The sequence below is a fragment of the Triticum aestivum genome, chromosome 7D (assembly GCF_018294505.1).
Source record: "Triticum aestivum cultivar Chinese Spring chromosome 7D, IWGSC CS RefSeq v2.1, whole genome shotgun sequence".
Lineage (NCBI taxonomy): Eukaryota > Viridiplantae > Streptophyta > Magnoliopsida > Poales > Poaceae > Triticum > Triticum aestivum.
Window position 1 is genome coordinate 100,140,028 of NC_057814.1, and position 72,089 is coordinate 100,212,116.

Consider the following 72,089-nt stretch of genomic DNA (forward strand, 5'->3'; position numbering starts at 1 on the left):
ATGAAAGCGGGCCAGTGTTCTCTTTGCTTCTCCAGTGTTTTCTTGAATTCTGGAGTCTTCTTTTCTCCTTCGATGTAGTTGGCCCATACAGTTTTCTTGTGGGTGTTGAATGCAATTGCCATCTTCCTAAGAGCAGCGTCCTTGACTTTCTGCACATCTGCATCAGTGACATGATCTGGTAGGGTGAAATGTTCCATGAAAGATTCCCAAAGCGTTTTTTTGCTCTGTCGTCGACCCAAGTAACATCTGGACGTTTCTTTTTTGGCTCTTTCCATTCTTGAATGGAGATCGGGAGTTGGTCCTTCACAAGAACTCCGCACCGATGAACGAACTTGTTCGCAATGTTCTTAGGCATGAGGGGTTCGCCATTAGCTTTCATGGAATCGATGTTGTACTTTACACCATCCTTCAAGTTTTTGCCCGGGCCTCGCTTTGTCCTGCTGTCTGTAGAAGCAGATTTTGCTCGATCCGGAGGGCTAAAAGAAGAAAGATCGATTCGTTAATATATCTTCAAATAAAAAAACATGTGATGATCACCAGATGCCTGCTTATATAAATATACCTCGCCAGTCTTTGTTATTTCGAGATCAACATTGTCTGCATCATCATAATCATAATCATAGTTCATGACTTCATCCATTCGGTCGTCGAGATCGAATATCTTATCATCACCCTCCCCGGTATTGTTCAGATATTGGGAGCCGTCATCTGCTTCATTCAGATCATCTGGCCTGCGAGGGCTGCGTATGATCTCGAACAGGGCCTCTTCTCCCTCTCTGTCGGTATTGTCCGCCATAGCTTTTATTTAGCTAATCCAGAAGAAATATAAAACAATTTAGTATTCAAATTACAATGCATGGATGCAATCAATAAGGAAAAACTGAATCATAGTACATAATATGCATCATCTCGAATAATATATAATCTCGAATACATCGTCTCGAATAATATATAATCTCGAATACATCATCTCTAATAATATATATAATCTCGAATACATTGTCCCGAATATTATATATCGAATACATCACTGGCTAGGTAGCTAATAAAGATCGAATACTACAGAAGAATCTAGGCCACTCGCGGTTCCTAAGGCGCGGGCGATGGACACCCAAAGAGAAGGAACCATCACAGGATCATATCTCCGGTCATCTGCCCAAAGAACCTGCCAGGTATTGGAGAACCTGACGTCCATAGCAGCCATGTAACGATGGACGTGCTCGTCCTCCTCCCTGACACGGCGACGCACCACCTCCGGCGGGGCCGGCTCCCTCTGCATCAAATGTGGCCCACGCGAACGCCACCAAAGGAGATCAGGGTCGACGACGGGACCCGGGGCTGGGTTCCTCACTAAGCGGCGCGCCCCTGAAGGTAGCACCTCCCAGAGCCAGCCCGGCGGAGCCCAGTCCCGGACATGGGTCCTCTGTAGCAGGACGTCGTCGCGAACGGGTCGACGACGAGGATGCGGGCTGGGCATCGTCGACAACAAATACTATATGCCCGCAAAAAGTAACATTTTTTAAATGATTGGATTGTGATAACTAAAATTCTGTATGCAAATTCTAAATTTTTCTATAACTAAAATTATAAGAAACTAAAAAAACATCGATCATCGTCTAACAATTTGACATTAATCTAATTCATCTAGCTAAAATTAACATTTCTAAAATTTCTAACATTTCTATATAACTAACATTTCTATAACATTTCTAATACTTCTATAACTAAAAAATAGAAAAATTTCTAACATTTCTATATAACTAACATTTCTAAAATTTCTAACATTTCAAATATTTCTATAAATATTTCTATAACTAACATTTCTAATATTTCTATAACTAAAAAACAGAAAAATTTCTAACATTTCTATAAATATTTCTATAACTAAAGACAAAAAAAAATTCTAACATTTCTATAAATATTTCTATTACTAAAAAACAGAAAATTTTCTATATAGCTAAAAAACAGAAAAACAATGTGTGTGTGTGTGTGTGGACATGGCGGCCGGGGCAGGAGCTCACCGGCGAGGTGAGGCGAGGCGACGGGGATGGCGACGACGGTGACGGGGACGGGGCGGCAGCGATGGGGACGGGGACGGGGCGGCCGGGGACGACGGGGACGGGGCGGCGACGACGGGGACACGACAGGGACGGGGACGGCCGAGGCGGCGACTACGGGGCGGTGACGGGGGCAGCGACGGGGGCGGCGACGGGGGGCGGCGGGCGACGGGGCAGAGGAGAAGAAGCAGATGAGAAACTGAATTTTTTGAAGTGCTTTCTTATATAGGATGGGCCTTTAGTACCGGTTGGAGCCACCAACCGGTACTAAAGGTCAATTTTGGCCAGGCCAAGCGGCGGGTAGCGACCCCCTTTAGTACCGGGTGGTGGCTCGAACCGGTACTAAAGACCCCCCCCCTTTAGTACCGGTTGGAGCCACGACCCGGTACTAAAGGGTGTGCGCTGGCGCAGTTGCGGTGCGGCAAGTTTAGTCCCACCTCGCTAGCCGAGGGGCGTCCGCACTGGTTTATAAGCCCGAGTGCGGTAGCTCTCTCGAGCTCCTCTCCAAAGCAGGCCTACTGGGCCTACCTGTTCTGTGCTGCCCTGTGGGCCTACTGGGCCTATGTGGGCCTGCATCCTGGCCCAACAACAGGTTGGGTGTCTAGTCATATGCAGGCCGTTGTGGCCCAGTTGGTGGGCTTTTTCATTTTCTTATTTTTTTGCTTTATTTATTTCTGACTTGTTTTTTCCTGTATTTAGAGTTTCTTTGTGAATATTTTTTTCTTTAGGTACAAAAAATGACAAACTTTCTATTAGTGCCGGTAGTTTTCAAATTTGAATAGTTTAAATTTTGAATTATTTGAAATTTGTGTGAATCACTAGTTTGTGAATAACTTAACTTTGAAAATACATTTTTCAGTGATTCTTTTTTCTTATGTTTAATATTAGTGTGTTTTATCATTATATTCAATTTGGTAATGCTTAGGTTATTTAAAAAATGAAATGCCTTTGTAACAGATTAGTTTTCGTCCGAAATCCTGATACTTCGAAAGAGATTGTCCATTTTGTACACGAAGTGCATCCAGTTTTTGCCGTAACCCTCTCTACTTTTTTGCACATGCTATGTGGGTGAAATTATGATACCATGCCAACTTTCAACCTTTTCGGAGTTCATTTGAAGTGCTTTTCAATTTCAGGGTCATTTAGCTGGAAAAAAATCAGTAAATGCATGAAAGAATTTGTTTGCACATAAAATTTCTTCGTGTTTCAAATGCCAAAACACATAACTACCCTAAATATTACAAAGATTCCCTCCTGGGTGTGAAACACAGAAGAAAGTGATGATAGTAAAGCCGATCACATCCCAGATCTTTGGGTGTGAAACTTTTTCTTCGCGTGTGTCCCTTTGCGTCGTAACCATGGAAAATCTTCATCATTTAACTGGATGCTCGGGTCAATATTCACTGTGAATGGAGCAATTGCATCATACTTTTCATAATCTTCTGACATGTCTGTCTTGTCATCCACTCCCACGATGTTTCTCTTCCCAAAAAGAACTATGTGGCGCTTTGGCTCATCGTATGATGCATTCGCTTCCTTATCTTTTCTTTTTCTCGGCTTGGTAGACATGTCCTTCACATAGAAAACCTATGCCACATCATTGGCTAGGACGAATGGTTCGTCTGCATACGCAAGATTGTTTAGATCCACTATTCTCATTCCGTACTGCAGGTCTTCCGTTACCCCGCCTCGTGTCATATTGACCCATTTGCACCGAAACAAAGGGACCTTCAAACCACGTCCATAGTCAAGTTCCCATATGTCCTCTATGTAACCATAATATGTTTCCTTTCCCGTCTTGATTGCTGCATCAAAGCGGACACCACTGTTTTGGTTGGTGCTCTTCTTATCTTGGGCGATCGTGTAAAATGTATTCCCATTTATCTCGTACCCTTTGAAAGTCATTATATTCGAAGATGGTAACTGGGACAACGAGTACAGGTCATCTTCAATAGAGGCGTCATGCATGGCACGTGTCTGCAACCAGCCGGGGAAAGTCCTCGTTTGTTCACGTGTAATCCAGTCATCAGACCGCTCCAGGTGTTTGGAGCGTAGAAAATTCTTGTGTTCGTCCATATACGGAGCCACCAAGGCGGGATTCTGTAGAACTGTGTAGTGTGCTTCAGTGAGAGAATGTCCGTCCATACATATTATTTGATCCCCTCCTAGCGTGCCTTTTCCATCCAGTCTGCCCTTATGCCGCGATTCAGGAACACCAATCGGCTTAAGGTCAGGAATAAAGTCAATACAAAACTCAGTGACCTCCTCATTTTCATGGCCCTTGGAGATGCTTCCTTCTGGCCTAGCACGGTTATGAACATATTTCTTTAAGACTCCCATGAACCTCTCAAAGGGGAACATATTGTGTAGAAATACAGGACCCAAAACGTTAATCTCTTCGCATAGGTGAACTAGGACGTGCGTCATGATGTTGAAGAAGGATGGTGGGAACACCAACTCGAAACTGACAAGACACTGCACCAAATCATTCTCTAACCTTGGTATGATTTCTGGATTGATTACCTTCTGAGAGATTGCATTGAGGAATGCACATAGCTTCACAATGGCTAATCGAACGTTTTCCGGTAGAAGTCCCCTCAATGCAATCGGAAGCAGTTGCGTCATAATCACGTGGCAGTTACGAGACTTTAGGTTCTAGAACTTTTTCTCTGCCATATTTATTATTCCCTTTATATTCGACGAGAAGCCAGACGGTCCCTTAATACTGAGCAGGCATTCAAAGAAGATTTCCTTCTCTTCTTTGGTAAGAGCGTAGCTGGCATGACCCTAATGTATGCCATCTTTTCCGTGCATACGTTGCTGGTCCTCCCGTGCCTCAGGTGTATCTTTTGTCTTCCCATACACGCCCAAGAAGCCAAGCAGGGTCACACAATGATTCTTCGCCATGTGCATCACGTCGATTGCGGAGCGGACCTCTAGGTCTCCAATAGGATAGGTCCCAAAATATAGATTTCTTCTTCCGCATGGGTGCGCGTCCGTCAGCGTCATTCGGAACAGGTTGTCCGCCAGGACCCTTTTCAAAGACTACCTTCAAATCCTTGACCATATCATGTACATCAGCACCAGTACGGTGGCGAGGCTTCGTCCGGTGATCCGCCTCACCTTTGAAATGCTTGCCTTTCTTTCTTACGGGATGCCTGCTCGGAAGAAATCGACGATGTCCCAGGCACACATTCTTCCTACAACTATCCAAATATATACTGTCGGTATCATCCAAACAGTGCGTGCATGCGCGGTATCCCTTGTTTGTCTGTCCTGAAAGGTTACTGAGAGCAGGCCAATCATTGATGGTCACGAACAACAACGCCTTTAGGTCAAATTCTTCCTGTGCGTGCTCATCCCACGCACATAACTTGTTCTATTCCACAGCTGTAAGAGTTCTTCAACTAATGGCCTTAGGTACACATCAATGTCTATGCCAGGTTGCTTAGGGCCTTGGATGAGCACTGGCATCATAATGAACTTTCGCTTCATGCACAACCAAGGAGGAAGGTTATACAAACATAGAGTCACAGGCCAGGTGCTATGGTTGCTGCTCTGCTCCCCAAAAGGATTAATGCCATCTGCGCTTAGACCAAACCATACGTTCCTTGCGTCACCTGCAAACTCCTTCCTGTACTTTCTCTCGATTTTTCTCCACTGCGACCCGTCAGCGGGTACTCTCAACTTTCCGTCTTTCTTACGGTCTTCTCTATGCCATCGCATCGCCTTGGCATGCTCTTTGTTTTGGAACAAACGTTTCAACCGTGGTATTATAGGAGCATACCACATCACCTTGGCAGGAATCTTCTTCCTGGGGCGCTCGCCCTCGGCATCACTAGGGTCATCGCGGCTGATCTTATAGCACAATGCACTGCATACCGGGCAAGCGTTCAAATCCTCGTACTCACCGCGGTAGAGGATGGAACCATTAGGGCATGCATGTATCTTCTGCACCTCTAACCCTAGAGGGCAGACAGCCTTCTTTGCTTCGTACGTACTCTCGGACAATTCGTTGTCCTTTGGAAGTATATTCTTTATCATTACCAGCAACTTTCCAAATCCCTTGTCAGATACACCATTCTCTCCCTTCCATTGCAGCAATTTCAGTGTGGTGCCCAACTTTTTCTTGTCAGCTTCGCAATTCGGGTACAATAATTTCTTGTGATCCTCTAACATGTGCTGCAACTTCTTCTTCTCCAAATCACTTGCGCAGTTTCTCTTTGCATCGGCAATGGCCCGACCTAGATCATCAGCGGGCTCATCTGATGCCTCTTCTTCAGCTTCTTCCCGCATTGCCGGCTCAGCTTCTTCACCCATTGTTGTATCATCGTATTCAGGGAACCCATGGCCAGGATAGCTGTCGTCGTCCTCTTCTTCTTCATTGTCTTCCATCATAACCCCTCTTTCTCCGTGCTTGGTCCAAACATTATAGTGGGGCATGAAACCGAACTCAAAAAGGTGGACGTGAATGGTTCTTGACATAGAGTAATTGTGATCATTCTTACAGCCAGCACATGGACAAGGCATAAAACCATCCGCCCGCTTGTTTGCCCCAGCCACAAGCAGAAAAGTTTGCACGCCATTAATGAACTCGGGAGAGCATCGGTCATCATACATCCATTGTCGGCTCATCTTCATTACACAACACCGAAAAGACCAAGTTCATACATAAAGTTCGTACATAAAGTTCATACAACACTTAAATGCAACAAACAAATAACTCTCTAGCTAAAGCATTTAAATGCAATAACAAATGCGATCAAGATCGCAACTAAGGTAACAATTGATCCAACAGCATAATGATACCAAGCCTCACTATCAATGGCATATTTTCTAATCTTTCTAATCTTCAAGCGCATTTTCTCCATCTTGATCTTGTGATCATCGACGACATCGGCAACATGCAACTCCAATTCCATCTTCTCCCCCTCAATTCTTTTCAATTTTTCTTTCAAATACTCGTTTTCTCTTTCAACTAAATTTAACCTCTCGACAATAGGGTCGGTTGGAATTTCCGGTTCACATACCTCCTAGATAAAAATATCTATGTCAACTTGATGGGCATAATTTGTCATAAACACGAAATGCAACAAATAGTTTTAAAAGAGAATATACCACATCCGAATCATAACAAGGACGAGGGCCGACGGGGACGGATATCAAAACCATGGCACTATGTATAACAGACAACGTACGGTAAGATAATTATACGAGTAACTATATATCCAAATCACACAAACATCAATTTTTTATATAAAAAAATTCATGAACAAGAGGGTCACCACAAGGTGGTGCCGGCGACGGGACGGTGCGGGCGATCGACGGTGGTTACGACGGAGATTTAGAAGGCACTAAGTAAACCACACCTACATATGCAAACTCAATGTTATTTTTTTACCTCAAATTGTATATAAATCAAATACTAGCACATATAATTCCTCCCAAATTACTAAACTCACAAATTAATCACTATATAAAGCATTGCAAGAGCTAATCTAGCAATGAGAGATGAAAGGACAAAGTTGCTAACCTTTGTGATCATTTGAATGGATGGGGGCCTTCAAATCTTGACAAATTTTTGGCAAAATGTGTGATGAGCTCGAGAGGAAGAGGGGAAGAACAGAGAGGAGAGGGGAAAGGGGAAGAACAGAGCGAGCTCGAGTGGACGAAGGGTTTATGTAGGACGACCTTTAGTACCGGTCGAACCGGTACTAAAGGTGCTGGAGGGGCCCCAGACTGACAACATCCTGCCACCATCCTTTTTAGTACCGGTTCATGGCACGAACCGGTGCTAAAGGTTCGCTACGAACCGGTACTAAAGAGCTCCTCCCGCCTAGCCGTTGGAACCGGCACTAATGGACACATTAGTACCGGCTCAAATTCAAACCGGCACTAATGTGTCTCACATTTGACCCTTTTTCTACTAGTGACTTCATATACTTGGAGAGTTCTACAATAACTTCTTGCACTGGACCACGGCCGCCCCATCACCCCAACACTCATAGTCATAGGCCCCAAAGCCAGTCGAATGAAGGCCGGGCACCATCGTCGTCGGAAGGCAGGACAAGAGCCTCCGACCTGCCTCGCCTGCCCGCCAGATCTGCGCCCGCAGCCTAGGCATCCCCCGCCGTCCATGTTGCTCGTCACGCCACTGCTGCACCTGTGCCAACACTCTGGCCCGGGGGAGCAGGCCTACACGACTCGTGCCACACGAGAGAATGTCATGGTATGGTCTCGCCACTGCCGGCACCGGTCGAGCTTCGCCCCGGCCATGCCCGGGGGGAGGGGGGGGGGGGGGGGGGGCGACCAAAACGTAGGTCACCCTGCACGTCGCCTCGTATGGACAACACGGGAGGGGCTGATTTTTTCTGTTTTTGTTTTTTGTCTACTGGATCCAAAAATCCTCGACCCCAGCTGGCAGGAACTCGACCAACGTGGGCACCTCGCGCCGGATTGATTCTCAATCCACCCCCTTAATCCTCGTCTCGCTCCGTGTCGTGCGAGCAAGGCACGCCCTAATTATTCCGCCGCATTTGTTTACCTCAGCCAGCCAGCCCATCGACGGACGTCGTGCGGCGTTAGTAGCCTGCACATCTCGCCACCATTTTACTCGCAACTAATCACCAGCAGCATCTGAACCATTAATGGCCGCATCAGAAGAGGAATGTATCATCACCGACCGCGATCTCTTTCATGATCGCAGCACGATGCGTCCATCGTTTTTAGGCATATGCCGAGGCTGCAGAGTCAACGGCTGACCTTGTGGGATTAATACTGCTGTGTTTTTGTCAACGTTGAAGTGCACGACGAAAGGTGGCAGCGCATGAACACGAGAAGCCACTCAGAGAAGATCTTCATGCAAATTCATGGAGGAACGGAAGCGAGATGAGCCTTCTCATGGGAGCTCGCTTGATCATGCACATGCACGTACGCGTGCATGCATGGCGAGTCTGATTTCCGGAGGAAGAAAATTGGAAGGGAAGGAGTATACAGGAGCGATACATGTGATTATCCTAATAACATGGAGTAGATAATGCATGCACGGATGCACCCTTGTTCCGGCCGTTCAGCTTCACGGCTTCCCGCCGGACGCGGCGCCGGCGTCGACCTTGACGGGCCGGGCGGCGGCGTCGTCGCCGCCGTTCGCGGAGGCCAGCGCGGCGGCGGCGGCGGCGGGGCTGACGGCCTGCCTGGCGAGCAGCGAGGCCGGGGAGGTGGTGGTGGTGGTGGCGGAGGAGATGGCGGAGGCGAGGGAGATGGGCATGAGGCAGAGGCCCTTCCCCTGCAGGTACTGCATGGCCGTGCCCATGTCCTCCTCCATCATCTTGGCCACCTGATGCTCCGTCACCCGCAGCCCGCCGCCCCCTCCTCCACCGCCGCCGCTCTCGCCTCCGCCGTTCGCCTTTGCGGCCGCGGCCGCCGCGCCGTTCCCGCCGCCGTTGGTGCTCTTCGCGCTGCTGTTGGCCTGCATTACGTTCGACGTCGACGCACCTCAGAATCCATCGAGAGCTGATCGGTCAGGATTGCACGTATACTGAGTGTTGGGTTACTCACCTCGGACGACATGCTGGCCACCAGCGGCGCCATGCCGGCCGCCCCGCCCAGCCGGCTCATGCTCAGAACCTGAGAAACAAACGTGCTGTCACCTCCACAGATCGTACGTAACCAGAAGCAGGAAAACACAAAGCTCTGTCCACAAACACTTCCGTACCTTGACTTGGAGCTGTAGGAACTTGACGTAGTCGATGATCTCGTCCAGCATCGACGCCTTGTCAGTCTGCGAACCAACAATCGATCGACACGGCCATCTCATCAGTAACCAACCACCTCTTCTAACTATTCTACCACGGCGCAGAGATTTTCTACGCGAAACGGCTCGATTTCAGCACGATCATATCCGGGCATTGACCGCGGCCTGTAATTATGACTGCCGGACTAGAAGGGCGTGGCAGATCGAGCAAAACAGGGCATCCAATGCGCCCATGTGCCCCATTCACTGCGCGCCACATTTGTCTCTCATCCCGGCCGTCAGCTGCCTCAGTTCTTCAGCTAGCCGAAGAGCCAAGGCTGCGTTCTTCCATTTTTCAAAAAAAAAAAAGAAGTTCTTCGGTCCAAAGTTTTCCAGCACAAACAAGTCCCGGGGACTCGACACGTGCGGCATCGCATCGCATCGCGTCACGTCCCCTGTGCTGCGCACGCTTCGACGGCACACACATTCGCACATCACATCACATCATGGCGTGACCCGTGAGCTAGACGGGAGCGACGCCGCACCGTCGCTCACCAACCGGCCGGCCGGCCGGCGTGCCCTTTTCTGCCACTGCTACCATACAAACCCACTACTACTAGCACAAACAGGCGAGCACCCCCCACGCGCCCGGAGAGATTCCTGGCTTTCATCTTGATGGGAAACGCAAGAATTTTTTACGTGATACAGTTTGATCGACGAGAGATTCTCGTCGTCGGGGATGTGATTGTTTTACCTTGTTGGCGTTGGGGACCAGCTCCTGCAGCGACTTCATCCGCTCCGCGATCCTTTCCCGCCGGAGCTGCATGCAATGATATGCCAGGCACAGCAAAGTTCAGGGCAAAAAGTCGTGTGAATTTCGATTTGATTACAAGCACAAGCATAGCATAGGAACAGAACAGTTCGTGCTTCTATCTACTGTAAAATACTAGTAGTATCAGTCACGCAGCAGATCCAAAGAGAGAGATGAAATTTGCAGAGAATATATACGTTGGAGGATGGGAAGACTGGGGGGTGTCGGGGGTTTTTTAAATTTCAGATGGAAAGGCCGAAAGGGGGAGGGTGGGAGTGGGAGTGGGAGTGGCATGCATACACGTTCGGCGATGCTGTGCGGGTCGGTGGCCTGCCCTCGCCTTGCCCGCACGCGCGTCTGCCGCGGCGGGGCCGCGCCGCCGCCGCCGCCGCCGGAGGAGGCGGGCGCCGTCGTGCCTCCGCTCGCCGCCGGCCCTCCTCCGAAGCTCTGCCCCGACATTGATCCTCCCTGCGCGACCGATCAGAGGACGATTCATTAACGGATGCTGCTTCACACGTACGGCCGTGTACGTTGGCGTATGCACTGGCACCAGCAGGCTGAGGCCTGACCGGTGCATGATCTTACCTGGCCAAACGGCGGCTGCACGGAGGCGCCGGCGCCATGCACCCCGAATCCGTTGAACAGCGCGTGGTCACCTCCCTGCATGCACGCACGCGCGCGCACATAACGAATCCATGTCAACGGAAAAACTTCAAGATTGGACTACAGAGAGAGAGAGACAGAAAAGAACAAGATCCTACCGTGCCATTGGGCGACTTGAAGCCGCCGTCCATCTCCTCCCGCGACTGCGGGGGCGACCGGTCCGCGAACAGCGGCAGCGGCGAGAACCCCGTGCCGCCGCTCTCCTCGCCGCCGAGGCCCTGCCGCTGGAGGTCGGTGAGCTGCAGCATGACCGGCTTCTCTCCCCCGATCTGGTGCTGCCGGAGCCTGGACGCGAGCAGCGTCGACTCGTCGAACGCGCCGAGGTCCTCGGCGCCCGCGGTGATCTCCCAGGGCGACTTCCCGCCGGCGCCCAGGTCGCCCCACGCGGAGGGCAGCGTCGACAGCATCTGGTCGAAGAAGTCGTCCTGCGCCCCGCCGCCCCCGCCGCCGTCGCCGCCGGCCATCGGTCTCGCGCGCGGGTGCCGGCCGGCCGGGCTGTGCAGCGACGGGCTGACGAGTAAATGCGCTCGCGAGAAGGCAGGAGGAGAGAGTGCGGAGGAGGCGAGGCGAACTATCTTCGCTACGTGCGCGCCTTTATAATCGCGTGCTGCGTGCCAATTTTCAAATGGAAAATTAACTGAACTCAGTTCGTGCAACTCTTTGACGATTTATATACTGGTCTTCTGTCTGCTTTTATTGACTTTGCTCAAGAGGTGCAATGGAAAGAAATATGCCCTAGAGGCAATAATAAAGTATTATATATTTTCTTGTATCATGATAAATGTTTATTATTCATGCTAGAATTGTATTAACCGGAAACATAATACATGTGTGAATATATAGACAAACAGAGTGTCACTAGTATGCCTCTACTTGACTAGCTCGTTAATCAAAGATGGTTATGTTTCCTAACCATAGACATAAGTTGTTATTTGATTAACGAGATCACCTCATTAGGAAAATGACGTGATTGACTTGACCGATTCCGTTAGCTTAGCACTCGATCGTTTAGTATGTTGCTATTGCTTTCTTCATGACTTATACATGTTCCTATGACTATGAGATTATGCAACTCCCGTTTACCGGAGGAACACTTTGTGTGCTACCAAATGTCACAACGTAAATGGGTGATTATAAAGATGCTCTACAGGTGTCTCCAAAGGTACTTGTTGGGTTGGCGTATTTCGAGATTAGGATCTGTCACTCCAATTGTCGGAGATGTATCTCTGGGCCCACTCGGTAATGCACATCACTATAAGCCTTGCAAGCATTGTGACTAATGAGTTAGTTGCGGGATGATGTGTTACGGAACGAGTAAAGAGACTTGCCGGTAACGAGATTGAACTAGGTATCGAGATACCGACGATCAAATCTCGGGCAAGTAACATACCGGTGACAAAGGGAACAACGTATGTTGTTATGCGGTCTGACCGATAAAGATCTTCGTAGAATATGTGGGAGCCAATATGGGCATCCAGGTCCCGCTATTGGTTATTGACCGGAGACGTGTCTCGGTCATGTCTACATAGTTATCGAACCCGTAGGGTCCGCACGCTTAACGTTACGATGACAGTTTTATTGAGTTTTGATGTACCGAAGGAGTTCGGAGTCCCGGATGAGATCGGGGATATGACAAGGAGTCTCGAAATGGTCGAGACGTAAAGATCGATATATTGGACGACTATATTCGGACTTCGGAAAGGTTCCGAGTGATTCGGGTATTTTTCGGAGTACCGGAGAGTTACGGGAATTCGTATTGGGCCTTAATGGGCCATACGGGAAAGGAGAGAAAGGCCTCAAAAGGTGGCCGCGCCCCTCCCCATGATCTGGTCCGAATTGGACTAGGGAAGGGGGGCGCACCCTTCCTTCTTTCTCCTTCCCCCTTCCCTTCTCCTACTCCCACAAGGAAAGGAGGAGTCCTACTCCCGGTGGGAGTAGGACTCCCCCCTATGGCGCGCCTCTCCCCTTGGTCGGCTGCCTCTCCCTTGCTCCTTTATATACGGGGGCAGGGGGGCACCCCAGAGACACAACAATTGATCCTTGAGATCTCTTAGCCGTGTGCGGTGCCCCCCTCCACCAAATTACACCTCGATAATACTGTTGCAGAGCTTAGGCGAAGCCCTGCGTCGGTGGAACATCATCATCGTCACCACGCCGTCGTGCTGACGAAACTCTCCCTCAACACTCGCCTGGATCGGAGTTCGAGGGACGTCATCGAGCTGAACGTGTGTAGAACTCGGAGGTGCCGTGCGTTCGGTACTTGATCGGTCGGATCGTGAAGACGTACGACTACATCAACCGCGTTGTGATAACGCTTCTGCTGTCGGTCTACGAGGGTACGTGGACAACACTCTCCCCTCTCGTTGCTATGCATCACCATGATCTTGCGTGTGCGTAGGAATTTTTTTGAAATTACTATGTTCCCCAACAGTGGCATCCGAGCCTGGTTTTATGCGTTGATGCTATGCACGAGTAGAACACAAGTGAGTTGTGGGCGATATAAGTCATACTGCTTACCAGCATGTCATACTTTGGTTCAGCGGTATTGTGAGATGAAGCGGCCCGATCTGACATTACGCGTACGCTTACGCGAGACTGGTTTCACCGTTGCGAGCACTCGTTGCTTAAAGGTGGCTGGCGGGTGTCTGTCTCTCTCACTTTAGTTGAACCGAGTGTGGCTACGCCCGGTCCTTGCGAAGGTTAAAACAGCACCAACTTGACAAACTATCGTTGTGGTTTTGATGCATAGGTAAGAACGGTTCTTGCTAAGCCCGTAGCAGCCACGTAAAATATGCAACAACAAAGTAGAGGACGTCTAACTTGTTTTTGCAGGGCATGTTGTGATGTGATATGGTCAAGACATGATGTGATATAATGTGTTGTATGAGATGATCATGTTTTGTAACCGAGTTATCGGCAACTGGCAGGAGCCATATGGTTGTCGCTTTATTGTATGAGATGCAATCGCCATGTAATAGTTTTACTTTATCACTAAGCGGTAGCGATAGTCGTAAAAGCAATAAGTTGGCGAGACAACAAAGATGCTACGATGGAGATCAAGGTGTCGCGCTGGTGACGATGGTGATCATGACGGTGCTTCGGAGATGGAGATCACAAGCACGGTGCTTCGGAGATGGAGATCACAAGCACAAGATGATGATGGCCATATCATATCACTTATATTGATTGCATGTGATGTTAATCCTTTATGCATCTTATCTTGCTTTGTTTGAAACTACTCCATCTCACGTGATGATCGGACATGGTTTAGTTGATATGGATCACGTGATCACTTAGAGGATTAGAGGGATGTCTATCTAAGTGGGAGTTCTTAAGTAATATGATTAATTGAACTTAAATTTATCATGAACTTAGTCCTGATAGTATTTTGCAAATTATGTTATAGATCAATAGCTCGCGTTGTTGCTTCCCTGTGTTTATTTTTGATATGTTCCTAGAGAAAAATTATGTTGAAAGATGTTAGTAGCAAAGATGCGGATTGGATCCGTGATTTGAGGATTATCCTCATTGCTGCACAGAAAAATTATGTCCTTGATGCACCGCTAGGTGACATACCTATTGCAGGAGCAGATGCAGACGTTATGAACGTTTGGCTAGCTCAATATGATGACTACTTGATAGTTTAGTGCACCATGCTTAACGGCTTAGAATCGGGACTTCAAAGACGTTTTGAACGTCATGGACCATATAAGATGTTCCAGAAGTTAAAGTTAATATTTCAAGCAAATACCCGAGTTGAGAGATATGAAGTCTCCAACAAGTTCTATAGCTAAAAGATGGAGGAGAATCGCTCAACTAGTGAGCATGTGCTCAGATTGTCTGAGTACTACAATCGCTTGAATCAAGTGGGAGTTAATCTTCCAGATAAAATAGTGATTGACAGAATTCTCTAGTCACCATCACCAAGTTAGTAGAACTTCGTGATGAACTATAGTATGCAAGGGATGACGAAAGTAATTCCCGAGCTCTTCGTGATGCTGAAATCGACGAAGGTAGAAATCAAGAAAAACATCAAGTGTTTATGGTTAACAAGACCACTAGTTTCAAGAAAAGGGCAAAGGGATAGAAGGGGAACTTCAAAAAGAACGGCAAGCAAGTTGCTACTCAAGTGAAGAAGCCCAAGTCTGTACCTAAGCCTGAGACTAAGTGCTTCTACTGCAAAGGGACTGGTCACTGGAAGCGGAACTGCCCCAAGTATTTGGTGGATAAGTAGGATGGCAAAGTGAACAAAGGTATATTAGATATACATGTTATTGATGTGCACTTACTAGTGTTTATAGCAACCCCTCGGTATTTGATACTGGTTCAGTTGCTAAGAGCAGTAACTCGAAACGGGAGTTGCAGAATAAACAGAGACTAGTAAAAGGCAAGGTGACGATGTGTGTTGGAAGTAGTTCCAAGATTGATATGATCATCATCGCACACTCCCTATACTTTCGGGATTAGTGTTGAAACTAAATAAGTGTTATTTGGTGTTTGCGTTGAGCATGAATATGATTTGATCATGTTTGTTGCAATACGGTTATTCATTTAAATTAGAGAATAATTGTTATTCTTTTTACATGAATAAAACCTTCTATGGTCATACACCCAATAAAATAGTTTGTTGGATCTCGATCGTAGTGATACACATATTCATAATAATGAAGCCAAAAGATGCAAAGTTAATAATGATAGTGCAACTTATTTGTGGCACTGCCGTTTAGGTCATATTGGTGTAAAGCGCATGAAGAAACTCCATACTGGTGGTATTTTGGAATCACTTGATTATGAATCACTTGATGCTTGCGAACCGTGCCTCATGGGCAAGATGACTAAAACGCCGTTCTCCGGAACTATGGAGAGAGCAACAGATTTGTTGGAAGTCATACATATAGATGTATGTGGTCCAATGAATATTGAGGCTCGTGGCGGATATCGTTATTTTCTCACCTTCACGGATGATTTGAGCAGATATGGGTATATCTACTTAATGAAACATAAGTCTGAAACATTTGAAAAGTTCAAAGAATTTCAGAGTGAAGTTGAAAACCATCGTAACAAGAAAATAAAGTTTCTACGATCAGATCGTGGAGGAGAATATTTGAGTTACGAGTTTGGTCTACATTTAAAACAATGTGGAATAGTTTCACAAATTCGTGCCACCTGGAACACCACAGCATAATGGTGTGTCCGAACGTCATAACCGTACTTTATTGGATATAGTGCAATCTATGATGTCTCTTACCGATCTACCACTATCGTTTTGGGGTTATGCATTAGAGACAGCAACATTCACGTTAAATAGGGCACCATCAAAATCCGTTGAGACGACGCCTTATGAACTGTGGTTTGGAAAGAAATCAAAGTTGTCGTTTCTTAAAGTTTGGGGTTGCGATGCTTATGTGAAAAAGTTTCATCTTGATAAGCTCAAACCCAAATCAGAGAAATGTGTCTTCATAGGATACCCAAAGGAGACAGTTGGGTACACCTTCTATCACAGATCCGAAGACAAGACATTCGTTCCTTAGTATGGATCCTTTCTAGAGAAGGAGTTTCTCTCGAAAGAAGTGAGTGGGAGGAAAGTAGAACTTGATGAGGTAACTGTACCTGCTCCCTTATTGGAAAGTAGTTCATCACAAGAAACGGTTCCTGTGACGTCTATACCAATGAGTGAGGAAGTTAATGATGATGATCATGAAACTTCAGATCAAGTTGTTACTAAACCTTGTAGGTCAACCAGAGTAAGATCCGCACCAGAGTGGTACGGTAATCCTGTTCTGGAGGTTATGTTACTAGACCATGACAAACCTACGAACTATGAAAAAGCGATGGTGAGCCCAGATTCCACAAAATGGCTTGAGGCCATGAAATCTGAGATGGGATCCATGTATGAGAACAAAGTATGGACTTTGGTTGACTTGCCCAATGATCGGCAAGCAATTGAGAATAAATGGATCGTCAAGAGGAAGACGGACGCTGATAGTAGTATCACAATCTACAAAGCTAGAGTTGTCGCAAAAAGGTTTTCGACAAGTTCAAGATGTTGACTACGATGAGAGTCTCTCACTCATATCTATGCTTAAGTCTGTCTGAATCATGTTAGCAATTGCCGCATTTTATGAAATATGGCAAATAGATAAACAAAACTGCATTCCTTAATGGATTTATTAAAGAAGAGTTGTATATGATGCAACCAGGAGGTTTTGTCAATCCTAAAGGTGCTAACAAAATATGCAAGCTCCAGCGATCCATCTATGGACTGGTGCAAGCATCTCGGAGTTGGAATATACACTTTGATAAGTTGATCAAAGGATATAGTTTTATACAGACTTGCGGTGAAGCCTGTATTTACAAGAAAGTGAGTGGGAGCACTACGGCATTTCCGATAAGTATATGTGAATGACATATTGTTGATCGGAAATAATGTAGAATTATTCTGCAAAGCATAAAAGAGTGTTTGAAAGGAGTTTTTCAAAGAAAGACCTCGGTGAAGCTGCTTACATATTGAGCGTCAAGATCTATAGAGATAGATCAAGACGCTTGATAAGTTTTTTCAATGAGTACATACCTTAACAAGATTTTGAAGTGGTTCAAAATGGAACAATCAAAGAAAGAGTTTCTTGCCTGTGTTACAAGGTGTGAAATTTGAGTAAGACTCAAAGCCCGATCACGGCAGAAGATAGAAAAAGAATGAAAGTCATTCCCTATGCCTCGGCCATAGGTTCTATAAAGTATGCCATGCTGTGTACCAGATCTATTTTATACCCTACACTAATTTTGGCAAGGGAGTACAATAGTGATCTAGGGGTAGATCACTGGACAGCGGTCAAAATTATCCTTAGTGGAATAAGGATATGTTTCTCGATTATGGAAGTGACAAAAGGTTCGTCGTAAAGGGTTACGTCGATGCAAGTTTTGACAGTAATCTAGATGACTCTAAGTCTCGGTCTAGATACATATTGAAAGTGGGAGCAATTAGCTAGAGTAGCTCCGTGCAGAGCATTGTAGACTTAGAAATTTACAAAATACTTACGGATCTGAATGTGACAGACCCGTTGACTAAAATTATCTCACAAGTAAAACATGATCACACCTTAGTACTCTTTGGGTGTTAATCACATAGCGATGTGAACTAGATTACTGACTCTAGTAAACCTTTTGGGTGTTTGTCACATGACGATGTGAACTATGGGTGTTAATCACATGGTGATGTGAATTATTGATGTTAAATCACATGGCGATGTGAACTAGATTATTGACTCTAGTGCAAGTGGGAGACTGAAGGAAATATGCCCTAGAGGCAATAATAAAGTATTATATATTTCCTTGTATCATGATAAATGTTTATTATTCATGCTAGAATTGTATTAACCGGAAACATAATACATGTGTGAATATATAGACAAACAGAGTGTCACTAGTATGCCTCTACTTGACTAGCTCGTTAATCAAAGATGGTTATGTTTCCTAGCCATAGACATAAGTTGTCATTTGATTAACGAGATCACCTCATTAGGAGAATGACGTGATTGACTTGACCCATTCCATTAGCTTAGCACTCGATCGTTTAGTATGTTGCTATTGCTTTCTTCATGACTTATACATGTTCCTATGACTATGAGAGTATGCAACTCCCGTTTACCGGAGAACACTTTGTGTGCTACCAAATGTCACAACGTAAATGGGTGATTATAAAGGTGCTCTACAGGTGTCTCCAAAGGTACTTGTTGGGTTGGCGTATTTCGAGATTAGGATTTGTCACTCCAATTGTCGGAGAGGTATCTCTGGGCCCACTCGGTAATGCACATCACTATAAGCCTTGCAAGCATTGTGACTAATGAGTTAGTTGCGGGATGATGTGTTACGGAACGAGTAAAGAGACTTGCCGGTAACGAGATTGAACTAGGTATCGAGATACCGACGATCAAATCTCGGGCAAGTAACATACCGGTGACAAAGGGAACAACGTATGTTGTTATGCGGTCTGACCGATAAAGATCTTCGTAGAATATGTGGGAGCCAATATGGGCATCCAGGTCCCGCTATTGGTTATTGACCGGAGCGTGTCTCGGTCATGTCTACATAGTTATCGAACCCGTAGGGTCCGCACGCTTAACGTTACGATGACAGTTTTATTGAGTTTTGATGTACCGAAGGAGTTTGGAGTCCCGGATGAGATCGGGGATATGACGAGGAGTCTCGAAATGGTCGAGACGTAAAGATCGATATATTGGACGACTATATTCGGACTTCGGAAAGGTTCCGAGTGATTCGGGTATTTTTCGGAGTACCGGAGAGTTACGGGAATTCGTATTGGGCCTTAATGGGCCATACCGGAAAGGAGAGAAAGGCCTCAAAAGGTGGCCGCGCCCCTCCCCATGATCTGGTCCGAATTGGACTAGGGAAGGGGGGCGCACCCTTCCTTCTTTCTCCTTCCCCCTTCCCTTCTCCTACTCCCACAAGGAAAGGAGGAGTCCTACTCCCGGTGGGAGTAGGACTCCCCCTATGGCGCGCCTCTCCCCTTGGCCGGCTGCCTCCCCCTTGCTCCTTTATATACGGGGGCAGGGGGGCACCCCAGAGACACAACAATTGATCCTTGAGATCTCTTAGCCGTGTGCGGTGCCCCCTTCATCAAATTATACCTCGATAATACCGTTGCGGAGCTTAGGCGAAGCCCTGCGTCGGTGGAACATCATCATCGTCACCACGCCGTCGTGCTGACGAAACTCTCCCTCAACACTCGCCTGGATCGGAGTTCGAGGGACGTCATCGAGCTGAACGTGTGTAGAACTCGGAGGTGCCGTGCGTTCGGTACTTGATCGGTCGGATCGTGAAGACGTACGACTACATCAACCGCGTTGTGATAACGCTTCCGCTGTCGGTCTACGAGGGTACGTGGACAACACTCTCCCCTCTCGTTGCTATGCATCACCATGATCTTGCGTGTGCGTAGGAATTTTTTTGAAATTACTACGTTCCCCAACAGCAACTACAACTGGTATAAACTTGGCATTTGAGTTTTTTTTGTGTCAGGGTTAGCGTTTTTCCCTACGTGGCAGTCGGGGGATTGGATTATTTGCCCCACTTTATAAGGGGTTTGATGATTTGCCACATGATTGTTTCAATGACCAGCGACCCCGGCCCCACCCAGCAGCCTCTCAGGGAGCAAATTATCAAATGAAGAAGTAAAATGGGGTAAAAGATCCAATTTCTCGTGGCAGCCAGTGCATACACCTCCCCTCTAAGCATCATCGGCGAGCCCGTGAATTCGTCTCCTTTTTACCCATGACGAAGAGGAAAATCCCGATGCTTCGGCTCGACTAGTAGTTCATTTTGGCAAATGATTCATTCCAGTCGACCGGCAATCGATAGCGCCGGTCGTGCCGCTCGCTCGCTAGCGACGCACATGTTGGGCCATGCACCACACATTTCACGCAGTTTGCCTCATTCGTAAGGATGGCCTGCAAAACACACAGGGTTGCATAGCACCTTCGTGTAAGTCTCAGTTATCATCCCAATAAATAGTGGAGAGAGTATTGTGAGTGATGTTTCGGTCACGCACAAGTTGTCACTTGTTTTGTGCAAAGTTGCTATCTTAAAATCTGCAGATGGTATTATTATCATGTGAAAAATATAGCAAAGTGGCAAAAAAGTTGATAGTTGCAGCAAGAATAATAAAGAGGGTAAAAGTTAATAACATAAAGTAAAATAGTTGAAAGTGAACGGTTGTTGTCTGCAATAGAGAGATTATGTGCGGAGAAACTTCATATCATGGTATACATCAAGTGTACTGCTGCAATGGTAATATCAATTACCTTGTATTGTGATTCTAGCGTGTACATTGTTTGGTCTGTAAGCGGTTCACTCTTGAGTAGTCAAACTCCCCTATAGTCGCATAACATGGTCGTTTCCGCAATTAAGGTCATAAGATCGGAACAACGCATTAGGTTTCGTGGATCCCTGTTATCTCATATTGTCTTCGTCCTCATAGATACCAACACCTGTCAGCTGGAGGTCACGGAGTCGCTAAATAATATGTGTTACTTGTGTAGGTCTTTAGATTATGTTGCCTGGGCCCTTAAATTGGACAACACGTATCACGTTCGTAAGAGATAAACCACTTACCGAACAATCATAGAACTATTATCACAAATGATGACATATAGAATAGGCACAAATGATATCATCAATCCCTATATCTCCCACGCCTATGGAGAATTACTCGCGCATGAGAGGGGAATAATCAAACAACCCAGAGATTAAACCAAGGGAAACTATTTCAGTAATAACACAAAGATATGTAATAAGATGAATGATTAAATGAGTCTCAATCTCGAGATGAGTATGAATAGAATTACAAACTCTAATATTACAACTTATAATTCCTGTTGTTATTATGATGATCGCGGTGAATGAAATGGAGATGGGCAGAAGAGATGGGATGGATCTACGGGAGTTCTTCTCTCTGGATCTCTTCTCTTCCCATTCTAGATGTGGTGGCCGCGGCTCCTCTCTGTATTTCCTATTCCACTCTTCACATAAGTTGCTTGTATAGATAAGGGGGTGGTGACGCCGTGTCGTACGACCACTCGTACAAGTGGGTGCGCTCGTACCATGCACCGTCTTATGCTCTGGTGCACATTAGCCTCAAAAGTGGCTCTAAATGGCTTCATTTGCTGGGATATTGATTGGGTTCAATCAGAATATGTATATTCTTGCACATCAATAGGAAAAACAAGTTTATTTTAAGGATTAGTATTAGAAGTATACAAGAATAATCAAAAACCTTCTGAAACCATATCAAAACCCTCTTATAGAAGTGACAAAATATCAAGCCATCGAGTCCCCCAAGCTCAAGTTTTGCTCGTCCTCCAGCAATTAAGAATAAGAAGAATGAAAGGGAGATTGAAAAATGAGTAAAGAGTTTTACTGGATCGTGAAGATGTAATATATCCGTTCTCACAAATCTTGCAATCTTAATTAAGAGAATAGTTGCATTTGAATGATTGCACTTCGCAAGTAAAACTTGGTAGTTAGCTAGATGCAGAGCAAGTGAAAATGTATTCTGTCATGAATAGATTTTGCATTTTGGATCTTTCTAAAACATGACCATAACCAAGGGGTTTTGGGTAGAAGAAAACATAATACTCAAGTATCTAATTAACACCCAATCGCACCGCCTAAGAAATCAACCATTGTCCGTCGAAACTTCTATCTTTGGTGACGGTATTACGCCGTTATTTTGTTGTGGCTTAAAGTTGAATATATGGACCAAAAGTTATCTCTTTCGAGCGCATGATTTGTATTCGGTTTTTGCACATACACACACTCTCAAGAGAGAGTCGAATTATATTCGCTACAGTGTTGCCACTGCAACGTTAACAGGCTCATAGCCAAAATCTAAGCTGAAGCTCTGTTGAATCGCTCGTTGGCCAGCGGAGTCCTGAGCATAAACTCAAGAGAGGTGACTAAGTCACAATTATGCACGTAAAGCAACAAAATACAAAACTGGGTTTGGCACAATCTCGATCACCACAAATTTTCATTCCTCTAGAAAAATCTATCAGTCGGTACCATCAAACCAATCAAACTAAGTCCTATGCAGTTGACTGTCTTATGTGCTAGCTCTCTTCAAAATACAAGCCCCCAAGTTTTCTTTTAAACTTTTTCTTTCTTTCTCACTTAATTTTCCAAAATAAAAACAATGCTTAATATCAAAGTTTCACTAGCAAGACTGCGAATGGGAATTGGAACTAAGTGATAATCAACTATTGCGGGGAACGAAGTTTAAGTGCAATCAGCCAAATAAAAGTATTGAGTTAATTAAACTTGCGAGAAAAGTAAGTATATTATACCTTCATGTTGGCTTGCAGTTTTCTAAAGTTATGTCTCCGCTTGTTCTTCCCATTTCCAAACTTCCAGCGATGCTCGAATCTGTAGGCTCATAAAAAGAAAATTCCAAGAGATAAAACCAAAAGTTTCACGAAGGCATCCATCAAAATAGGGGTAGTTTTGGATGAACTCTATAGATCAGCTTGTTGTCCCCTACAACGCTCTTGTCAATAATAAGGGAAATGGAAGCTCAAAACCCCATAAAAGTGATGATATTTCTTCGGTATCTTTGCAAGTGGTGACAACCTTGCAAAGCATACTTCGCATGGAAGTAGGTGACATTCCACGAGTCAGTTTTCTTGTTTGCTGTTTGTGCCTGGTGCCCCCCCCCCCCCCCCCCTTGAGTCCTACACAGCGGCATCGTCCTAGTTTTTCACTGCCTCTCTTTGTACTATTCCTGGTATATATCTAATACTCCCTCTGTCCCGATTTACTTGTCATAGAAATGGATGTATCCAGAACTAAAAATACGTCATCCATTTCTGCAACAAGCATTCCGGACCGAGGGAGTAGAAGTTCTGGGTCCTTTGGGAACCCCAATGTTCACAAAATATGGAAATAGGCAATATTGTTAATGTCACAAAGATGAAACAATTAAATTTGAATGCAAGTTCGCTCACGCTACTTGGCCTACCATTCATGTGTCTTCTAATTTGTGTCTATATTGTAGGGTCTCAAATATGTTTGGTAACCGGCTACATAGCATCAATGCAAAACTTATAAGTCCTCGTAGGGCGATGGCACTTTGTTGACACTTTGGATGTAGATAAATGATGTAGTCTTTAACGAAAAGAAACTCTCCCTCTTATGTAGGTTATCTACTCATTACACATTGGCTCCGTCATGTAAATTCTTCGACAACTATAGCACCATGACTTGCTTAATTATGGCACCATGTATGCATATGGAGCGGGCGGCCAAAAGAATTTCATCCAGCATGGATGACAGTTGAGTCTATGGATCAGCACTCTGTCACCTTGGCTACTTGAATTCCTTTCCGGTTCCAACCTACATCTACTGCTCTCTCTTTTGTTGGATTATATACATCTTTGCTATGCAGAGATTGGGAACTCATTTCGTCGAAAGCAAAAAAAGACAGGTTGCATCGATAGCCAACAATATATTGACACGCCATCATGTTTGTTAACGGGGTTATCATATTCTTCTAGTTCAACCAACGGATTGTTCTTTATCCTCTCCGGCCCGACACGACGGGTCATGTCCCCGTGTTGTTCCAGCTAAAATAAGAGGACATTTAAGTGCGGCTCTAATCCAAGGTTCTTCTACTATCTTGTCATGCGATAACATTGTTTACTACAGCAGCTCTACTAGTTTTCACGAGGATCCTATGCCTCTTGCTTAGTAGTAGAAAAATACTCCTCCTTGGATTCTTGGATTAAAGTAACAAAACAGAGAGGGCAAGAACCTGCGACTTGTAAAAGTAAACGAGATAGAGCATCGGATTGGCGCTAGCTTTATGGCCTCTCATGGATCAGCTCTTGCAAATTAGTACTCCCTTCATTCCGAATTTTTAGCATTATACATTTGTATCTACACAAATCTAAGACAAATAATTTAAAGCGGAGGTAATACTGTAGGCGGAGGTAATACTGTACTACAGTGTGACTGTGCGAGCATGTTGGCACCTCTAATTGTTGGTCGTCTTTGACACATCATTATAGTAACTAGACGATGCCCCGCGCGATTGTTACAATTGTAGTGCTAAATAAACTAAAATAATGTAAGAGTATTTTGCATGACTGTGTTCATAAAAAAACATGCATGCATGAGTTGATGAGGTGGCATGCTTTGCATGAATAAATTAATGCATAAAGTAATTTACGACTATATGCATGACTTGATGATGTGGCATTGTTGCATGAATAGGAAAATTAGATAGTGGGTTACAACTATTTAAGAATAGAAGATGGGGCGCGGGTGCAGAATGGCACAGGTGACTTTTGTGTGACGCCATCAGTTGACTAAATTAACCACAAACATATAGAGATCTGTATGTGCAAGTGCAACTAGTGGATATCTGATCCCTAATTTACGTGTGGAATACATGCATAGACGGACCATCATTCATTCAAGAACAAGAAAGGAGGCAAAGAGGGAGTGCACGGGGAGTGGGGTGGTGGTGGTGGCGCCAAGTCAACCTCAGCGGCGAGGTGGCATTAACTGCTTTGATACATTCCTCCTCCAGCGTGCAGAACAGAGCTGAAGATCCAAGGTCATGGACGTGCGGGAAGGCTTTGTTTGTTTAGCCGCACTCGCATTAACTGCTGATCAAATCTGTTGATTGCAACATTGATGGCCAATCCGTTTGTTTAGGCCCCTCTGCGTCCAGAGCTGGGGGCATACGTGTCCACTTGCAATTCCTTGAGATCACACATGTTTTCTTTGCTGCCGGGATTGAGACCAGCCATGTTAGAGCATCTTCAACAGATGACAAAAAGTTGATGATGTAAAACGGGTGCTCCAAATTTGTTGTCCTTCTTCTCTTTTACTCCATAATAATTGCATATTGAAACAAACCACAATATGATACTCCCTCCGTCTCATAATATAAGAGCGTTTTGACACCACACTAGTGTCAAAAACGCTCTTATATTATGGGACGGATAGTGTCAAAAACACTCTTATATTATGGGACGGAGGGAGTAACTAAAACCCATGTCAAATGAATCTGGAACAAATAAAACACAAATATTACTAATTATTACATAACTCATCAATCGACAAGCTCAAATTCAACAAAATTGTTCATCACACATGGCACAAAGTTCATCACAAATGACATGAAGCACAACTAGTGGTCTTGTTCCCTATTCCAAGTCCACCACTCCTTGATGAGATCCCTGGAATATTTGTGGGTATCCGCATCTCGAATCTCATAGCGAACTTGAAGAAAGCGTCGGACGCGGTCTTCCCTTCTAATTAGACGCACCACCTTTCCCATGGATTCATAAAAGGATTAATCCAAATCTTGGCAACACTCATTCCCAATGGTCATCAACCAAATCGACATGAATACCATATGCAATCATGCGCAATGCCGAAGTCACCTTCTGAATAGTGTTGTGACCAAGATCTCCGGCACAATTCCTTCTCCACTGGAAGAATCAATCATGCGCCTTCACGCAGTTGGCAATATGGAGGAATAAACCTTGGACATCCTGAACCAGCATAAAAAATATCGCTCTGGATACACCGGATTCTGACAGAAATAGTCCAACATCAACTTGTTGCGGTCATCTTGCCTCCTCCTACGAATGTACTCACCGCCGACAACGGAACCGCCATGCTCCAATAATTTGTTCTTCTCCATGTGCAATGATGATGGCATTGCCCTCATCTCTTCCCACTCATATTCCTCTTCGGAAGAGGAGTTAGCCCATGAGTACGAACTCGTCTACAAAACACAACACCTTCCGTCACAATCCACTACTATATCGCAACAAAAAACAAAGATAAAAACATTAGCCTTGAGGTTTTTCTCGAACACCTAGTGGGCACGTAGCTGACATCCGGGTCGGGGCCGAAGTGATCGTCGGGCCGGCTAGGAATGCAGTCATGGTGCTTCTGCTGCCACCGGGAAGTCGTTGATCTTGGAAGAGTTGTCGTCATCGCACATGCCAACAAATGAGAGCTTGGAAGAGTAGCAGCTTCATTGTGGACATTGCGTGGTTACTTGGGAGAAGGGACGACATCTATTCGATCTCCATGGCGAGCCCGGGTGGTGCGGTAGCCATATTGGGTAACGGAGGGGTGAGAAAGTATTAGAGTCAATGCAAATCGACCAACGGCGGCAACAGAGGCGGTTGCGGTTGCGGACGTCTGGAGCGGTGGGAATGGGCGGCTGGGTCGGGGGCAGGCGCTGGACTCGCCGCGGCGGCGAGATCCAGCCGAAATTGACATAGGATGGCGGTGGGTTGGGCCGTGGGGAAATTTCCACGTGACAATTATCTTTCGCCCTGCTGCGTTTTTGTTTTATAACAACACGTAGCCGTGCTGCAAATATGCACCAATGGGGGCAAAATTTAGGCTGCCCAAAAAAATTGCATCACCGTTTATAGATACATCATGTGTTAGAGCGGTTTTTTGCAAAGTGCCCTAAACGACCGTTTTTACATCATGGCGATATTTTTCACCACATGTTGGAGATGTTTTTTTTTTGTGGGGATATGCTGGAGATGTTCTTACTCCGTTCATTTCCTACTTGCACATTCTTCAGTTACATGTGTAAGGGCAACCTACAACTCTAGGAGATCCCAAAAATATATATTTAGGGAGAAAACTTTTGGTTTAGAAGATTAGACCCCAAGATCCCTAAACTTCCCTAAAAATATTAACTATGTATTCCATATATTGTTCCCCCTCTTCCTACTTATACTCTGGGAAAGCCAACCCTCATGATAAAGTAGAAGGTGCCCCGCGGGTTGCTGCGGGAACCATGTTAAAACAAATGCATCAATAAGTGCTTAATAACAACTAAAATTAATGAATATACAAATGTAAGAGTGTTATTAGTTTACATTTTAAAATTAAAAACATACAAAGTCGTATGTGATAAAATGATGTATACAAAGTGAAAATTTTGAACTCGACATAATCTGACACCATCTTTTAAGAAAAATGAAAAGCATAAAACTATATATTTCTTTCCAATGGTCCAACACATATACCGTTCATGACCACACAAAAATTAACGCAAAACAATTTAATGAAGTGGCATGGTTTGCGTGGATAGATTAATGCAAGTATAACTTAGGCCCTTCCTAGTGCTCCACCGTAGACAGGTGCTAAGCATGCCACATAAGCTAGAAAATAACATGTCACAATAATTATAAAGGAGAGAGAACACTTTGGTGACCCCAGAAAGAACCAATGCCAGGCGCGTGAACCTAGACAAGCCAGTTAAATGAAAGAAGCTGACCAATGCATGAAAGAGTTTAGGTGCTAATTCATTAAATAAAATGAGCTTAGCAACAACAAGTTAAGCACATATGCATTGGGGAGTTGAGTTGCTAAGCTATTTAATGCACTTAACACCTATTGTAAGCACCTTTGCATTGGAAGAGGTCTTATGAGTACATGCATGACTTCCAATGTAATGCGATTTTGATCGGATGCCTACAAATAATTAAGGTCACGTGAAACTACACATGTTAAGAGAAATCTAGTAGTGGGGGCTAGATATTTGCAAATAGTAGATGGGGACCTACTTGCCTCCCGTAATAATGGTCGAGCGGCCAGCATGCTGCCCGATTCGACCACGATCGAATATAAATCCGAGGCTGTCGCCCAAACCCTAGCCCGGCCCCAACACGTAGCACATACTTTACCTCCAAAGCATGACAAACTACGGACGTAGTTGTTCTGATCCCGAGCTCACATGAGCTGGGGTGAACTGTAAAACAAAATTTCCAATTCTTTTATGTGAAACCTTGACAAATGTTCATTGCTTGCAAAATTTCATGGAAAAGGGGCAAAAAAACAAAATTGATGCTTCAAAACGTTATTTCAAACGCATTTTGGGCATTGATTTTTTTTGCCACATTTTACACGAATATCATCTGGTGATGAAATTTTGCAAGCTATGGAAACATTTGTCAAAATTTCACACACAAAAAAACAGAATTTTTATTTTTTCTTTTACTGTTCACCCAAGCTCATGTTAGCTCGGGATTAGAATATCACTTTCGGACAAACTACAAGCTACTCCCTCTGTTACAAAATAAAGGACATTAGATTTCGAATTTCGATCGTCAATCTCTTGTATGAGCCCTACGTACCCAATTCAGCCCCCGCGTTGCCCCCCGCTCGGGCGACTCGGGTGGCTCCCCAACCCTAGCCGCCGCCGGGGCCTAGCCCATCTTCCTTCCCTCCTCCCGCCGCCGCCGGAGGACGCCGCCGGCTTGCGCCCGGAGGGCGACGGCGGTGGCGGGGGCTCTTCCTCCCTCCCGCGTCTCAGGGGTGGCAGGGGCCCAACATGCGTGGAGGTGCGGCCGATCTAGAAGCGACGGCGTTGGCTTCCACGGCGGCGGCGGTCGGCCCTGCCTCGGGCCACGGGGGGCTGCCCTGGATCGGGCGGCGGCGCGATGCGGTCTTCGGCGGCATGTCATCTGGCTTTAGATCGGCGGCGGCGTCGAGGGCCTGGTGGACTGCTTGGCGGCACCCATGGCAGATCTGTTCTGGCCGGTGTAGCCAGTGGTGGTGGTCATCTTCTTCGTCGGCGGTGGCCGGCCAGAAGCTTGGTGATCGGATCTCGAGATCCATCATCTAGTCCCGACTGCGAGTTGGGGAGACATGGTTGCCGGTGAAAACCGAGCCGACGGCAGGCGATGGCGGCGTTCTACGCCGTTACCTTGATGAAGTCATCGTCGTGTAACTACTGTCGACCCACTCGTGCTGCTCCGGGGGAAACCCTAGGATCTGGTGTTCCAGATCGGACGATGGCGGCACTGCGGTGTCGTTTCTCTCTTGGGAGCATCGTTTGTGGAGCAGCGCTGGAAGTCAGAGGCAGGAGGTGGAGCGGCTTCGTCTTGCACGGAGCTTCGGTGGAGATGTCAAGTCATGCCTGACCGACAGGTGCTACGCTTTGTCATGCCTGGTCGGCAGGTGCTACGCACGACAGATCTTCCAAGGACTTCAAGCTGTGTCGGCTGGTGGTACTTGGCAGCATGGCGCTGAGGTGTATCAGTGGCGACCGCGACGTGCTCAGCTGTTTGCGCGCAGGGAGGAGGTGCCGTTGGGCGCCGTGGTGGCGTCGACGATAGCTGGACCGAGTAAGGTTGATGCATCGGTACAGTTCTGAAGATGGAGCGGTGGCAGTTGGCGGCGGCGGCCTTTGAGAGCACGCCGGACCCGTGTGTGCCCCAGACCCGGCAAGTGGCTAGGTTGGGGTCTCAGGTCTTAGATGTTAGGCTTGGCTGCGATGTCTGTTTGGTATTAGGCCCAGGCTATCTGCGCCCCTTCATCAACTGGATAGGTGTAGCGATAGTTTGTTGCTTAGACGGCGGCTTTAGTCTTACTGTTGTATGACTTTGTAAGGTCTTGTGAGAATAATTAATAAAGTGACCGTATGCATCGCCCAGATGCAGAGGCCGGGGGTCATCCTCCTTTTCTAAAAAAAAGAGCACAATGTTTCTTTCTACTTACCCAGTCACAATCATAAAAGAGCTTCTGAATACAAAATATCTAATATTTTATTTTATTTTGAGGGAACAATGTGTCTATTATAGAGAGCGTGACCAAAGTTGAAAAAGTGGTGCCATGTTGTGTAGTCCCTTCTTGGATGAGAAACGCTAGGGGCGTGTTTGGTTGCCGTGTGCAAGAGTGCCTGCATCGCATACACTTCTCTACTCAACCTGGCTATGCAAATGCAGCCTCAAATGCACCATATGCATGTTGTTTGGTTGCCTGCATGCCCTCTTACCTGCATGGGCTGAACCACACTGCCTGGTGTTTGGTTGCCTGCATGTTAGTCCACAAACATAAGGCATGGTGTTTGGTTGTATGCAAGGCCTGATGTGTGGTAACCTCTTTGGCTAGTTGGTGAGGTTACCACCACACTTCGGCAGCACACATCATAAGCACAACAAACTATAAACAGAGCATCAACTAGCATAATTCAGATATAAGCAGTACCACAAATATAACAGTTCAACGCATAAACCATCAACTAGCATAATTCGATAGTACGCTCGAAAGAGGTGGCCCGGCCCTACTCCTTGGCGGCGAAGGCGTCGTCGTGCTTCCCGCACTTGTTGACGACCTCAATGCCATCATCGTCGAAGATGATGACCTTGAGGGTGTCGGGAGTGAAGAGCTTGAACGTCACCATGTAGCCGATCTTGATCTGATGAGCGGCTGCGAGGTGGCCCAACCCTGATCCAGGGTCACCCTGCCGTTCATCAGCTTGACCGTCACCTTCCAGGAGCAGCCGGTGTTGTTCCTGAGCTTGAACTCCGTTGGCACCGCGACGAAGTGCTTGGTGAAGTCCAGGGGCATGGGGATGCACTCAAGCTTCGGTGCAAGGATGACCTTGCAGAAGTGAGTTGGGCCATCCTCCTGATGGTAGTGGCCGTAGTTGCGGCGCTTGTTGCTGGGGGGCTCCTCCATGCCCTCGTCGTCGCCACCCTCAGGCGTCTTTGGGTCTTCCTCGGCGGTGGGCGGCCGCTCAACCTCATCGGGCATTGGGTGAAGGGGCTGCTTGCCCTTGCTGTCAACGGCCGGGAGCACCTCCGTGTCCTCGATCTGCACACAAGTCATGGAGTCAGGCATTGCACAGAGTTCATGGCTAATTCAAGAGCTTGTAGTTAAAACGGCATGACTGTCACGCTTCTCCTCCTCTCCATCCCCCCTATATTTACTCACCCTGCCCACCACTATTTACCCACCCCCTCTCTTCTCTCACTGTCAGCCTTCCTCCTCCCCATCGCCATGAGCTCTAGCTCCAGCTCCAATGCCAACCCCTTCACTTGGGGTATTGGCTGGAGGGCCTTCTTCCTCGGGTGGACGGCTAGTGACCGGACCAAGTTTGAGAACACCATGGAGGTGTGCTCAAACCTCGGCTCCATGGCTGACATGCAGAACGAATCGAATGCCGTGGTCATGAAGGCCACTAAAGAAGAGCTGAAGACGCTGATTCCTGACCCAGCGAAGGGCGCGATGACAGTTGACATCATTCGCTGGGCCATGAATCAGGCCGTCTCCGACGACCCTAAATAGAGGAAGAAGTGGCGCAAGTATAAGACCTACTGGGCTCCTAATGACCGCCGTGCCGCAGTGTACTGGGAGACGGCTATCGCGCCGCCGGCGGTCATCGGCGGGGAGCCTAAGGAGGAGGAAGAAGAGGCGGTGCACATGCCAGCTAGGGCGCCGGAGCCAGTCCGTCCTACCTGGCAGATCGACCTCGACTCCGCCGAGGACGACGAGGACAACCCGCCGGCCCGCACGGCGATGAAGAAGAAGATGAAGGCCAGCGGCTCGACCAGCCGCTCCGCACGCCGGTGACGGCCGCCGCGTTCAGCCGGTGTCCGTTGTGTACCCCCTTTCCCCCTATTCCCCTACCCCCCAATCCCGAAATTTACCTTATGCATTCCGATCTTGCATGTATGAACTCGTATGAACTGCTAATAACTAGTATGAACTACCCCTATGCTTATCTACCTCTATTCCCCATTCCCCTCTGCCGTGGATCGAATCTAGCGTGCATGTCGAAGAGAGAGAAGTGCTTACCGCCATTGATGGAGTCCGGTCTTCTTCCTCTGCTCCGATCCGCTGCCGCCGGTGATGGAGTCCGGTGGTCTTCTTCCTCTGCTCCGATCCGCCGCCGCCGGTGAGAGTGGGGAAGAGTGGGGAGAGGGAGCGGTGAGGGGCGGTGAGGCTAATAACTGCCGGTGCTTCGGGAAGCAACGCGGCTTCTCGAGGGTGGCCGCGCGCGTGCAGCTGCGCCCGCCCACGTGCACCGCTCAGGCCTGGCCCTGGAGAAACTGCCGATTCATACGTTTCCAGCGAGGCAGGCCCAGAGCTGCTTTAAACATCATGCTATGCAGGCCCAATAGTAAAACTAGGCAACCAAACAGCTCACACTCATCCCGCGCGGGCCTGGTTGGGCTCGATGCGGGCAACCAAACACGCTCTAAAACGCTGGATTTCTATGTTTTTGCAAGTGCGCCCATATAGAAAGGCCAGACTTTGGCTTTGTTTGAGAAAAGATATCGGGCGTATCAGCATTCAGCAGAAACAAAGCAGCGCTTCAGAGAAATGAAGTCCCGGAAACGAAGAGGACAGGAGACTGCAAAACACTTTCTGAAAGGTGGGAATGAGGACAATCTCATGTGAGATTTTTTTCTAAGTAAAACAAACTGGTCACAAGTTTCTCGAATGCTTTCCAACTTCCTTTTTTCTTAAGAAAGGCAAATGTTTGCCCGTTTCACTAATAAAAAAAGATTTGTCGCCCGGTAAATTAGGGAAAACTAGGCAAAACCCAATACACCCTCGGGGCCAAGCCCACTCGACACCTCCATCCAATAAGGGACAAGCCCAAACTCAATGACAACACAACAAGAAGCGCCAACCGCACCAACACAAACCAATGGGGGACCCGCTCCACCATACCGGTTGGCCTCCCATCACTGATGGGGAGAAGAAGTCATATCTGCTATGGGAGGAGCAGACCTAGAACAGACTGAAAAGATCAAGAAGTAGGCACTCCACATAGGCTACGCCAATTGTGACGTCGAGAACCAACACCGAAAGCAACCTCATTGCCCACATGATACAAGATCAATGCTCTCAATGCTGCCGAAACCCTCGGCGCCGCCACCCCGACATCCATCTGCTCCGCGGCCCGACATGGTCCACCGAAACCCTCGGCGCCGCCACCCCGACATCCATCTGCTCCGCGGCCCGACATGGTCCATCTGCTCCAAGCCAACACACTCATCTCCCAAGCGGAACAAGGATGCCACCCAAGCAACATTTTCCTACTGATAATAAAGACGTGTCGTTTTGGCTCTCGAGTGCAGATGCTCCCAGTAAAATCGTTTAAAATAGCAAAAAAGTCAAAAAAATCTGAAAAATGCAAGATGATATGTGTGTGATGCCCGTGCCAAATTTCGTGGAGTTTGAATATTTTAGTAGCTCTCGGCAAAAAGACAAATTTCGGGCATGTGAGAAAATTTTGAAAACAGCACTGTTCAGAGCTCATTTTCTTTTTTGCCATGAGCTCCTCGAATGTTATTTACGCACAAAATTTTGCACACAACTAGCACACTTAAGCATGTTGCATTAAAAAATCAGTTTTTTATTTATTTTCGGCAATTCTTGTAAGTTCATCAGGTGCAGATGAGCCCAGGCTCATAATTGAATCCGCAAATGAGTAAGCATCTGTCTTTTTGAGCATGCGAATTTCTATCATATGTCTCCAGTACAGCATAGGCCAACTAACTGTATATGGCATAGCACTACTTCGAAATTTTCTGTATTATATTGTTGCCTTTATTGATCACCAAACACCTTCTGCTGCCAATATTATAGGGAGGGCACAATTTCTGCCGACTTCATCATGATATAAACTAAATAAATGGAGAACGCAAACTTGGAGATAGATTAATCATGGCATACTATTTTGATCACGACGTGCAACTACCTTCAGATAAAGTTTCAGGTTATTCTTACCAGTGAAAACTGCAGATGCGTTGATGACTAGTTTTCAGCTTGCTTGCCTAATACTGTATAAAGTTTGAAGCATCACACAGCTTGTACAACCAAGTCAGAAACACAGGGACAATGTTGTGACAATACACTGGAAAACATTGTTTGCTTTTGTCACGACGTCAACAGATAGTCTGAAACAACAAATCTACGCTTATTTCTGCGGTATAGCTTAATTAAGCAGCATAAGAGTGGGTATCCCAAAACAGATTGTTACCAACTCAAGGTGCATGAGCATCATTTGCCCATCTCCCAGACAACGCCACCATCCTCTGCATGCAGCAATCAACAAAAAGTAAGAGGATGATGCGGTAAAACAGAATCGATGAAGCAAATAGATATGCATGATTTCCATGGCACAGTCATCTCAAATTTCAAGATCGAGTAGTTTTCTTATGCTAAGTGACTACTCCAAGGTTCGGCCATGAAATGCAGGATTATACCTTTGATCTTTTTGTTTATCCAAACCTCAAGCAACATTCCTGCACCAACTCCAGCGGCACAAACAGCACCATAGATTGCCAATGCAGAAGGTAGAGATCGCCGGGGCAGAAAGTAACACTCGGGGACTTGTCTGATTTTCTTTGGAAGACGCTTCTTAACAATTGGCTGGCTTGACTCAGTAATCACTGGACCACTCACTGTTTTCCAGTCCGCATTCTTCAGCATATCTTTAGACTCCTCGGTACCCATCCTGAAACTGCCTATACGTAAATGCTAATCAGAATCGATCTCCATACAGCATATCGAAGACAATCAAATCATAGCCATTATAATTCAAATACCATGCTGCTCCATTTAGATTCATGAAGAGTATAAACAATGGAGCAAAAGCTCTTTTAGCTCACACAAGTACAGTGGTAGATAGAGTTGGGTTAGCCTTTGCCAGTTGCACTAGACATACCGATACAACTAAATTATCACAAGTACTCGAAAATAAATTAACATGCTTTTAGGTAGTTGAGAATTGTGAATTCTTATGATCTGCGGAAGCCAAAAAAACGCAGGTGACAAGAACTACAAGACTCTTAAGACACATGCTTTAGATCTTTAGGAAATCCAACGATTATCCTTCCCCAGGGGTAAATAAACGAAATGATGAAAATACCCCTCTACTCCTGTGCGCAGCTGTCCTATCCAGGAACAGAGCAAAACACTACCAAGGATTAATGAACCATTCTGCTACTCAGATGCCTTCTGTTTTCCTGAATATATGCTATAAAGATGCGGAGCTGCATTCCAATCAAATTCTTTGCACAAGGGGGAAAATGTGAACAAGTTCTCGTCCTTCCAAATCCTATGCACCTTACAAAAAACATATTGTTAGCCTTAATAAGATAAAACATAGGGCAAGTATCAAGAGTCATGATGCTTGACGCTTGCATGTTTAGAGTCCATACCAACAAACAAGAATTCCATGTTACATTATTTTAAGCCTGTGGTCACATGGAGACAAACTAAAAGAAAAGAGTTTACTCTAAACTCTACAAGCAAGATTTCATCAACTAGTCCTGGTGATGGATGCCATCAAACATATAGATATACAACAGACATAGTTTAGTAAATTAATCTGTGCACAGGTGAAAATAGAAATACAAGAGCACCACTACAGGGTTGCTATTCTGGTAGCTACAAAGCTACCATTTCAGAGTTTTAGAAAAAAATTGAAGATAATTCCTTCTTCCTAAAAGCATGAGCATAACGACTGCTATTTTTTTTTCAAGAAAAGGACCACCAGCAGCAGGCAGCTAGTGGTCTCATCAAACTCAATCTGAAGGTGGTGATGTAGCTGATGATATGGTTGATCCAGAAAACAATGATGGGTATGCATGATAATTTCCCCCCTAATGTTAGTGACTACATAGCATAGGACTTCTAAAGACAAAAACTAAAGCAAACCGAAGCAGAAGCACAAAATGAATAACTAAAAAAAAGTAAGGATGGCTTTCCATCAAAATGGAGGTTGGTGAGCCGCAGCAAACAAGTTCAGACTAGCTCTTCTAATTTAAAGATTACAAAGCTCCCCTGCTAAGTCATTTAGCAGAATCAGTGAGGAACCAAGAAGATACAAAGTGCAGCAGTCTCCAGGACAAGTAATTAATCAACAATCCAAGATGCACAGTCTGAGGATACTACCACATCGACTTTAAGATCAACTTAATTAATTTCATTTCTCCTTGAGTTTCCCAAACAAAAAGTTATCTCTCTTCCATGATATGTTTCTCTTTGATTTGCCAGCAGCAGTCGAATAGAACACGGGGCCATATACAACATACACCATACACGCACTAGTCTCCAACTAACAAACATTTTCTCAGATAATCTTCGAAAAAAAAACACTCCATCAGACTCACATCGCGAGATGTATGATAAAATTCAGGACAAATTCAGAAAACAAAGCACGAGGAACAAATTGATCGGCCTTGTTCTCTGCTAAATTGACTCTGGATGAGGCGGAGGCCTGCGCCCTGCACGGGAGGCATGCCATGGGCGAAATCCCCTAAACCTAAAAACCATGCCGTCGTGGCCTCGTGGGAGAAGGAAGAGGACTAGCGGATGCTGCCGCAGGAGGAGGCGTCGCCGGGTACGACGACACACTCGTGAGGAGGAGGAGGACGAGACGGACGAGTCGCCGGAGACTAACGGACGGGTCGTCTAAGACAGCGCTCCGCTCGCCTCTCCCGCCTGGGAGGCGTGGGGCGAGACGTTTCATTTTTTTTTTTCGAGCGGGCGAATGGATTCAGCGATTGGGGACTGGAACGGAGGGGAAGGAGATTACCTACCTTCGCCGCTTTCCGTTTAGCCGCCGCCTGGATGCCGGTGGTGCTCGCCGGCCGGCGTGGTTCCGTGGTGCGGCGCTGCGAGGTGAGAACAGAAGCGGATCTGTTTGAGGGAGAACGTAGTGACGGGTTGATTACTGGGCTTGAGGGGAGAATCGGAGAGGCATTGAATGGGCCGAAGGAAATTATGAGAATAATAGAAAATATCTGGCCCAGTATCAAGGTTCCTCTAAACAAAGTTTTTTCTTTTCTTTTAGTGAAAGCTATTATGGCGCATTTTATTGAGTTCTTCCTCTAAACAAAGTTAAAATAGTTACAGCAGTTCCCAAAAACGACGTTCTTTTAGGTAAGTTAGTTAAGGACAGAACATTGTAATAGGGAGTTGGACATGGTTGCTCATGAGTGGGAGGAGTGATCCACCGACTTTGTGGTTGGATACACCTCTTAGCTTTATTATTCCTTTGTTAGCAAACGATGTAAGTTTGATTTGAGTCAATAAAGCTAGACATGAAGGCCTTATCGTAAAAAAAATATAGTGAAGGATAGAGTGAATTGCTCTCTACTTCATACCATCATGATCACTGAAGATGGAAAATGTGGTCCTCAATTCACAGAAATGCGGTCATATGGTCTTTTCGGAAACATCTAAGTGAACTAAAACGACACCAATAAGATCAACATTGTTTGTGAAAGAAGAAGAAAATGCGGCCATGTGTACTACTTATATACATGTTTTTTTAGATTATGCATCATAACAGAAGTTACTGGGTTTTTTCTGGTCACGTTGGTTGAGTCTCTTATATACATGTGACAAAACACATAAAATATTACTTTACACACACGATAAATGAAGGGGCGATCTTCAGGATATGATAATCCACTAAGTTTGGTCGGTTGGAACTTGAGAAATCTCATTTGACTGAGGTTTGGACATTCATTTATCTGTTTTGACAATCATATGAGTGTGGATGTTGGTATCTCGTAGACGGCTACCTCGGTCATCATATCTAATGTTCTCTATGTTGCATGAATGCCCCTCCATCATGTCCATGCATGTCATCGCTAGGATTGTGCCATTGAGCTAGCCTCTCCTCGCCTAGTCCCCGTCCCGGTGGTGCGTCTAGCATCGTCGGAGGGCGTGTGGAGGTGTGTATCCCACGGTCGGTGATTGTCTTGGTGGATCTGCTCGGATCCGGTCTTTGTTCCTCTTTGTTCTTGTGTCTTCAGGTTGGATTCTTCCGATCTAAGCTTCTCTTCATCGGCGGCGATTGTTGTTATGGTGCGTCGATCCTATGGGGCCTTAGCACGACGACTTCCCCACTGTGTACTACAACAAGTTGTGCCCGGCTCCGGTGAGAGGTTTTATGGTACAACACTTAGCGAGGTGAAGGTGGCACTACCCGTGTGGCAGCAATATGTACATAACTGATCTTACAAGGCCTCAAAGTCTAGCAGCAAAATACACATCGGAATAACGATGGCGGTGAGGGCTCCATCCCAAAGGGACCTAGCTGGGACACAATTCTAGTGCTCAAACTCAACATCCTCAGAATAGTAATAATCATCATCTTTGGCATCTGGCACAAAAAGCCAGGTGAGTAATTTGAATGTACACAAGCATAGAATAACCATAGCATACAACAAAACAAAAGGCATAACATACACATGCATAAACAAGTCAGGTTAATGTCTCTGATTTAAGTTGTGATAAATAGTCTTTTGAATCTTTGCATGAAAACCGGCAAATAAATCAGAAGCCACGAGAACGGTCATTACAACACATATTTGGGTCATCACCGCAATAGCCCAACAATTGCCCAAGATGGCTGGCAACATGGTAGCGCTTACTAATCCAAACTTCCGAGCAGTATTGATAAGAAGAATTCGATAGCTGCCCAAGACAGTTGGGTAATGATGACCCTTTGAGATTCGGTTTGGATAGCAGAAAGTCTCCTTACCTTTTCCCCAAGAAGTAACCCTTGATATCGAACCCACGAGAGGATGTGCACTACGACAAAGACTCAAACAAGTTATGTTCTTGCAATAAATTCTAGTTTTTTAGCCGGACCTTTAACAACCTTTTGGAATGTACACAATTGTATGGAAATAGGCATGTAATGAGGTATTACTATCACAACCTTGTATTTTTTTTCTTAGCATGATGAAGTGGGGAATATGTCCAAAGTACGTCCTGACCTATCATGACCTCCATTGAGAGACAGTTGTCCAACCACTGGCCCTTATCTTCACGCGGGATTACCTCGGTTATTAAGAATTAGTCCAGGCCAAGACAAAAGCATTGAGTGTTTAATGACTACACCTCATTTATCCCCAAGGAATTGCCTTCCACTACCATACTAATCCTTTCTGTCACTGGATCTCTGAATAGCATTCCATGCATCCTCGCTTCTTACCTTCTCCTTGATCAATCTCGGGGAGCCTGAGTACCTGCAGGGCCTTGAACGAGAAGAAGACAAAAGACAACTCCATTGTGAATCACACATACAAAATAACGTCAATCAAGGAAAGTCATCCCAATGATACCGTGCACAAATACATAATTAAGGTTGCAAGACCTTACCTCAACTCATTGCCTAAATGATCTACTCACGCTCCACAATCGGATCACAACAAGAAATCATTGAAGACGTCATAAAGATGAATGCTCGATTGATAAATTGTTTTACAATATTTTCCGATTGTGATGCACCGATTACAAGTATGGGTAACTCATAGAGAATGGTTCCGATGATGATGGCGGTGATGGCTATGAATATGGGATGATAAATGGGGCTAGGGTGTGTGGGTGCACTGGTACGGCGAGGTGCTATACAAACAGTTTTTAACCCCTTTCTGCGACGGCATTTGGAACTGTCGCCAAGTGAGTGTGGGCGATAGGGTGGTCCTTCCCACACGACCCAGAAACCGTCGGGGATAGGCCCTCTTGGCTCACAGGCTGGGGCAAAATGAGCTCGTGTGCGATCTGGCAGGGCATCGAAACCCAATTGTTTCAGTTCGTATGTACATCCCACACGGTGAATGAAGGTAATATGCCCTATAGGCAATAATAAAGTTGTTATTTATATTTCCTTATATCATGATAAATGTTTATTATTCATGCTAGAATTGTATTAACCAGAAACTTGATACATGTGTGAATACATAGACAAAACAAAGTGTCCCTAGTATGCCTCTACTTGACTAGCTCGTTAATCAAAGATGGTTAAGTTTCCTAGCCATGGACATGTGTTGTCATTTGATGAACGGGATCACATCATTAGAGAATGATGTGATGGACAAGACCCATCCGCTAGCTTAGCATAATGATCACTTAGTTTTATTGCTATTGCTTTCTTCATGACTTATACATGTTCCTCTGACTATGAGATTATGCAACTCCCAAATACCGGAGGAACACGTTGTGTGCTATCAAACATCACAACGTAACTGAGTGATTATAAAGATTCTCTACAGGTGTCTCCGATGGTGTTTGTTGAGTTGGCATAGATCAAGATTAGGATTTGTCACTCCGAGTATCGGAGAGGTATCTCTGGGCCCTCTCTGTAATGCACATCACTATAAGCCTTGCAAGCAACGTGACTAATGAGTTAGTTGTGGGATGATGCATTACGGAACGAGTAAAGAGACTTGCCGGTAACGAGATTGAACTAGGTATGATGATACCGACGATCGAATCTCGGGCAAGTAACATACCGATGACAAAGGGAACAACGCATGTTGTTATGCGGTTTGACCGATAAAGATATTCATAGAATATGTAGGAACCAATATGAGCATCCAGGTTCCACTATTGGTTATTGACCGGAGATGTGTCTCGGTCATGTCTACATAGTTCTCGAACCCGTAGGGTCTGCACGCTTAACGTTCGATGACGATTTATATTATGAGTTATGTGATTTGATGAACCGAAGTTTGTTTGGAGTCCCAGATAAGATCACAGACATGACGAGGAGTTTCGAAATGGTCGAGAGTTAAAGATTCATATATTGGAATGTTACATTCGGACACCGGAATGGTTCGGGTTGATTCGGATGAGTTTTGGAGTACCGGGGTTACCGGAACCCCCCGGAGGTTAATGGGCCACCATGGGCCTTAGTGGAAGAGAGAGGGCCGGCCAGGAGGTAGCGCGCCCCCTTGCCAATCCGAATTGGAAAAGGGGTGGGGGCGGCGCCCCCCTCCTTCGTTCTCTCCTCTTCCTCCTTCCCTCCTTCTCCTAGTTGGAATAGGAAAGGGGGGGCCGAATCCTACTTGGACCGGGAGTCCAAGTAGGACTCCTCCCTTGGCGCGCCCCCTCTAGGGCCGACCTCCTCTTCCCCCCTCCTTTATATACGTGGGATGGGGGCACCCCAAAGGCAGACCAAGTCCTCTCTTAGCCGTGTGCGGTGCCCCCCTCCACAGTTACACACCTCGGTCATATCGTCGTAGTGCTTAGGCGAAGCCCTGCGCTGGTAACTTCATCATCATCGTCGCCATGCCGTCGTGCTGACAGAACACTCCCTCGTCCTCAGCTGGATCAAGAGATCGAGGACGTCATCGAGTTGAACGTGTGCTGAACGCGGAGGTGCCGTACGTTCCGTACTTGGATCGGTTGGATCACGAAGACGTTCGACTACATCAACCGCGTTATTAAACGCTTTCGCTTTCGGTCTACGAGGGTACGTGGACACACTCTCCCTGCTCGTTGCTATGCATCTCCTAGATAGAACTTGCGTGATCGTAGGTAAATTTTTTGAAATACCGCGTTCCCCAACAGTGGCATCCGAGCCAGGTCTATGCGTAGATGTTATATGCACGAGTAGAACACAATGAGTTGTGGGCAATAATAGTCATACTGCTTACCAGCAACGTCTTACTTTGATTCGGCGGTATTGTTGGATGAAGCGGCCCGGACCGACATTACATGACCGCGTTCATGAGACTAGTTCTACCGACGTGCTTTGCACACAGGTGGCTAGCGGGTGTCTGTTTCTCCAACTTCAGTTGAATCGAGTTTGACTACGCCCGGTCCTTGTTGAAGGTTAAAACAACACACTTGACGAAAAATCGTTGTGGTTTTGATGCGTAGGTAAGAACGGTTCTTGCTAGAAGCCCGTAGCAGCCACGTAAAATTTGCAACAACAAAGTAGAGGACGTCTAACTTGTTTTTGCAAGGCTTGCTGTGATGTGATATGGTCAAGACGTGATGATATATAAATTGTTGTATGAGATGATCATGTTTTGTAAAAGTTATTGGCAACTGGCAGGAGCCTTATGGTTGTCGCTTTATTGTATGAAATGCAATCGCCATGTAATTGCTTTACTTTATCACTAAGCGGTAGCGATAGTCGTAGAAGCAATAGTTGGCGAGACGACAACAATACTACGATGGAGATCAAGGTGTCAAGCTGGTGACGATGGTGATCATGACGGTGCTTTGGAGATGGAGATCAAAGGCACAAGATGATGATGGCCATATCATATCACTTATTTTGATTGCATGTGATGTTTATCCTTTATGCATCTTATTTTGCTTAGTACGGCGGTAGCATTTATAAGACGATCCCTCACTAAATTTCAAGGTACAAGTGTTCTCCCTGAGTATGCACCGTTGCTACAGTTCGTCGTGCCGAGACACCACGTGATGATCGGGTGTGATAAGCTCTACGTTCACATACAACGGGTGCAAGCCAGTTTTGCACACGCAGAATACTTGGGTTAAACTTGACGAGCCTAGCATATGCAGATATGGCCTCGGAAAACTGAGACCGAAAGGTCGAACGTGAATCATATAGTAGATATGATCAACATAGTGATGTTCACACTACAAAAAAATACACTTCCGTGATGATACGTGTTTGTCACAGTAGGTCGCGTTTTTTGTCATGCATGTACATCCATGACGATTTTATGACAGAATCAAGATAGTCATACTTGTGTTGTCGTAGAAGTGTTCCATGACATTACCAAAATTATCATCACGGAAGTGTGCACTTCCATGACGATAAATCGCGCGTCACAGAAGTGCTTTCGTCAAGGGTGACCGACACGTGGCATCCACCGTAACGGAACGCCGTTAAGCTACCGGGTCGGGTTTTGGATCCGATAACCCGTTAACAGCCCCGACCAATGGGGATTTTCCACGTGTAAAATCATCATTGGCTGGAGGAAACACGTGTCGGCTCATCGTTGGGACAGATGTCATCCACTCATTGGACAGAAGGCGCCTATGATACGTCGACACGTGGCACGGCCCAACAGAGGCCCATTCATGTGAAAAGGCCGGCCCGTTTGACTTGGTCAAAAGGTGGCGGGCCGGCCCATGGAAAGCCTGTTAACGGCCTGTTCGCATATAGCCCATTTACAGCCCGCTAACCCAAGGCCCGTTACGCCCTATCCGAATTAGGCCCAGTAGCGTCATCTGGGCCATCCAATATGATTCCAGCCCGTTTTCACTTCTGGCCCATGTATGGCCCATGACGTCTTTCGGCCCATATGAGGCCCTATGTAACTCTTGGCCTATTAACGGCCCGTGGTGAAACTGGCCCGTAATGAACAGTGTATCACTTTACACCCATTAACGGCCCGTGGTGAAACTGGCCCGTAATGAACAGTGTATCACTTTATACCCATTAACGGCCCGTTATTCCGTTGGGCCGTTTCCAGCCCATGTTATCTTTCGGCCTTCTCAGAGCCCATTTATTCTTGGGCTCATTTCCAGCATTCGTTTACTTACGGCCCGTTACTGTCATTTTCTGCTTGTGGGCCAAATTCAGCCCGTGGTTACAGTCGGCCCGTTTGTGGTCCGTTAATACGTTGGGCCGTTTTCATAGCGTCATCAAATACGGCCTATTAACGATGGCCCGTTATGGTCGGCCCATGAACGGACGATTCCAACTCTAGCCCGTTTACGGCCATAATGCGGCCTGTTATTGGCCCATGTTTGGCCAATCGATCATACGGCCCGTATAAGGCCCATTGATGATACGGCCCGTAGAAGGCCCATTGTTTCTACGGCCCGTAGAAGGCCCATTGTTTCTACGGCCCGTAGAAGGCCTACTGTTTCTACGGCCCGTAGAAGGCCCACTGTTTCTACGGCCCGTAGGAGGCCCAGTGTCACTACAGTAAATATTAGCCCATGGTTATTGTGGCCTAGTTTTAAAAAATAGGTTATTGCAGCCACTAGCAAACCGCGGAAAAAGAACTGCACTGACTACAAGCAAACAAATAAACAAGACAACAAGGAAATAAATAAGCAAGCAACTTATGCTAGGCTATCACGGCTATTACACATATTACATCCACTGGGCATCAAAGTTCGCCACCAGTGCAAATATAGGGAACAAAGCAGCATATAAACGCCGCAGCAAAACAAGTCCAGAACTGAAACCACTTCAGAAGAGTTCAAGAAACAATATCCTGGGTACCCATAATGCTGGCAAGATGCTTAGCAAGCTTATTAACTTTCTCTTGTTTGGCGCTTAAATCCTCCAGCGCTTGCTGTTGCACAAGAAAGTACGCATCTGAATTCTGCAGGGACTTCCTCAGTCCTTCGGCTTCTTGCCGCAGCACAGCTGACTGATGCCTTTCAGCTTGTAGCTGAGACTGAAGAAGCCGAAGTGATTCAGGCAGCGAGTTCGAAGAGCTTGTGCCAGCGGTACTGGCCAGTAACTCGAACACTACATCAACGCAGGACTGTGGGGTTTTCTCACTGTCTACAAGATCGTTTTTATCACCTTTCTTGGAGACCAACAGGGTTGTCTCACTATCTTGAACCTTATCTGCATTACTTTCTCTACCATTGCATAGTGGGGTGCTCTTCTCCAATATTCTGTTTGCATACTACAAGAGAAACAAGCAGACACATCACAGGTTTAGCTTGTAGTATACGAAACTCATTTTGGTAAACCGGTTCAGTAGTAAGGTGGACAGGATAACAACATGAAACAAACATATATCTATGTACTATGGTCACTGTATTGTCCATATCATTCTAGTTTATGTTCCCTAATCAAGATAGAGACACAGTTCAACTCATATATTTTTAAGACACAACAGCATAGACAGAATATAAGTGTGAGAAACTACACAGCATTGGCAGCACTTGTAATGTGCATCACATGAGAACATAACTGTTTATACAACTTAAACTGAAATCAACATAGAGCAAGAAGTTAGAACAACAATCCAGTTAAAGAAATAGGTTTAAAACATACCTGTTGCGCCATTGGAGTTTCAATTGGATCCTTCAAATTCGAAAGTAGTTGGTATGAGTAAATACAGTGATGCAACAGCAAAGGAGTATGGACCATAGCTACGGAATCTGACCTGAGAACAGTTGCTCTTCTGCTTTAAACGTGGAGTTTGGGTTAGCTGTGGTGGTCTTCATGCTTTGGGCACTGCAGTAGCTTTACAAACTGCTCGTGTGGGGGTACTCTGTGGTGGACATGGTGCTTTGTCAACTATAAGTGGGTTACTATCCGCTGGGGTTGCGGTTAGATGGGTTGTAGCTGGTTCTCTGCCCAACGGTGTAAGTGTGCAATCTGGAAGAGTCTCGATTATGTGTGGTGGGGCTAGTTTGTGGGCCAGTACAACCATGGTTCTATCTGCATCGACGGGTAGCACTGTCTTTTGTGAAGAACGGGTTTTTGCTCCCTTAGATACTGCCATCACCCCCTCCAATTCAAATGGCTGATAAACAAGAAAAGAAATTGAACGTACAGACATTGTATGATAGACAGATGTGGTAATTCACATATATGTTGTCTAACCAAACAGGACAACATGACACAATTTCACATATATGATGCCTAACTAAACAGGATAGCATGACACAGTTTCAGATATATGATGGATAACTTAACAGGATATAATGGCATAATTCAACATATGATGAGTACCTAAACAGGATGACATGACAAAACTATATGATGTCTTTCTAAAATAGGTTGGGATGAAATAATTCACATACATGTTGTCTAAGTATACAGGATGGCATGATATAATTGACATAATTGATTCATATACTAAGCAGCTGGCACTCGCATGTATGATCTCTAAACTAAGCAGATAGAATTCAATATTGTGCATATGATGTCTAAACTAAGCAATGCAAGACACCATATGCATCATATGAGAAATATAAACATTGCAACTTAGAGCATACACCTCAGGTGGGATATAGGACTGGTCATCTGTCTCTGAATCCTCCTCTGAGGAGCTCCCTGTAACCATCGAGATATATGCTTCAACAGGTACCATTGCCTGCTCTGAAGACCTTGTTTTCACTCCAGATTTTTCCATAACCGGCTCAAATGGCTGATACACATGAAGAGTAGTTCAATATACACAGATTGTCGACAAATGGAATACGTAATGAAAAAAAGATGGCATGAGATAATTCACATATATGATGCCTGGCTCCATGGCGGTGCATAATTCACATATATGATAACTGGCTGAAAAACATGGCATTGCATAATTCACATATCTGATATAGAAAGCAAACAGGAGGCATTCACACAAAGCATGTCTAATCTAAGCAGATGGCATGGCAATGCAAGACACCATATGCATGATATGAGCAATATAACCCAGCCAAGTTAGAGCATGCACCTCGGGGGGGGGGGGATACGACTGGTCATCTCTCTCTGAATCCTCCTCTGAGGAGCTATCTGTAACCAGCAAGAAATCTGCATCGACAGGTAGCACTGACTGCTCAGAAGACCTTGTTTTCACTCCAGATTTTCCCATGACCGACTCAAATGGCTGATGCACAGGAAGAGTAGATGAATGTATAAACATTGTTGACAAATGGAATACATTATGGAAAAAAATATGGCACAATACAATTCACATATACGATGACTGGCTAAACAGGATGGCATTGCATGATTCACGTATATGATGCCTGGCTAAAGAAGATGGCATTGCATAATTCCCATATACTCCCTCCGTTCCTAAATATTTGTCTTTTTAGAGATTTCAAATGGACTACCACATACGGATGTATATAGACATATTTTAGAGTGTAGATTCACTCATTTTGTTCCGTATGTAGTCACTTGTTGAAATCTCTAAAAAGACAAATATTTAGGAATGGTGGGAGTATGATATAGAAACCAAACAGGTGGCATTCACACAAAGCAAATCTAAACTAAGCTGATGACATATAAGATGTATAATGTAAGCAATGCAAGGCGCCATATGCATGATATGACCAACATCAGCATGCCAGGTTAGAGCAAACACCTCAGGTGGTAAACAGGCGTGGTCGGCTCCTTCTGAATCTCCATCTGAACAGTTATCTTCCTCTGGAATACAATCTGGAAATGCAGGAGGGGGGGGCACTTCGCCCACCATGGAGCGGCGTCTGCATGACATTATATTCGCACGCAACGGTCTTCTCTTTTTCTCTACATGTTCAGTACGATTGTGTACAATATCTGACATGCATAATAAAAAAATAGTTAGATTTTGTAAGGCCTAAGGGGTGCATGCAAAAATCAAGACTGATGGTAGCAAACGAGTGGATGGATCCAAAACTAATGATAGCAGGTAGATTATAGCTTCAGTTTAAAAAGATAGACAATGGATCATCTATTGTTTGTTGCCCACCCAACATGAACCACATAGAAGACCCCAGATGAACCAGATAGTAGACAGATACTATTCGTTGCTGGCTCGATATGAGACCCATGGGCAATTCAAAACTCAAGATTGAACGATAAAGTAGCAGGTAATAATAACCGATGTATAACGTAAGCAAACACGAAAGACTGCGACCTCTCTTCCGGAACTGTGTAGTCCTCAGGTTCATCTGCTCAGTCGATGATGGTAATGCAGTTGGCGTGGCTGCCGGCAACGGGGAAGATGATCTGAGGCGGCGAAAGGAAGTCTGCAGGGGGGATCTCTGCTGCAGTGAACGCTTCTGTCGATGGTGCACCTTAGGTGGGGTGGATGACGGCACGGCAGGAGCAGGACATAACACACAGAGTTTTCTTTGACGCCTATCTGAAAATGAAGTAAATCTGTAAGGGCTCCTTAGAATTGGAGGATTCTATAAACGCAGGGACAGGAAAAACACAGGAATAGGATAGGAATGCACGTGCAAAACAGAGCATTTGGAAACATAGGATTTCAGTCAACCTGGGTGTTTGGCTCACATGAATTGGAAGAACAGAGGAATGGAGAAACAAAGTGATGCGACGAGTGTACAACCTCTTTGGCATAGCCTTGTGGACCTCAGCATCATTGGGTTGGACGTGGAGGATGGTGATGATGCTGGTGTGACTGTCGGAGGCAGGGAAGAAGATCTGAGGCCTCTGGAAACGGCGCCGAGGGTACTGCTCCGCTGTGATGGACGGTTCCGTCGTTGGAGCAGCTCCGCTAAGGTGTACGGCGACGAGGCTGAAGCATGACAAGACAGACAACGTTAATCTGAAGTGGGACCCTAATATCATCTGCAATAGATGATGTAAAATACATCACCAAAAAGTGCTACTCCCTCCGTTCCTAAATATTTGTCTTTCTAGATATTTCAACAAGTGACTACGTACGAAGCAAAGTGAGTGAATCTACACTCTAAAATGTGTCTACATGCATCCGTATGTTGTAGTCCATTTGAAATTTTAGAAAGACAAATATTTCGGAACGGAGGGAGTAGATGTAAAACGCATCAGCCACGCCACGACCGCTCCGACAGATGCTGTAAGTACTGTTCACTCTGAACTTAACTGAAGAAAATGAACTTCACAGTCGAAACTGAATTGTACTGTCGAAACTGATTGAACTAGTAACAGAGCATTGCAATATATGTTTAGGGCATTCGAGCACTAGTAGCAGAGAAGCAGTGATCTAAATCAGCAGACGCTCGAGCAGGGAACGCACTAGCAGAGAGCAAGTCGTGCAGTAGCACCGCGAGCGAGTGCTAAAGCAGCAACTCCTATAGCTGCCGGAGGTCGTGCAACAGCAACAGTAGCACAAGCGAGAGCAAGAGTAGAGCAGCAGCATGAATGAAAGCAGGAGCAGTGCAGCAGCGTGACCGACAACAAGAACAGAGCCGCAGCGCGAGCGAGAGCCGGAGCAGCTGCAGCTAGTGCCGTTGTGGAAGTCGCCGCCGAGGAAGCAACGACATGGGGGAGAGACGCCGTGGATGATGTGGCCGACGACGGCGCCGTCGATGGAGACACGCCATGTCTGCTCGGTATCGAGCACCGGCAGCCCCGTGAGATCGAATAAAAGATAAAATGCAGCGGTGAGTGCAGAACCTCCTTGGTGGCGCCGAGTTGGCCTCGGCTTCATCGGAGGAATTGGTGAGGGTGCTGCGGTTCCGGTGGGGCAGGTCAAGACGGCGCTATGGGGATTGAGGTGGCGCGATAGACGAGGCAAACATCAGGGCAGCTCCTTGGAGGTGGAGGACGGGGCGGCTGATCCGGCGGGACGACGAGATCGACAACGGATCCTCATCCGGTGCGGTGGATGAGGGACGGCGAGCTGTTGCGGTGGACGACGTAGTCGGGGAAGAGTCTCCGGCGGGGCGGCGGTCGGGAGGCCAACGGAGGAGCGTGGGGTTTCGCGGGTTTCGGCGGCCTCGGTGTACGAATGGGGGGGGGCAAAGGGGGAGGGGGAGCCAAGCTTAGGGACGCGCTTGTCTGAAATGTAGGGTAAGTTACCAGCGTACCCCCACCGGTTTTGACACCGCGACGTGGAGCTTCATTTCCGGCTGAGGGGTAGAAGGGGGATTTCGCGTGTCTGGGCTGTGGGAGCGATTTCGGATGAGGAGGGAGTTCTCGCGCGCGTCCAAATTTTGGGATAACAAGGCGCGGCGCGGGTTGAAGAAGCGGGAGTTTCAAAGCAGGTGAGACAAAAGATACTCGAGCTTGAAAATTTCGGGATAACAAGGTGCGGATTCCTTGTTTGGCAGAACAAACTTAACGTGTAAAAAAACAATTCATACAAGACACAAGAGAGTCATGTCCCCTTTTACTATATTGCTATAGATGCCATTGAAAAAACTACAAGAAAAATGTAAAAAAAATCGGGAGAACAAGATTACCCTGCACAGTACCAAATCGATTCGCACTTCCCTCAACAACAACAAAAAACAAATCAATTCCCCCAAAGAAAGAGTAATGTCCCTTTTTATATGATTACAGATGCCATGATCTCGAATTTCAATATTTGAATCCACGTTATGTTGAATTCGAATATATCGTTAGGTGACCTTGCGGTTTACAATTGATGTAGTCGTACATTTTGATCTTCATCATATATGAACATTTTACTCCACCATGTGAACATATATATTGTCGTCTACCATATGGACTAAATTTGAATAAATTTTCCTTATTTGAATACGATTGTTGTCAAGTTATACAATAATTTAAATATTATCTTGATAACAAAAAACATACATATACCAGTAACCATATTTCACTATGAACTACATGTACCATACGCTCTCCAATTCAAATATTTGTATCCATTTTATGTTGAATTCAAATCATAGTATATTATTGGTCTAGGTAGCGAGATGTTTGGGATAATCTAAACCCTGTTTTCATACGTATAATTTTTGGCTGAATTGGGACAAGTTTTGGTATAAGCCTCTTGCAAAACCGAAGATTCTCTCAACAAGCCTCGTGGTTCCGAGAGGGAACGTGTCACCTTTGTGTGCGAAACGATATACGTGTTGGGGAACGTAGCAGAAATTCAAAATTTTCTACGCATCACCAAGATCAATCTATGGAGTAATCTAGCAACGAGGGGAAGGGGAGTGCATCTACATACCCTTGTAGATCGCGATGCGGAAGCATTGCAAGAGAACGGGGTTGATGGAGTCGTACTCGTTGTGATCCAAATCACCGATGATCCTAGCGCCGAACGGACGGCACCTCCGCGTTCAACACACGTACGGAGCAGCAACGTCTCCTCCTTCTTGATCCAGCAAGGGGGGGAGGAGAGGTTGATGGAGATCCAGCAGCACGACGGCGTGGTGGTGGAAGTAGCGGGATCCCGGTAGGGCTTCGCCAAGCACTAACGGGAGGGAGAGGTGTCACGGGAGGGAGAGGGAGGCGCCAGGGCTTGGATTGCTGCTGCCCTCCCTTCCCCCCACTATATATAGGGCCAAGAGAGAGGGGGGGGGGGGCGCAGCCTTGGCCCTTCCTCCAAGGAAGGGTGCGGCCAGGGAGGAGTCCTTCCTCCCCAAGGCACCTCGGAGGTGCCTTCCCTCTTTAGGACTCTCCGTTTATCTTATCTCTTGGCGCATGGGCCTCTTGGGGTTGGTGCCCTTGGCCCATATAGGCCAAGGCGCACCCCCTACAGCCCATGTGGCCCCCCGGGGCTGGTGGACCCCCGGACCCCTTTCGGCACTCCCGGTACAATACCGATAAAGTGCGAAACTTTTCCGGCGACCAAAATAAGACTTCCCATATATAAATCTTTACCTCGGGACCATTCCGGAACTCCTCGTGACGTCCGGGATCTCATCCGGGACTCCGAACAACTTGCGGGTTACCGCATACTAATATCTCTATAACCCTAGCGTCACCGAACCTTAAGTGTGTAGACCCTACGGGTTCGGGAGACACGCAGACATGACCGAGACGACTCTCCGGTCAATAACCAACAGCAGGATCTGGATACCCATGTTGGCTCCCATATGGTCCTCGATGATCTCATCGGATGAACCACGATGTTGAGGATTCAATCAATCTCGTATTCATTTCCCTTTGTCTACCGGTATGTTACTTGCCCGCGATTCGATCGTCGGTATCCATATACCTTGTTCAATCTCGTTACCGGCAAGTCTCTTTACTCGTTCCGTAACTCACATCATCCCGTGATCAACTCCTTGGTCACATTGTGCACATAATGATGATGTCCTACCGAGTGGGCCCAGAGATACCTCTCCGTTTACACGGAGTGACAAATCCCAATCTCGATTCGTGCCAACCCAACAGACACCTTCGGAGATACCTGTAGTGCACCTTTATAGCCACCCAGTTACGTTGTGACGTTTGGTACACCCAAAGCATTCCTACGGTATCCGGGAGTTGCACAATCTCATGGTCTAAGGAACTGATACTTGACATTAGAAAAGCTCTGAGCAAACGAACTACACGATCTTGTGCTAGGCTTAGGATTGGGTCTCGTCCATCACATCATTCTCCTAATGATGTGATCCCGTTATCAACGACATCCAATGTCCATGGTCAGGAAACCGTAACCATCTATTGATCAACGAGCTAGTCAACTAGAGGCTTACTAGGGACATGGTGTTGTCTATGTATCCACACATGTATCTGAGTTTCCTATCAATACAATTCTAGCATGGATAATAAACGATTATCATGAACAAGGAAATATAATAATAACCTATTTATTATTGCCTCTAGGGCATATTTCCAACAGTCTCCCACTTGCACTAGAGTCAATAATCTAGTCCACATCACCATGTGATTAACACTCATAGGTCACATCACCATGCGACCAACATCCAAAGAGTTTACTAGAGTCAACAATCTAGTTCACATCATTATGTGATTAACACTCAATGAGTTCTGGTTTGATCATGTTATGCTTGTGAGAGGGGTTATTAGTCAACGGGTCTGAACCTTTCAGATCCGTGTGTGCTTTACGAATATCTATGTCATCTTGTGGATGCTACCACGCGCTACTTGGAGCCATTTCAAGTATCTGCTCTATTATACGAATCCGGTTTACTACTCAGAGTCATCCGGATTAGTGTCAAAGTTCGCATCGACGTAACCCTTTACGACGAACTCCTTTTCACCTCCATAATCGAGAAAATTCCTTAGTCCACTACATACTAAGGATAAATTCGACCGCTGTCATGTGATCCATTCCCGGATCACTATTGTACCCCTTGACCAACTCATGGAAAGGCACACTTCATGTGTGGTACACAGCATAGCATACTGTAGAGCCTACGTCTGAAGCATAGGGGACGACCTTCGTCCTTTCTCTCTCTTCTGCTGTGGTCAGGTCTTGAGTCTTACTCAATACTCACACCTTGTAACACAGCCAAGAACTCCTTCTTTGCTGATCTATTTTGAACTCTTTCAAAATCATCTCAAGGTGTGTGTTCTTTGAAAGTATCATCAAGCGTCTTGATCTATCTCTATAGATCTTGATGCCCATTATGTAAGCAGCTTTATCCAGGTCTTCCTTTGAAAAACTCCTTTCAAACAACCCTTTATGCTTTCCAGAAATTTTACATCATTTCGGATCAACAATATGTCATTCACATATACTTATCAGAAATGTTGTAGCGCTCCCACTCACTTTATTGTAAATACAAGTTTCTAACAAACTTTGTATAAACCCAAAAACTTTGATCACTCATCAAAGCGTATATTCTGACTCCGAGATGCTTGCTCTAGTCCATGGAAGGATCGCTGGAGCTAGCATACCTTTTAGCATCCTTAGGATCGACTAAACCTTTCTGATTGTATCACATACAACCTTTCCTTACGAAAACTGGTAAGGAAACTTGTTTTGACATCCATCTGCCAGATTTCATAAATGCAGCTAATGCTAACATGATTCCGACGGACTTAAGCATCGCTACGGATGAGAAAATCTCATCGTAGTCAACTCCTTGAACTTGTGAAAATACTCTTTGCCACAAGTCGAGCTTCATAGACGGTAACATTACCGTCCACGTCCGTCTTCTTCTCAAAGATCCATTTATCTCGGATTTCATGGCTTCTAACCATTTGTCAGAATATGGGCCCACCATCGCTTCTCCATAGCTCGTAGGTTCATTGTTGTCTAGCAACATGACTTCCAAGACAGGATCACGTACTACTCTGAAGTAGCACGCATCCTCGTCGTCCTACGAGGTTTGGTAGTGACTTGATCCGAAGTTTCATGATCACTATCATAAGCTTCCACTTCAATTGGTGTAGGTGCCACAGGAACAACTTCCTGTGCCCTGCTACACACTAGTTGAAGTGACGGTTCAATAACCTTATCAAGTCTCCACCATCCTCCCACTCAATTCTTTCGAGAGAAACTTTTCCTCGAGAAAGGACCTGTTTCTAGAAGCAACTACTTTTGCTTCCAGATCTGAAATAGGAGGTATACCCAACGCCTTTTGGGTATTCTATGAAGATGCCTTTATCCGCTTTGGGTTCGAGCTTATCAGCCTGAAACTTTTTCACATAAGCATCGCAGCCCCAAACTTTTAAGAAACGACAACTTAGGTTTCTCTAAACGGTGTCGTCTCAACGGAATTGCGTGGTGCCCCTTTTAAAGTGAATGCGGTTATCTCTAATGCCTAACCCATAAACGATAGTGGTAATTCGATAAGAGACGTCATGGTATGCACCATATCCAATAGGGTGCAGCTATGATGTCCGGACACACCATCACACTATGGTGTTCCAGGCGGTATTAATTGTGAAACACTTTCCACAATGTCTTAATTGTGTGCCAAACTCGTAACTCAGATACTCATTTCTATGATCATATCACAGACATTTTATCCTCTTGTCACGATGATCTTCAACTTCACTCTGAAATTACTTGAACCTTTCAATAATTCAGACTTGTGTTTCATCAAGTAAATACACTCAGCATCTACTCAAATCATCTGTGAAGTAAGAACTTAACGATATCCACTTCATGCCTCAGCACTCATTGGACTGCATACATCAAAATGTATTACTTCCAATAAGTTGCTCTCTTGTTCCATCTTACTGAAAACGAGGCCTTTCAGTCATCTTGCCCATGTGGTATGATTTGCATGTCTCAAGTGATTCAAAATCAAGTGAGTCCAAACGATCCATCTGCATGGAGTTTCTTCATGCATATATACCAATAGACATGGTTCGCATGTCTCAATCTTTTCAAAAACGACTGAGTCCAAAGATCCATCTACATGGAGCTTCTTCATGTGTTCTATACCAATATGACTCAAATGGCAGTGCCACAAGTATGTGGAACTATCATTACTATCTTATATCTTTTGGCATGAACATGTGTATCACTACGATCGAGATTCATTTTAGGTGCAAGACCATTGAAGGTATTATTCAATAAACAGAGTAAACCATTATTCTCCTTAAATGAATAACCGTATTGCGATAAACATAATCCAATCATGCTCAACGCAAACACCAAATCTCGATGGTAGAGGGAGCATGCGATGCTTGATCACATCAACCTCGGAAACACTTCCAACACATATCGTCATCTCACCTTTAGCTAGTCTCCGTTTATTCCGCAGCTTTTATTTTGAGTTACTAACACTTAGCAACCGAACCGGTATCTAATACCCTGGTGCTGCTAGGAGTACTAGTAAAGTACACATTCATACAATGTATATCCAATATACTTCTGTCGACCTTGCCCGCCTTCTCATCTACCAAGTATCTAGGGTAGTTCCGCTTCAGTCACCGTTCCCCTCATTACAGAAGCACTTAGTCTCGGGTTTGGGTTCAACCTTGGGTTTCTTCACTAGAGCAGCAACTGATTTGCCGTTTAATGAAGTATCCCTTCTTGCCCTTGCCCTTCTAGAAACTAGTGGTTTTACTAACCATCAACAATTGATGCTCCTTCTTGATTTCTACTTTCGCGGTGTCAAACATCGCGAGTTGCTCAAGGATCATCATAACTATCCCTGATATGTTATAGTTCATCACGAAGCTCTACTAGCTTGGTGGCAGTGCCTATGGAGAACCATCACTATCTCATCTGGAAGATTAACTCCCACTCGATTCAAGCGATTGTGGCACTCAGACAATCTGAGCACACGCTCAACGATTGAGCTTTTCTCCCTTAGTTTTTAGGCTTAAGAAACTTGTCAAAGGTCTCATACCTCTTGACGCGGGCACTAGTCTGAAATCCCAATTTCAGTCTTTGGAACATATCATATGTTCTGCGACATTTCAAAAACGTCTCTGGTGCCACAATTCTAAACCGTTAGCATTACGCACTGAACTATCACGTAGTCATCAAAAACCGTGTATGTCAGATGTTTCGTAACATCTACAGACGACGCTGAGGTTCAGCACACCGAGCGGTGCATTAAGGACATAAGCCTTCTGTGCAACAATGAGGACAATCCTCAGTTTACGGACCCAGTCCGCATAATTGCTACTACCAACTTTCAACTAAATTTTCTCTAGGAACGTATCTTAAACAGTAGAACTAAAGCGTATGACATAATTTGCAAAGACCTTTTGACTATGTTCATGATAATGAAGTTCATCTAATTATTTAATGAACTCCCACTCAGATAGACATCCCTCTAGTCATCTAAGTGATACATGATCCGAGTCAAACTAGGCCGTGTCCGATCATCACGTGAGACGGACTAGTCATCATCGGTGAACATCTCCATGTTGATCGTATCTGCTATACGACTCATGTTCAACCTTTCGGTCTCTTGTGTTCCGAGGCCATGTCTGTACATGCTAGGCTCGTCAAGTCAACCTAAGTGTTTCGCATGTGTTCCGAGGCCATGTCTGTACATGCTAGGCTCGTCAACACCCGTTGTATTCGAACGTTAGAATCTATCACACCCGATCATCACGTGGTGCTTCGAAACAACGAACCTTCGCAACGGTGCACAGTTAGGGGGAACACGTCTCTTGAAATTTTAGTGAGGGATCATCTTATTTATGCTACCGTCGTTCTAAGCAAAAAAGATGTAAACATGATAAACATCACATGCAAATCATAAAGTGACGTGATATGGCCAATATCATCTTGCGCCTTTTGATCTCCATCTTCGAGGCGCGGCATGATCACCTTCGTCACCGGCATGACACCATGATCTCCATCATCATGATCTCCATCATCGTGTCTTCATGAAGTTGTCTCGCCAACTATTACTTCTACTACTATGGCTAACGGTTAGCAATAAAGTAAAGTAATTACATGGCGTTTTCATTGACATGCATGTCATACAATAAATTAAGACAACTCCTATGGCTCCTGCCGGTTGTCATACTCATTGACATGCAAGTCGTGATTCCTATTACAAGAACATGATCAATCTCATACATCACATATATCATTCATCACATCTTCTGGCCATATCACATCACATAGCACATGCTGCAAAAACAAGTTAGACGTCCTCTAATTGTTGTTGCAAATTTTTACGTGGCTTGTATAGGTTTCTAGCAAGAACGTTTCTTACCTACGTAAAACCACAACGTGATATGCCAATTTCTATTTACCCTTCATAAGGACCCTTTTCATCGAATCCGTTCCGACTAAAGTGGGAGAGACAGACACCCGCTAGCCACCTTATGCAACTAGTGCATGTCAGTCGGTGGAACCTGTCTCACGTAAGCGTACGTGTAAGGTCGGTCCGGGCCGCTTCATCCCACAATGCCGCCGAAACAAGATAAGACTAGTAGCGGCAAGAAGAATTGACAACATCGACGCCCACAACTACTTTGTGTTCTACTCGTGCATAGAAACTACGCATAGACCTAGCTCATGATGCCACTGTTGGGGAACGTAGCAGAAATTCAAAATTTTCTACGCATCACCAAGATCAATCTATGGAGTAATCTAGCAACGAGGGGAAGGGGAGTGCATCTACATACCCTTGTAGATCGCGATGCGGAAGCGTTGCAAGAGAACGGGGTTGATGGAGTCGTACTCGTCGTGATCCAAATCACCGATGATCCTAGCGCCGAACGGACGGCACCTCCGCGTTCAACACACGTATGGAGCAACGACGTCTCCTCCTTCTTGATCCAGCAAGGGGGGAGGAGAGGTTGATGGAGATCCAGCAGCACGACGGCGTGGTGGTGGAAGTAGCGGGGATCCCGGTAGGGCTTCGCCAAGCACTAACGGGAGGGAGAGGTGTCACGGGAGGGAGAGGGAGGCGCCAGGGCTTGGATTGCTGCTGCCCTCCCTTCCCCCACTATATATAGGGCCAAGGGAGAGGGGGGGGGGCACAGCCTTGGCCCTTCCTCAAAGGAAGGGTGCGGCCAGGGAGGAGTCCTTCCTCCCCAAGGCACCTCGGAGGTGCCTTCCCCCTTTAGGACTCTCCGTTTATCTTATCTCTTGGCGCATGGGCCTCTTGGGGCTGGTGCCCTTGGCCCATATAGGGCAAGGCGCACCCCCTACAGCCCATGTGGCCCCCGGGGGCTGGTGGACCCCCTTGGTGGACCCCCGGACCCCTTTCGGCACTCCCAGTACAATACCGATAAAGTGCGAAACTTTTCCGGCGACCAAAATAAGACTTCCCATATATAAATCTTTACCTCGGGACCATTCCGGAACTCCTCGTGACGTCCGGGATCTCATCCGGGACTCCGAACAACTTTCGGGTTACCGCATACTAATATCTCTATAACCCTAGCGTCACCGAACCTTAAGTGTGTAGACCCTACGGGTTCGGGAGACACGCAGACATGACCGAGACGACTCTTCGGTCAATAACCAACAGCGGGATCTGGATACCCATGTTGGCTCCCACATGCTCCTCGATGATCTCATCGGATGAACCACGATGTTGAGGATTCAATCAATCCCGTATTCAATTCCCTTTGTCTACCGGTATGTTACTTGCCCGAGATTCGATCGTCGGTATCCATATACCTTGTTCAATCTCGTTACCGGCAAGTCTCTTTACTCGTTCCGTAACTCACATCATCCCGTGATCAACTCCTTGGTCACATTGTGCACATAATGATGATGTCCTACCGAGTGGGCCCAGAGATACCTCTCCGTTTACACGGAGTGACAAATCCCAGTCTCGATTCGTGCCAACCCAACAGACACCTTCGGAGATACCTGTAGTGCACCTTTATAGCCACCCAGTTACGTTGTGACGTTTGGTACACCCTAAGCATTCCTACGGTATCCGGGAGTTGCACAATCTCATGGTCTAAGGAACTGATCTTGACATTAGAAAAGCTCTAAGCAAACAAACTACACGATCTTGTGCTAGGCTTAGGATTGGGTCTCGTCCATCACATCATTCTCCTAATGATGTGATCCCGTTATCAACGACATCCAATGTCCATGGTCAGGAAACCATAACCATCTATTGATCAACGAGCTAGTCAACTAGAGGCTTACTAGGGACATGGTGTTGTCTATGTATCCACACATGTATCTGAGTTTCCTATCAATACAATTCTAGCATGGATAATAAATATCATGAACAAGGAAATATAATAATAACCTATTTATTATTGCCTCTAGGGCATATTTCCAACAATACGCTGCCTCCCCCCTGATTTTATTTACAGAGGCAACATAGAACTGTATGAGTGCCCTGTTAAATTTTGGAATTATTTTGGGTTCATTTGGCCTTTTTATACATTAATTGAGTTTCTAGACTTTTAATGTGCATAATCTAAATATGAATTGCATGCACATGCTCCGGTGCACCAAAGTGGGTTGAAAAATTACATGTGTGTCCTTGGTTGAATTTCTAGGTCCCATGGAAGAAATGAGAATGAAATTCAAACATCTGAGCGTCATGACTCGGCCGAGAACATTGAGAAACTTTGATTTTAAATTCATGTAAATCCAAAACTCGTCTGGAAATCATGAAACTTGGCATGGTGTCATGTCATGGCACTAACATGTTGTGGTAAAAAATGTCACGACCGGCTTTCCAATAAAACATTTATTGAGAAACCGATCCCTTTTACGGACCAGTAGAGAAGAATCCTTCTTACTGGTAGACAATTTCTTGATTACAGAAATATCCAGGAGTACTAAATATAATACGAAGTTGAGCAGAGACTGCTCAACAATTTTTTACAAGCACGCCGATATTAAACATAAAGGCGGATATGGTGGCATAACTACTGACTCGTAATAAAAGTGGTGGTGGATATGTCACAGTGAAGTGGGTGACATGACTCCTGAATCTTATAGTTCATCGAGCGTCGGAGTGAGGCTTGAGGACTCTTATTTGGGTGGCGGAAGCGTATATAATACAAGTGACCAAATCCAGGATCGCACGGGACTGACTGGGACTCCTCTAGGCGTCGGACTCGCTATCATACTCATCATCCATGAGATCGCCTTCGTCAACATCTGGCCAAATCAACAAGCCAGGTGAGTACTATGAAAGCACTCGCAAGACAGTTTGGACATAAGATATAACAAATGCAAACATGATGCATATGAACAGAATAATAATGCACACTCCGATAATGAAATAGCAATGCGTGAGAAAGTAAAAAGGAAGTCGGGCGGTAGTCCTCCCGAAATCCCAATGTAATACTGAGGGCCAATCGAGTGTCTGAAATGACTCCTCGAAGGGTACAAATAAATTAACAATGCCGCAGTCGGGCGTCGGGGCGACACCACATAAAGGGCTTATAATGGAATTTAAACGATAGTACGTGCCACAGTCGGACGTCTGAGCGACATCACGTAAAGGGCTTATATCAAAAAGTAAATAACGAGAGTGCCACAGTCGGACGTCTGAGCGACATCACATAAAGGGCTTATATCAAAAAGTAAATAACGAGAGTGCCACAGTCGGACGTCTGAGCGACATCACATAAAGGGCTTATATCAAAAAGTAAATAACGAGAGTGCCACAGTTGGACGTCTGAGCGACATCACATAAAGGGCTTATATCGAAAGTAAATAACGAGAGTGCCACAGTCGGACGTCTGAGCGACATCACATACAGGGCTTATATATCATACTTAATATTCCAGTAGCTCATGAAGTTAAATCATTTCAAGGGAATACTCAGGTACGAAATAATAAAATGGTTAGTCCATCCACAGGAGTAACATCCAACCGGGTTTACCACTCAAGCTAGTTCACCGGGGATTTCCACAGAGACTGACACAGGGACTGACACTGAGACTGATATGGATATGTTGACCAAGGTCCTTGACCATGGGCACGATGACTCGGAAGGTTTTGACTCTGCAGAGTTTGTACTCTTAACCACAGCCAACGGATTTCAGTAGTCACAAGGGACTAGTTCCGTTTACGGTATTTTAGGAGAAACACATCTAACCAGTACACACCCATTCCACATTCCGATGCCAGGAATCACCCCAAGCAACGTTCAAGAAAAACTTTGAGACAGGGAGGCTACAACCTCGCGTAGCATGGGATCAAATTTATATCGCGCGCTCTAAGGGGTGCCCCCCTCTCGGTCCCAACCGGAAACACCCATGCCCCCTGACCGGATGACTGGCTTTAATCCAGGGCCATGGAACCCTCATCCCGGCCCCTCTAGTTGGTGTGTACAAGGAAAGAGGTTTGCAACTTACTAAACCGTATTCTTTGCAGAAAACATGTGGCAGCACGGGGGAGGGGGGGGGGACGAACGGTAACGTGGCTCAGTCCACGTTAACGCCAGAGTTTATTGGATGACATAAGACTGGCATGCCACAACAATACCATCTTACTACCTCTCATGTCACCACATGATAGGTCATCTCTCATCAAAAGATCACAGTAAACTTCGAAGCACACGGTTAGTTGCCTTGCATGCAACGTAACACTCACCGATGCCCATATGCCATGCACAAACTATTCAAGAAAACATGCAAAACACTCATCATATCAAAGGTTCAAACATGCTTCCCTGGTTCGGAGAAGTCGGAGTCTAGCTCGGCGAAGTTCGCGGCTCCGTCACCTCCTCCGGAACCTACGGTATAATGAAACCGTATACTAACGTGAAAATCGTTGCGTGTATAAAAATTGTCCCAAATTTTTTCCAAATAAATACTATAAAAAACTAGACAAAAATACAGGACTGACAGAAAAAGAATCAATAAAAAAGCATCTTTTGTTAAAAAGATATAAAGGTTTTAGTCCAAGGACTAATCTGTGATGAAACAGAAAAGATCCAGGGGCTTGTTTGAAAAACCAGAAAACGCTTCGGTAGGAAATACGTTAGTCCAGAGAGAAAACACACTTGGCCGAAGGCGCCTTCAGAAAACGGTTCGAAGGGAAAGGAAAGAGAGGCTGACGGGGGGGTCCCACCCGTCAGGTTCAAAATCCAGCCGAGCTCGCCGGCGCCCGTAGGCTGCGGTGGTCGCCGGCATTGAACCACGGCGAGGCAGAGTGATCAGAGGGTACCTACGGGTTCAGGGTGTTCTTCCGCGTCGGTGGGTGGTGGACTTGACCGTCGGCGAGCACCACGTCGACGGCGACCCTATCTCCGGCGGACGGTGGTTCGGGCGATGGTGGAATACTCCGGTGGGTGCTGCAAACTCCAAATTGATGCGCGGGTCAGAGATGTGGATGCACTAGGAGGCTACTGGCAAGAGTTGAGAGGCAGGGGTGCACGCACGGGAGTGAATCGTGCTGGATCCCGAAGCGGGTCGAGGCGGCCGGAGTTGGGGAAGAAGACTTCCTCGAGGCTCTCCCAGTGGCTTGGCGTGGTACTTGTGGTGTGTAGAGATGGTGCAGGTTCGAGTGTGAGCTCGGGACCTCCTTTTATAGGCGATCCGAGGAGGTGGCCGTGAACGGGATAACGCCGACGAGAAATTACGGCGAGGCCGAGGTTGGGCAGGGGGTTTAGGTGGCTAGGCATCATCGTGGTGGACCACTGGCACCGTTTCTCTGCTCAAACCTCGGTCGGGCTTGCGTAATCCACTGGCCCTCGACGGAACGGCCATACGGGCACGACGGCGGCAGGGAGCGCACTCCGCGCCTACCAGTTCACGACGACGGCCCTGCAGCGTGCACGGGTGAGTGGACGGCCACGCGATGGCCTCTGGTGGCTTGGGCGGTGCTGGACGGCGCCGTCCAACGCCGCGCCACTCTGGCAGCCGCAATGGGTGCTGCTGCTGCCACTCACGGGGAGGCGCACCTCTGCCAGCTCGTCGCCGATGCCCGCAAGCTTCCAGGCGATCGTGCGGCGCAGGGATAAGAAGGAGGCACAGGGCGCAAGGTGCCACTGCTGCTACTGGCGAGATCGAGGAGAGGTTCTGAAGAAAACGACAGCGGCTTCTGAAACTGTATCTCTGAATTTTCTGAACTTCGACAGTAACAATGCCCTCCAGGTGTTCGACGATATGATTTGGCATGAGGAAATTTTTTTCTGGAGCTGGGACTTGGTGAGGTGACCTCTCGATGCATCCAGAGGCTGCCTGAATTTTCTCAGATTTTTAGGAGAAGGGAACAAATGAATTTCATCAAATTTGACAAATATGGTCCAAACTTGCAGCAAGCTCATTTTGAAAACTTTGAACTGGAGACCAGTGGATCTTCATGGATCTTGGTTGAGGGCTCTAAGGACTAGCTAGGGAAATTTGTTTGGAGGCAAAACTCAAAGGAGAAATGGTAGTTCCTTTGTAAATCTCCAAGGGTCAAAATAGAGGACAGAAAAAGTTTTTGATAAGAAATAAATGGAAATAAAATCATGGGGGAGTTCAACTTGCTGGACTTGAAGTATATCTTGACACAAAGAGGGGGAATGGCTTTTGGGAGGGGATTTCCACTTATGTCATGGCAAGAGGAGATTTTGAAAGGGGAAAGGATCACTCCATATGCCATAGGGCTATTTTAAAAAGAAAAGATTTTCCAAAAGCTTTCCCAAGGAAAAACACTTGTGTTGAGTAAACATAAGATGAAAACCTCCAAGACCAAAGATCAAGTCTTGGGTGAAACCAAACTAAATACTTGTCATAAAAGAATTTTTTTTTGAGAAGGAGAGTCCCTAATTTTTTTTTAAATAACCTCCTTCAAATCAAATAAAGATTTTGATAAAACCAAATAAAATTTTTGGGTGTCAGAAAAAATTGGGCCGATTTGGAAGCTCGTGGTTCTAAGAGGGAACGTGCCACCTTTGAGTGTGAAACGATATACGCTGCCCCCCCTTGAGTTTCTTAACAAAGGCAACATAGAACTACATTAGTGCCCTGTTAAATTTTGGAGTTATTCCGGGTTCGTTTGTCGTTTTTTATACATTAATTGAGTTTCTGGTCATTTAATGTGCATAAGTCAAATTTGAACTACAAGCACATGCTCTCGTGCACCAAAGTTGGTTGAAAAATCACATTTGTGTCCTCGGGTGAATTTCTAGGTCCCATGCAAGAAATGAGAATAAAATTAAAACATCTGGGCATCGTGGCTCGGCCGAGAACATTGAGAAACTTGGTTTTAAAATTCTTGTAAATCCAAAACACGTCTGAAAATCATGAAACTTGGCATGGATGTCATGTCATGGTACTACCATGTTGTGGTAAAAAAAATTGGCTGAATAGGAACATATTTTGGTATAAGCTTCTTGCAAAACGAAGCTTCTCTCAAGAAGGCTCGTGGTTCTGAGAGGGAACGTGCCACCTTTGAGTGCGAAACGATATACGTTGTCCCCCTTGAGTTTATTTACAAAGGCAACATAGAACTACATGAGTGCCCTGTTAAATTTAGGAATTATTCCGGCTTCGTTTGGCCTTATTTACATATTAATTGAGTTTTTGGTCATTTAATGTGCATAATACAAATTTGAACTACAAGCACATGCTCCCGTGCGCCAAAGTTGGTTGAAAAATCACATTTGTGTCCTCGGGTGAATTTCTACTCCCTGCTTCCATCTATATAGGTCCTAATGCATTTTTCGAGGCTAACTTTGACCAAATGTTAGAGCAATAATATATGACATGCAACTTACACAAAGCATACCTTCAAAGTTGTATGTCAAAAGAGCTTCCAATAATATAATTTTCATAGTATACATCTCATGTGCTATTAATCTTGTCAATAGTCAAAGGCTGTCTTGAAAAACACATTAGGCCCTATATAGATGGAAGGAGGGAGTAGGTCCCATGCAAAAAATGAGAATAAAATTCAAACATCTGGGCATCGTGGCTCGGTCGAGAACATTGAGAAACTTGGTTTTAAAATCATGAAAGTTGGCATGCTGTCATGTCATGGTAGTACCATGCCGTGGTAAAAAAAATTGGCCGAATAGGAACAAATTTTGTTATAAGCTTCTTGCAAATCGGAGCTTCTCTCAAGAAGGCTCGTGGTTCTAGGAGGGAACGTGTCACCTGTGTGTGCATAATTCAAATTTGAAATACAAGCACATGTTCTAGTGCACCAAAGTTGGTTGAAAAATCACATGTGTGTCCTCGGGTAAATTTCTAGGTTCCATGCAAGAAATGGGAATGAAATTCAAAATTCTGGGCGTCGTGGCTGGGTTGGAAACATTGAGAAACTTAGTTTTTTAATTCCTGTCAATCCAAAACACGCATGGAAATAATGAAACTTGGCTTGGTGCCATGACATGGCACCAACATGCTATGGTAAATTTGCAGTCCGATTTGCGAAGGCGCACACATTAACAATCAACAAAGTCATTTTGGAACAAGTGCTGTCACGTTACAATCTGAAACACAAGTATTATTGAAACCGTGGGTGTTCTACTTACTAGTACCATTTACGTGCCGCCACGCGTCCCCATTTTTTATTAGCTAGGAGGCGCCGTGCAGGGTAGCTATTTGAGTACGAGAGGCGTGCGATCAGACCCCTGCGCGTGCTTATCGGGAGGAGAGCCCTTTGACCTCCATCTGCCGTCCACCTCTCTCCCAAGGTCTCCATTAATGGTGCCCGAGCCTCTGTTTAATGGCATGGCTATGTCTCACTCGACTGAGATTTAAGAGAGAAAAAACAAAATCTGAAAGCACGGATCTTGATGTAAGATTCGACGGACCTATATAGCATCTACTGCGACTTATAGCAAGACTGATGAATATATAAGGACGATTAAAATTTTTTTTGATCAAAGAAGGGCTTGCCCCTTCCGATTTTCATTACTGAAAATCACCACAATTCACAAGAAGTTCAGCACAACTCCAGCCTAACACGAAGGACTAAAAGCTACCAGATTGAAATCACAACATCCCAAGAGGCCAACAAAGGCCAAACATCCGTGCTAGAACCCAACATTTCACAACCGACGACACAATCCACATCCTAATCCAATTATTACATCAAAAGAAACCAGGAAACTAAAGGAAGCCCAGCAGCAACTAGAAGAACAGCAACGCCAGGGTCGCCATAGCAAGAGTTTTCTTCATTCCAGCCTCGCAACATTGATCTTCCACAGAAAGATAAGGACGATTAATTGTCTTACATAATTAGAAAGATAATTAAAAAAGCCACATGCGGCTACGCCCGAAATACACAAGGGCAGAAGAAGAAGGAAGACAAGTCTCTGGCTCGCTGATCTCTACTTTCTTGATGCGTTGCTGCAGGCCGCGGGAACTAGTCTCCGCGGCGAGCGGCGATGAGCTCTTTCGTGTCCTCAAGACGCTGCTTGAGAACATCCATGGATTCCTCCACCAGCCTTTGGCGCTCATTGCGGAGCATGTTATTCTCGTCCATAAGTTTCTTGACGATGACACCGGTCCTCTTCAACAAGGCACTCGTCTCCTCCTGCTGGTCTGCAGTTCGGACGATCTTCTCCCTCAGTAGGTCATGCTCGGCCCGGAGCCTCTCATTGCCCTCCCTTAGTTGCCGGATGACGCCGGTAGCCTGTTCAAACGAGGCTTTCATGTCGTCCTGCAACCTCGCCCAGCCGGAGACCATCTGACTATGGACGATCGCATGCGTGCGCCTGTAACAGTCGTCGCCTGCCCGCAAGAAATTTTCCCAGGCCGCCGCGGCGCGGCGGGACATCTCTGCTGCATTCGTGGCGCGGCGGGACATCTCTGCTGCTTCCGTGGCGCGGCCGGACCAGTCTGTTGCATCGACGGCGCGGCGGGACCTCCGTGCTGCTTCAGCGGTGCGGCGGGACCTCTGTGCTGCTACTTCCGCGCGGCGGGACATGTCGGCTGCTCTCCCAGCGAGGCGGGACATCTCTCGTGCTTTCGCTTCCATGCTCGCCTCTCCCTGGTGGCAATCTCTCGATCCAGAACTCACGCTGGCCATGGCAGACGCAAGGGAAGGATGCTGAATGACTTGTTTGTTTTTGTGGATGAGGAGTTGAGGAGGAATGTGCAGTCATCTTGGCATACTAGTATTTATAACCGAGTACTAATACACTCCTAAGTGGGAAACCGTTTAGGTTGTGATCGGTGTGAACAGGTTTGCAATTCAATATAGCGTGGTACTAATACGCTCCTAAGTGGGAAACCGTTTAGGTTGTGATCGGTGTGAACATGTTTGCAATTCAATATAGCGTGGAGTAATTTGGAATGTGACGAGACGCAAGCTCAAAATTTATTGACGGTTCTAGTTTCGAAGTGCGGCACTATTCCCGGATGAAGTACTTTTTCTACTCCCTCCTTTCCGGTTTTATAGGGCTTATCTAAATTTTTTAGTTTTTCCATTTTATAAGGCTCAATTTGGTTGTTCCCCAACACATGTTCAGATTCCAAGGTGCATTAAATCATTGCATGCAAGTATTAAGAGAAAATTGACCAATGCATGTACTTTATGCATGCATGCATTGCAATTAATGCATTGATAAACATAATTTTTTGAGAAAAACAAGAGCATTAATTAGGTGCTTTTGCAAACTACAAAAAATATTCCACCACTCACCATCTTGGTTGGTGAGATTTTTGAATTAAGCCCTATAAACCGGAAAGGAGGGAGTACTGCTGTGTACGTGCAATAACTGGCACCGTCGTATCCATATCTTACGGTTAATGGGGCGTTCGACAGGAATAGCCGCGTGGCGAGCTCTAGGCTAGTCTTTTTTTTTCAGACGCATTAAACCTATCTCTCGGGACTTCTCGCACGCACCATAGTGCTACCCACAAAAACTTGTACTCTGAGTTTAGTAGTACGTTATACAGGAAGAGAAGAGGTGCACGCACGCACTCGTCCTCTCACACACGCGTCTGTTTTTTCTCGAAAAGGAGGATGATGACCCCCGACCTCTGCATCTGGGAGTCACACACGCATCTGTAGCTACGAATTGTAGTGTTCTCAACCATCCGATTGGCTCTATCATGGATGTACCTATATACTAAAACATGTCTAGATACATCTATATTTTGACAAATGGAAGGCATTTATTGTGGAACGGAGGGAGTGCTTGTCATCAAAATGGATAAAAAGGGACGTATCTAGAACTAAAATACGTCTACATACATCTCCTTTTATCCATTTTGATGACAAGTAGTACTTCTTACCCAAAGGAACTTTATATCCAACAAACACAAAATATCTGTTCGACTGTTGGAAATTACTGATCTGATGTCGAAGTAATTGCTGCATCGCCACCAAAACCCACCATTTCTTAAGCTAAAGTAGACCAAGGTAATCCCTACATTAGCATATTACTAAGATAAACAGAAGGCACTGTAGAAACATTTAGGACGTGAGCTTGTCAATCTGAATGTGGAGGGACACAAGCTTAGCCCCGACCAGCAGCTTGGGCGGAACTGTCAAGAAGGTCAGCTCCTGCACGTCGACGTCGCCGGGATCCTTGCTGCTTGTCATCTCCATTTCTACCTTGACGGCGTCGGTCGTGCCTTTGGGCTCCCCCGGCGGGCCGTTCGCCCACAACTTGGCCATGTAGTGCGGCAGTGGGGACGCCCCCGCTCTGATGCAGACGACCGACACGGCGATAGGCGCGCCGATGTTGAGCACGCCGCCGACCAAGAAAAACGCGCGGCGGTCCTCCTCCGCGAACAGCAAGAGCCGTGGCTCCGATAGTGGCACTTGTAGCTGGAGCACCTTGCCGTACTGGATCCTGTGCACGGGCATGGGATGCGCGGTGCTGATGTGGTGGTAGAGCGCCGGCGGCGGGCCTTCGTAGCCATAGACGGGCACGGGGCATTTGTAGGGCGCGAGCGGACACACGCTCTGGTGATCGGCGAGCTTGTGGTAAGTGACGTAGAGCCCACAGCCTTCATGCGGGCACTCCACCCTCACCGACGAAAGGACGGAGTCCACCGCCGTGTTCCGCACGTCGAAGCCACCGCCACGCTCGCACTTCTGGCACTGCCGCTGGTTCCCGGGGTGCTCGGCGCAGCAGTCCGCGCAGGCCAGGTGCCCTCCCTTGCACTGCAGAAATCAATCGAACATCACATCAATCAAGAAACCTGCACCTTGCTCAATCAGCCGAACGGACGAGGTGTATTCGAACCTCATACACTGGAGGCGTCAAGGGGCGGAGGCACAAGGGGCAGTGGAGCACAGTGAGGTCCATCGAGACCTTAGAGAGCTCCATCGTCGGGTCCTGTTCGGTCTGCATGATCTCGCCCTCCTCGTGCACAACCATCTCTCGACTTGGGCCGGGGTATTACAAAGCTTTACCGTCACATATTTTATACTACTTCAAGGTGCATTAAATCAACACATGCAAGTATCAAAAGGAGAGTCACGGCATGCATGCATGCGTTGTAATTAATGCATCGGTAAACGCAAATTATTGAAATATATCGGGTGTAGTGCTTTGATGTGTCGCGTCAACTCGTACATCAACGAGAAGTTTGATTATCCTCTCCCTCGCGGACTTAACTGCACCTGCCTTTGGCTGTATGACAGGTTGGCCACACACCTGTCGGGCCCACCTATCATACACGCAAAAGGCAGGAGCGTCCCTCCCTCGCCCATGAGCGTGGTGGCTGGCAAGACTAGGAGAAGCTTTCGCTACACGCTCTCCCTCCCGCACGCGGTGGACATGCAGCAGTTCAATCGGTGTCAGATGGCCAGAAGCGTACTGTAGTACTCCTCCTGTGCAGTAGTACTCCATCATTGTTTGACTTCTCGAAGAGGCGAAGAGCCAAGCGCAGCCCGGACGCTCGTGTGGCAGTTTCATGTGTAGAGTAGTCTAGGATAGCGTGTACCGTGCCTGTAAGCTTAAAATCATTGGGGTCAGCTCAATGCTATGTGGCCGTCTCGAAGTTTAAAAAAAAATTAAAATAGTCTTCTGGCCCTACCTGACACCCTGGTGATTGTAGTTTGCACGCTCATCTGGTCAAGACAGGAATATATATTTTAATTTGTTTTTTTGAAAAGGGGGGACTCCTCGGCCTCTGCATCAGAACGATGCATACGACCACATATATTTTAATTTGTGGTGGGTAAATGCTAGAGGTTGCAGCAAATATATTGTACACTGTGGGTCTTTCAGCCAAGTTTAGAGGCAAGCATGTGGGGCCAGTGCTATGATGTGTCGCATCAACTCGTACAACGAGGAGAAGCTTGATTTTACTACACGCCTTCTCCCTCACCCATGCGCGCGGTTGCTCGCAAACGAGGACAAGCTTTTGCTTAGTAGTACTTCTACAACAAGCTATCCGTCCCGCTCGCGGTGGACGGACATGTAGCAGTGGATTCGACACTGTAGAAGCAGTAGTCGTAACATCATTGTTCGTCTTCTCGAAGAGGCGAAGAGCCAAGCGCAAACCGAACGTTGCAGTGGCGAACATTGGAGCACGCATATAGCCAGGCTCTTGCATGAGACAAAATTGCTATGTGAGCCCACTATTGTACTAGTACATACAACTACTTGCTAGTATAGCCCTGTAAACCAGAAAGGAGTATTCGCCCTTCTAGAGATTTCAACAAGTGACTAGACTACACCGAGACGGAGTACATATGGAGCAAAATGAGTGAATCTGCACCGTAAATAAATACGTACTAGTTCTATCGTTTTCCTCTCCGAGGTGCACAATATTGAGTATACTGACTAGTCTCTTTTTGACACGCATTTACGTTTTTTTTACACAGTACAGACGCAAGCGCTCATATACACGCGCATACACTCACCCCTATGAACGCACACACGCACGACACTATCATCTTGAAATTTATGAAGTCACCATAGGCACCTCGTCGTCGACGGGTCCATAGGTGCTTGAATGCCAAGGAGGGAGAGGGTAGCGGTTCCCGAGACGTTGAACGGTCAATGATGCATCCTCAATTACATGCAGAGGGAATTAATTGGAGAAGCAGAATAGAGCCAGCACGATGTGAATGCAACAGAGTTTGGACTCTCATATAATAAAGGCACCCCACCACTCCAATCCATCTACTCCCAAGTCTCTGCGCAACACTGCTCACTCCAATCCAAGACCAAGTGACCAGAATCCACAAGCACCTATGGAGGCGATGGACGCGAGCGGCAGTCGGTTGTACCAAATCATCCAAGGCGTCGGCCTGCGGCCCCGCACCGTGCAGCGTTTCCAGACAGTGCTGGCGACCGCAGGCATCGTAGCCCTCGCTGATGCCGGCTTCGCCTCTCGCATGGACGACATGATGGTCAACTCCATCCGCAAGTTCATCGCCATCAAGAAGCACGCGGACGACCTTGCCGTACTGCTCCAGCCCGCGCGCCTAGGCTCCTCATTGCCTGCCACCCTCATCGACCTCCATGGTGACGAACTCTTTCAAGCCCTGGTGGCCCTGCAGGTGCCGGAGGTCGCGACGAAGAATGTGCACCTCGAGGCCGCGCTCGCCGCGCAGCGCCTCGCCATGCAAGAAATCGTCGACCTGCACATCCACGTCTATGAGGAAATCGTCTACATAGGCCACTACAAGGCAAGCGAGGACAGAAAGACGCTGGCCTTCTTCCAGCGGCTGGAATCTTTGGACGCCATTGTTCAGAAGCACGTCGACCTGGCCCCGAAAGCCGCTGCTACTTAGGCGCCGTTCGGTGGGCCGGCGCCCTGAGTCGAGGAGGTGGACGTCGTCGATGGATGCATCTCTTCTTGCCTCCTGTAACCAACACTGCATCGCCTCGTGGCCTTAATGTTTTATTAGTATAGTACTCCCCCGTTCCCAAATATAAGTCTTTCTAAAGATTCCAGCAAGTGACTACTACATACGGAGCAAAATGAGTCAATCTACACTCTAAACTATGTCTACATACATCTGTATGCTGTATTCCATTTGAAATAGTATCTAAAAAGGCTTATATTTATGAACGGAGGGAGTATATGGCATTTTTATTCCAGTCGTAACGTTTTCACTGTGAGGTGGGGCCGCAGTTGAGAAAACCCACCCCGCCCACCGGGCGTCGGCCGAGTTTA

General features: G+C 46.2%; 2 protein-coding genes across 5 annotated transcripts; both read right to left on the minus strand.

Moving 5' to 3' along the window:
* Positions 1–8,897: 8,897 nt before the first annotated feature.
* LOC123167694 (bHLH transcription factor RHL1) lies at positions 8,898–11,813 on the minus strand. The gene is made up of 7 exons (XM_044585549.1): positions 11,362–11,813; positions 11,186–11,260; positions 10,901–11,068; positions 10,544–10,609; positions 9,772–9,837; positions 9,615–9,683; positions 8,898–9,525 (listed from the first exon to the last, which is right to left on the minus strand). Exons 1-7 carry the CDS (start codon positions 11,725–11,727, stop codon positions 9,133–9,135), a joined length of 1,203 nt encoding a protein of 400 aa, XP_044441484.1. The 5' UTR covers positions 11,728–11,813; the 3' UTR covers positions 8,898–9,132.
* A 22,555-nt stretch (positions 11,814–34,368) lies between these two features.
* On the minus strand, positions 34,369–37,317 carry LOC123165871 (uncharacterized). Of its 4 annotated transcripts, none has more exons than XM_044583613.1 (3): positions 37,168–37,317; positions 34,828–35,088; positions 34,369–34,656 (listed from the first exon to the last, which is right to left on the minus strand). In XM_044583613.1, the coding sequence occupies exons 2-3, from the start codon at positions 35,075–35,077 to the stop codon at positions 34,622–34,624; spliced, it is 285 nt and encodes a 94-aa protein (XP_044439548.1). In that variant the 5' UTR covers positions 35,078–35,088; positions 37,168–37,317; the 3' UTR covers positions 34,369–34,621. The 4 variants fall into 4 exon arrangements, with proteins under 4 accessions (XP_044439548.1, XP_044439549.1, XP_044439550.1 ...); XM_044583614.1 differs by having other exon boundaries at positions 37,164–37,315; XM_044583615.1 differs by having other exon boundaries at positions 34,828–35,084; positions 37,168–37,285.
* Positions 37,318–72,089: the final 34,772 nt, after the last annotated feature.

Coding starts and splice junctions, on each gene's coding strand:
- LOC123167694 (XM_044585549.1), bottom strand. CDS start 11,727: ATGGCCGGCGGCGACGGCGGCGGGGGCGGCGGGGCGCAGGACGACTTC. Junction 9,838..10,543: donor TGGTCCCCAACGCCAACAAG/GTAAAACAATCA, acceptor GTTGGTTCGCAG/ACTGACAAGGCGTCGATGCT. Junction 9,684..9,771: donor TCCTACAGCTCCAAGTCAAG/GTACGGAAGTGT, acceptor TTTGTTTCTCAG/GTTCTGAGCATGAGCCGGCT.
- LOC123165871 (XM_044583613.1), bottom strand. CDS start 35,077: ATGGGTACCGAGGAGTCTAAAGATATGCTGAAGAATGCGGACTGGAAA. Junction 34,657..34,827: donor GATAAACAAAAAGATCAAAG/GTATAATCCTGC, acceptor TGCTGCATGCAG/AGGATGGTGGCGTTGTCTGG.